Source organism: Canis lupus, chromosome X, assembly GCF_011100685.1.
Source record: "Canis lupus familiaris isolate Mischka breed German Shepherd chromosome X, alternate assembly UU_Cfam_GSD_1.0, whole genome shotgun sequence".
NCBI classification, from domain to species: domain Eukaryota; kingdom Metazoa; phylum Chordata; class Mammalia; order Carnivora; family Canidae; genus Canis; species Canis lupus.
Window position 1 is genome coordinate 23,251,965 of NC_049260.1, and position 72,089 is coordinate 23,324,053.

General features: G+C 34.9%; 1 long non-coding RNA gene and 1 other non-coding gene across 2 annotated transcripts; both read left to right on the forward strand.

Moving 5' to 3' along the window:
* The first annotated feature begins 11,639 nt into the window (after positions 1–11,639).
* LOC111094895 lies at positions 11,640–58,251 on the forward strand. Its single transcript, XR_005385933.1, has 3 exons — positions 11,640–11,782; positions 53,527–53,588; positions 58,153–58,251. It is a non-coding gene; the product is annotated as an uncharacterized LOC111094895 (long non-coding RNA).
* On the forward strand, positions 12,287–12,390 carry LOC119868674. Its single transcript, XR_005386646.1, has one exon. It is a non-coding gene; the product is annotated as a small nucleolar RNA U13 (small nucleolar RNA).
* Positions 58,252–72,089: the final 13,838 nt, after the last annotated feature.

The window sequence follows — 72,089 nt, forward strand, 5'->3', positions numbered from 1 at the left end:
ACTTAATGTGCTGAGAAACTAAAGGTATGTGACAGACTACAAGGAAAACAATAATTTAGGCTAGATATTCTGCTCCCAGATTTAATTTGAGCTCCACTCAATACTAAAGATTTCCGGATTGGACAAAGTCGACTTATGAAGGACTACCCATTTCCTTACAGTTATGAGGCATATAAATCATAAAAACAGGGACTCTAGAGTCAGACTGCCTGGGTTTAAATCTTGTCACCACCAATTCATTCTTATGTGACACTAGGTAAGATACTTAACTTTTTTTTTTTGTCCCAATTACCTCATCCTTTAAATGACAATAATACAATCCACATCAGAGATTTATTGAGAATATCAACAGTTAACATATGTAGAGTACTTAGAAAAGTGCATGGCAAACCGAAGCACTTAGTGTTTGCTTTTATTGTTTTCTGTTCACACTGAGGGGGGCACTTGATGGGATGAGCACTGGGTGTAATGCTATATGTTGGCAAATTGAACTCCAATTAAAAAAAAAGTGATTCCTCTGACATACCTACAGCATTTTTAGTTCTCAGGTTTGGAATTGTCAAGATAAGACACAGTGGGAACAATGCTACTACTGGAAGACAAGGTATTTTCTATTGTTAAGAAGAGATTGGGAAGGGAGATCCCAAATTAATTACAATTACCCACTGCAATTTCAAAGAGTTAACTATTTAGGGAACCGTTTTTCCTTAAGCAGGCTCAGCCTCCTATTTCACATTAGTTCCTTCATAAAGGTGTCTATACTTTGGAAGAGGAAAGAAGTTGAGGACCACAGTCTAGTGATAAAACAACATAGTATCTCTACCAAAATTTTATACATTTGTTAGGTAATAATCTCTTGATAATTGGAGAATCAGTTTAGACCTTTATTTAAAAAACACTTAAAACTCTGGAAAACAAAATAAGTTCAAACATATCTCCTCAATGACTTAGAATTACCAAAGGTAGGTTGTATCATTTTCCTTTACTCTATGAAAGCAAAGTGTACTCACTTACTTAATATTAGACATGTTCAATCTAAAATGTTGGCATATTTTATCTAAAAAGGCCAAAGAATTATTGTCCTTTTAATTATCAGCTAAGAACAACTGAAAATTCCTTAGCAGTATTTGCTGAACTGTATTAAGTTCTAATTAATTTGATCTGATGAATAAAGACCAACTAAAAATGAAATCATCAAGTTGATGTAAATGATAATAAATAAGACTTCTAGGAGGTGTCTGGGTGCTTCAGTCGGTTAAGTGATTTTGGCTCAGGTCATGATCTCAGGGTCATGAGAATGAGCCCTGCTTTGGACTCCACGCTGGGCATGGAGTCTGCTTGAGATTTTTCTCTTTCTTCTTCTCCCTCTGCCCCTCCCCTCTGCTCACTCTCACTTTCTCTAAAAACAAATAAATAAATAAGGCTGCCATTTTTAAAGTACTAAGTAAATCTAGACTTATTTATATAACTATCTAACATGAAGTTTTTTTAAAAAGATTTTATTTATTTATTCATGAGAGACAGAGAGAGAGAGAGAGGCAGAGACACAGGCAGAGGGAGAAGCAGGCTCCATGCAGGGAGCCTGACGTGGGACTCAATCCCGGGACTCCAGGATCATGCCCTGAGTTGAAGGCAGATGCTCAACCACTGAGCAACCCAGGGGTCCCTAACATGAAGTTTAAAGTTAAAGTATACATATTTGTTTTTTCTCTTTGTATATGAATTTTCATGGCAAAAATGTCATAATTTAGACTGAAACATCATTTTTATTTATAAAGAAGTGAAGTGGTACAGAAACAGGCTTACTTTTGGCTTCTTTCAACATTTCTGGATTATAAAAAGAGTTATGTAATTTCATGAGGTTTTTCTGAAATTTTTAAGATATACCCAAAGGAAATTACTTTCTCTGTACTATACCTCATATCTAATCTATATCTTTCATGTCAATAAGGATTTTTCATTGTTATTATATATATTTATTAACGTGTTCCAGAGCTTAAACAAAATACTGTTTAGTTCATCTTTTTTGTGTGCACCTAAATTTTTCAAGGTAGAATATAGGAACTGACATATAGCTTAGTCATGAAAATTAATAACAATTTAGCCCTAAAAGTTGTATTTAGTCAAATGAGAAAAGTTTAAGACCAGTAGATCTCTCCTTATGTGAGCTTCTACCTATGCAGAGTTCCCAAACTGGAAATGAACTTAAGGATAAGAAATAGGAAAACACATACAGTATTTATCAAGCATTAATTTATGCATATTGCATGTGCCCACTCATTTAATTGTTCCAAAAATCCTTAGACCTATGCAATTTTATCCTAAACTAAGGTTGTGAGATTTAGTAGAGTTGCCCAGTTAAATGTAGGTAGTTGCCCAGTTAGAATTTAAGATAAACAACAAACCAATGTTTCTATGTACATCTTTAAATTAGGTCCAAGCCTTGAAGGTTAGCTTTTAGATATTAGATGAGAAAATCCTGTGTATAAGTGCATACACAAACACAGATGCTCTGAGGTGGAGGGGGATGGTGAGGAAGGCCAAACGCCTGAAATCATGGCACAGATGGACCTGCCTGCTCTGTTTCTGTTGAGGCTGGCCTGGGTTTAGGCTATTTACAAAAGTTAATAGTCTTCCCTAACTTTTTTTTAAGATTTTATTTATTTATTCATGAGAGACACACACACACAGAGGCAGAGACACAGGGAGAGGGAGAAGCAGGCTCCGTGCAGAGAGCCTGACGTGGGACTCGATCCCAGGTCATGCCCTGGGCTAAAGGCAGGGCTAAACCGCTGAGCCACCCCGGCTGCCCAGTCTTCCATAACTTTTGAAGAAAATGTTCTTCTCTATCTTTTTTTTTTTTTTTTTTTTTTTTTAAGATATCAATGCTCCCTAAATTAATTTATTTTTTTTTAATTTTTATTTATTTATGATAGTTACAGAGAGAGAGAGAGGCAGAGACACAGGCAGAGGGAGAAGCAGGCTCCATGCGCCGGGAGCCCGATGTGGGATTCGATCCCGGGTCTCCAGGATCGCGCCCTGGGCCAAAGGCAGGCGCCAAACCGCTGCGCCACCCAGGGATCCCCTGTTCTTCTCTATCTAATCTGGTAGGCATCAGCCATATGTAGCTATCAACCATTTGAATGTGGTTAGTGTGATTGGAGAACTGAATTTTGAATTTTACTTAATTTTAATTAATAGCCACATGTACCTTAATGTTTACTGTACTAGACAGTGAACATCTAGTTCCAAAGGTCAGCTAAAAAATAAGCTGGAGATGCAGCCTTTTAAAGATAGTTATGTTTACATATTTACAATATTTTCTTGAATACAAAGGATTCTAAGTGATTGTAGATGATCAATTAAGAATCTGTATTTGCAAATCCAAAATCTTACATATATCTTAGACCAATGATTCTTGAAATGTGGTCCCCAGACCACATCAGCATCACCTAGGAACTTGTTAGAAATGTGAATTATCAAGCCCTGCCCTAAACTTAAGTCACCAGACTTGAAGGTTGGGGTCCAGCAATATGCTTTTAATAAGCTCCCCCCACTCAGGTGAATCTAATGAACTTTTGAAAACCTCTGTTGTAGAGCAATAATAGTACTAAATAATTGATAAAATAATTACTTAACACAAATTACTTTCTTTACTAAATAGTTAAGTAAATAATCACATAATACCTTTAAAAATTCTTTCAGATGTCAATGGCAGTGACACACATTTATTTTATGATTTTGCTTAAAATAAAATGAAAAGGCCAAGGTAGCACATCTTCCTAGGGCTGATGGATCACTTATCCTATTGGCATATTTCCTGGGCTTCTAATGGCTGTCCCAGTGAAAGGAGTTTCTGTCAGATATTTTGTCATATAAAACGCTGCAGCAGCTTTGAGACTCCTGCCAACAAGGGTTTCTTAAGGTGCATTGCTGCTTTGGGGATAGAAAAAAGGTCTCAAAGGAATCATTTGGTTTTAGGCCAAATGTGTCTAAGACTGTTCAGTATCAAAGCAACTATGTGAAAAGTGAAAATTTTCTATTAATCAGCCATTTTGATGCCTAGCACATTATTAGATAAAAACAGTATTCCTTGTATTCTTTCTTTTCATTTTTAATCTTTGTTTCCTTCAGTAAACTGAAATGAACCATGATTTAAAGATCAACAGCTTCTAATTTGTAAAGGGCTAGGGCTAGCATTTCATTAAAAAGCAAAGTTCCAAATCCATTTTGCCACTAAGAATAACCCTTTCTCATTTTTCACTGAAAGTTGGTCTTGGCTATTCCAGTTTTTTTTATATTTTAATGAATCACTAAATGCCAGAGTAAGGTTAAGGTCTAAAAAGTATGGGATTAAAATCAAGCTGATATGGGTGTGAAATCCAAGAAGCTTAATGCCTCTGTGCCCTTAAGCAAGTAATTTAATTTCTCTGAGCCTCAGTTTCCTCATCTACAAAAACAGAAACAATAACACTGAACTCAGAGAATAATTATGTGAATTAAAGTAAATAAATGGAAAGTCCCTAGGTTATATTCATCAAAAAAGTTACCAAAGAAGATCCACAAGAAAGGAAAGATTCTTATCACTAAAATGGATATTTCCTATTTAAAAAGCCAACATATTTTAATATTATTATTAGCTGGAATATATTATTTTATTCTCTTGATACTTTTTTCATTAAAAAACAATTAAACTAATATACCCCACTTCTCTATTTAACTGAAGGTTTTTATTACTCTCAAACATTTCTTCTCAGATAATTATATTTCTAATGAAGATACTTAGTTTCAATTTCATTTGATCCTTAGTGCCTGCTTTAGAGCTTGATGGTTTATGAATCTGTATTCCTTTAAGCTTATGAATTAAATACTTGATATTTCCTTCTATTCCATTCTTTTAGTGTGTTTCATTTTTCTTGTATTTTTCAACTTTACCAAATCATAACTGACAAATAGGAACTATGTGTATTTAGGGTGCACAACTTGATGCTTTTGAAATGATCACCACAATCAAGCTAATTAACATAACCATAACCACACATAAATTCCATTTTCTTTCTTTTTTTCCTTTTGTGGTGAGAATGCTCACGATCTACTCTCTTAACAAATTTCAAGGATACAATATAGTATTGTTAACTATAGCTGCTGTTCTGTACATTAGATTCCCAGAACTCACTCATCTTACATAACTGAAACTTTGTACTCTGACCAACATTTCCCAATTTCCCTCCCCACTGTCCCTAGTAACCACAATTCTACTCTGATTCGGAGTCTTAATATGTTAGATTCCATATATAAATGAGATCATGCAACATTTGTCTTTCTGCGTCTGGCTTATTTCACTTCACATAATGTCCTCTATGATTTCAAACTTAAAACTTGCAAAAAAAAAAAAAAGCTTTCTTACAGCCTTACTGCATTAATTGTTAATATTTGCATTTCATCCCACTTTCTTTATTGTTATCTCCTTTCATATACCTACATACACACAAACACACACACACACAGAGCAAACACACACAAATGGTTCTTAAAATAAAGGTGATCAGGAAGGACTGTGCCATAGTTTAGCTAGGAGAATTCATCTTCTTCCTTGACACTACACAAAATAATACATCTTACAATAGATGACATCTTAGATTTGGTGAAATGCAGTAAATCTTTCTACGTTGAGGCAATGAGCTTGTGGGGGTTTTGTTATAGCATGGAGCATTAATTACTCTATTAAAAGTGGAGTGTGATTCCCAGATAAAAAGAACAGTATCAGCAAGTACCTAAGACTTAAAATTGTTTGTTTTAGAAGCTGCAAGCAGTTAGGTCTGAGTGGAGTGTAAATTATGGAATGGCAAATGGCAGTAACTACTACCCAGTAGAATGTGAGTGGAACTAGCAAAACCTTTGATATTTAATAATGCATTTCCTCTTGGTGGTAAACTGCATAATCAGGAATATTTATTTGACTGATGTTTGTGGCTTTTTCACTATGGTTTTAATAATGGAAGCATATTTTAAGAAATATTCTGAGGGAGATAAGCCAAACAATTAACATCAATGGGCTGTTATTTTACTTGATCACTTATTAAGACTAGTTATACATATGATATAAAAGTATTGTACTAAAATTAAACTTATGACATATACATATTTTATGTTAACATAGTTGTTTTTTTTTATTTATTTATTTGTGATAGTCACACACACACAGAGAGAGAGAGAGAGGCAGAGACATAGGCAGAAGGTAAAGCAGGCTCCATGTACCGGGAGCCCGACGTGGGATTTGATCCCGGGTCTCCAGAATCACGCCCTGGGCCAAAGGCAGGCGCTAAACCTCTGCACCATCCAGGGATCCCAACATAGTTGTTTTCATGTAACATATTTTCACATTGTAAAGAGTCTTTGTTAACTATATTTTTATCCTTAGCTTTGCCTGGAAGAAATGCAATCTTAACAGATTTGTTGATCATCCCTATAAAACAGTGTAGAACCTTAGTTATATGCAAACTTCAATATATAAACATCAGTGATCACATATGCAATTCAAACTTTATCCCTCCAGGCCTTAAAAGAACTTCTCAGTGAAAGAAACGGCATATTTACACTTTTTTTTAACGTGAGGCAAATAACCCTAACATGGGGTTCATAATAATGTGGTAGAAATATTGATTTTCTTTCAGCATTCTCTGAAAAATTTTTTTTTCAATGGAATTAACCTGTACCTAACAGTTTGAGGAGTCATGCTTGTTTTATCACATCTGCATTTCCCAAATGATTTTTTGTATAAATAAAAACATGGTAAAGTGAAACTTAGAGAAGCCACTGAAACAAGAAGCTAAAATATTCCCAGGTTGTTGGATTTGGGATTGATTCTATCAGTATCTCCCAGACTTTCAAACAATGACTTCCTTTTGTTCTATCTAGTTTTGGTCCACAAAATGATATTTTACTTTTTGTACTCTGATTATATACATACATATTTTGGTGATGTTATCAAGTGAACAAAATGAAGCTTATCTGGACTCTAATAATTATGCCAATCTCCAGGATAATCTAATCTAGAGGGCTTCAAGCTATTTCTAGGAATGGAGAATAAGGCATATGGGACTGATGGAGTGTAATGTCAAATTCTATGCTTCCTCAAATCAAACCAAACACATCCACTTTTATTTTTTTTTATGTATTGGAATATACACGAGATTTCATTTAAAAGATTATCGTGTAAAAAGTTCAAAAGCCTTTTATATACCAAATGTCAAAATAGCACAGTAATTAAACTGGAGGAAAAAAGAGTCAGTCTGCCTTGAAAATCCTCAACTAGAACTTGCTAACTGCAAACATTTCAGTGAACTGCACTAATTCTGGATCTCAATTCCTTGTAAAATGAGGTTAATTATTGCTCACAGCACAGATTTAAGGATTAAATTAAATGATACCTGCAAAACCATGCTACACCAAGTTCATGACTGCCTGTCCATGCCCAGGCTACAACGAGGTAAGGAGCTTATGCCAAAGTGTAAATCAACTATATCACTAAGAACATGGTTTTATTTGGCTAACTTCTCATTTTTCACAGTATAACTTTCTTAAAGAAGTAGCATATTGAGCTTTGTTCTAGCACAAGTCCTTATCTAATTGAAGACTGGCCTTTTGGGAAGCAAAGAATTTTAGTCATTTGTTTTCCAGCATTACTGAGATATCATTAACATATAACATGGTGTAAGTTTAAGATGTACAATGTGATGATTTGATACTTATGTACTTCAAAATGATTACCACAGTAGGGTTGGTTAACACCTCCATCACAGAACCACCATTTAATTTTCTGGTGAACACATTTAAAATCTAGTCTTATGGCAACTTCCAAGAACATAATACAGTATTGCTAACTAAGTCACAATGTTGTACATTAGATACCCCAAATTTATTAATCTTATAGCTGGAAGTTTGTATCCTTTGATTAACATCTCCCTACTTCTTCCATCCCCCAACCCCCAGCAATATCCATTCTACTCTGTTTCTTTGACTTCAGCTTTTTTAGATTCCACACATAAGTGAGATCATATAGTACTTGTCTTTCCCTAACTTATTTTTTTAAAGATGTTATTTATCTATTCATGAGAGACACAGAGAGAGAGAGAGAGAGGCAGAGACATAGGCAGAGGGAGAAGCAGGCTCCATGCAGGGAGCCCGACGTAGGACTCGATCCCAGGCCTCAGGGATCATGCCCTGAGCCAAAGGCAGATGCTCAACCACTGAGCCACCCAGGCATCCAATGTCTTTCTCTAACTTATTTAGCATAATGCCCTAAAGGTCTATCCATATTGTTACAAATAGCAAGATTTCCTTTTTCTCATGGCTAAATACACTACTTCTTTATCATTTCATCTATAGATGAATAGTTAGGTTGTTTCCATATCTTGGCTATTGTGAATAATACTTAAATAGACATTCATTTAAGGAGGTACATATATCTTTTTGAGGTCCTTATTTCATTTCTTTTGGATATAAACCAGAAGTGAGACTACTGGGTCATATGGTAATTCTATTTTCAATTTTTTGAGGAACTAAAATTGAGTGGGTGGCTGAGCAGTGGAGAGTCTTCCTTCAGCTCAGGGTGTGGTCCCGGGGTCCCAGAATTGAGTCCCATATCGGGCTCTCTGCATGGTGCCTGCTTCTCCCTCTGCCTATGTCTCTGCCTCTCTCTCTCAGTGTCTTTCATAAATAAATAAATAAAATTAAAAAAAATTTTTTTTGAGGAACTTAGGTATTGTTTTCAATAGTGGCTACACCAATTTACATTCCCACCAACTAATGCGTAAGTGTTCACTTTCCTTTATATCCTTTCCAACACTTGTTATCTTTTGTATTTTTGATAATAGCCATTCTAGCAGATGTGAGGTGATACTTCTTTGTGATTTTGATTCACATTTCCCTGATGATTAAACGATGTTGAGCACCTTTTCACATATCTGTTGGTGGCCATTTGTATGTCTTCTTAGAAAAAAATCTATTCAGGGCAGCCCTGGTGGCTGAGCGGTTTAGTGCTGCCTTTGGCCTGGAGACTTGGAATCGAGTCTCACGTCAGGCTCCCTGCATGGAGCCTGCTTCTCCCTCCGCCTATGTCTCTGCCTCTCTCTCATAAATAAATAAATAAACAAATAAATAAATAAATAAATAACTTAAAAAAACCTCATAAGGGAACTTGGCCTTTAATAAAAAAAAAAATATTCAGGTGCTTTGCCTCCCCTCCCCCCCTCCCGTTTTTAGAATGTTTGTTTTGGTTATTGAGTTGTTAAGCCCCTTACATATTTTAGACATTAACCCTTTACTCGGTAGATGTTTTGGAAATATTTTCCTCTCATTCCAAAAGCCACTTTTACATTTTGTTAATTGTTTCTTTTGCTATTCAGAAGCTTTTAGTTTGATGTAGTTCTACTTATTTATTTTTTCTTGCTTGTGCTTTTGGTTCATATCCAAAGATTCATTGCCAAAATAGTTGTCAATGTGCTTTTCCTCTGTGTTTTCTTCTAGGAGTTTTACAGTTCCAGGTATTATGTTTAAGTCCTTAATCCAATTTGAGTTAGTTTTTGTGAGAGGTGTAAAAGAGAGGTCTAATTTCACTATTATGCAGGTGATTGTCCAGTTTTCCCAGCACTGTTTATTGAAGAAACTATCATTTCCCCATTGGGTATCCTTGCCTCCCTTGTCAAATATTTGTTGACTATAGTTTATTTTGGGGCTCTCAATTCTGTTCCATTGGAATGTGTGTCTTTTTTTTAATGCCAGTACCATACTGTTTTGATTACTATACATTTGTAATATAGTTTGAGATCAGAAATTGTGATGTCAAAAAAAAATTGTGATGTCTCCAGCTTTGTTTTTTGCAGGATTACTTTGGTCATTTACAGTCTTTTGTTGTTCCATACGAATTAAAAAAAAAAAAAACCTTTCCATTTTGGACAAAAATGCCATTGGAATCAAATTGTAAGGAAATCTTTCTACTGTGAAAAATGCCATTGAAATTTTGATAGGAACTGCAACTGAATCTATAGATGACTTTGTGTAGAATAGCCATTTTAACAATATCAATTCTTCTGATCCATGAACATGAGATATCTTCCCATTTACTTGTGTCTTCTTTAATTGTTTTCATCAAAGTGTTACTTCTACAAATCTCTCACTTTCTTGGTTAAATTTATTCCTAAGTATTTTATTGTTTTGGATGCTATTGTGAAAAGGATTGTTTTATTTCTTTTCTAGATATTTTGTTGTTGGTACTTTGAAATAACAGCTGATTTCTGCTTGTGATTTTATATCCTGCAACTTTACTGAACTCATTGATTAGTTTTAATTCTTTTTGGTGAATTCTTTATGATTTTCTATATGTAAGATCATATCATCTACAAACAGATAATTTTACTTCTTCCTTTGATTTGGATGCCTTTTATTTATTTTTCCTGTCTAATGCTTCAGCTAGGACTACCAGTAAGAGTGATGAGAGTGGGCACCCTGTTATGATCATAGCAGGAAAGCTTTCAACCTTTCACCACTGGATATTATGTTAGTGTGGGCTTCTCACATATGGCCCATATTATGCTGAAGTTTATTCCCTCTATACCCAATTTGTTGAGAGTTTTATCATGAAAGGATACTGAATTTTGTCAAATGCTTTAATCTACATTTATTGAGGTGATCATATAATTTTATCTTACATTCCATTAATGTGATGTATTTGATTTATGTATGTGGAACCAACCTAGTGTTTAGCAGAAACAATTAATTACCATTCAGCTCAGTTTGAGTTTCTTGGTATGTTAGCTGGTAATGTCCTTGGGCAGGTAAAGCTTGCTATCAGAGTCTACTTTGGGGTGAAGCCATTGCTCAAACTCTGGGGTAAGGAGGCGCCACTGGCTTGGAACAGTTGGACAGGACTACTGGCTTGGTTCCCTGCCCAAGTGAGACAATAGGATGGGCTCCATGGTTGCCTGGATTCTCTGGTCAGGCTTCCTAAATGATAGGCCTGGATACCATACTCAGATTTAGGTGGGGCTGTGAATTAGCTTCCTGCCTCTAGCAGGAAAACAGGCCCCCAAGGCTAGCACAGCTCATTGTTTGGGGACCTGAATCAGGCAAGACTATATACTGAATTCCCTGGCAAAACAGGGCCACTGCTTTTGGGCTGCTGATAGAGAAAACCACCAGCCGTGCTCTCTGTTCAACTGCCACTATAAGCAGGACTGTTGGATGGCATACTCTGCTTCTTGTGTGTTGTGGTTAGGTTCTCTGGTCATACATGGCTAAAGGCTGTGTACAGCAAAGGGTGGGGCTATGAATTAGTTTCCCTGTCTGGACAGTGGGAGAACAAGCTCCAAGGACAGCAAGAGTATTTGTGGTTTTGATTCAAACCAACTCAAACCCTAAGTTCTCTGGCTCAACAAGGCCACTGGCTTTGCTCTATGGATAATCAGCTCTGCCTGCCAGGCTCTCTGCTCAAGTGTTGCTAGGCTACAGAGCTTCCAGGTGTTCTGCATGCACTTTGTTGTGGGGCATGGCCAAGGAACTATACTCAGTAGTAGGTGGACTTATAACTAAACTGCTCTGCCTGGGTGGGTGGTGCGGGTGGGAGTCCTGGGGACCAGCCTCCAAGGCTTTCAAGCTGCTTTTCCTCGGGACCAGAATCAGGCAGATTTGTATTCCACTAAGTTCCCCAGTCAAACTGTACCACTATCTTGGCTCCTGCAGGTGAACAAAGGCACTGGCTGAGACTACTACTTGTGTGTGGCAGGTAGGAACTTGGCTGACTCAAATCCAAGTACTGATTGTTTCAAGCTCCTCCCCCTTCTCTATCACAATCAGATTCTCAATGGTCAATCCCTGTAGATTCCCTTTTGATCCCCATGAGGTGAGACCAGAGTAGGGACTCCCAACAAGTGACTCACAATGATGGGGAAGCTAGATGTCCACCCTAGGCCCTCTTTTTTCACTGTAGGAATTGTCAGGGGCGATCTCGCAGTATGGTGCTGCATCAGCCTGGGGGAGGGGCAATGTGTTTACTGAATAGCTGCTTTTCTTACCCTTCTAATTCTGTCTGCCTTGGTTTCTGTGGTACAGAGGTTTGCTCTGACCTCACAAAAGGATTTTATCAGTGTTGCCTTGTCCATGAATAGTTCTTAGTCGTTGTTCTAAGGGGTGGGGGGAGCATAATTGGGAACAACCTATGTCACTCCAAGAATTCTTGTTTAAAATTAAACTTGTTTAAAATTAAACTTATTAACTTAAAATTAAACTTATCCCTTTGTAGTTCGTAAGTGTGATGACTGGATGTTCAGGCCACGGTGTGACATGTATCTCCCTCAAACCTTGTTACGACCTCAGCACATTACCCGTTTGACAGAAAAATAAATAAATGATTCATCTTATTATGGCAGCCAAGTCTCAAAGAAATAAATTCTAATTTAACTCTAAAATATCTTGAAGACACACTGACAAAAGATTTTGAAGAAAAGATCATATCACGATCAGAGGCTAAAACTGTCTGAAAACCTGGTCCCATAACCTGGGGGAAATTTCTAGTAATTCATTGTGATGAAGTTGGGATCTCTGATCCCATGACCTAGAGGCTGATGCTGTTCTCTTCTACCACTAAACTGCTAAGAATAACACTTTTGGAAGCATTCTAAAATAGCCAACCCCGACATGCTTCATATTATTGAAATCCTTCATCACAGGCCAAAATAAAAGCTATTCCTGTTATCTGTCTGCTTCAAAATTTGTATGCCGATGATACATTGTGCATTTTTTCAGTTGGGTCTCCTTTTCACTTTCTCTGTACCTTCAAGGCTCTTTTCTGAGCCCTTGGTTATTGAGGTATGTCCCTAGATCATCACTCCCTTCACTGAATATTCCAAGTACTTCACCCACACAAATGAACTACTTCAAAATCCCAGCTATTCTCCACCATCTTCTCATGGTGTACTGCTTATGCTCCTCTATCTGGTTCATCTAAGAAAACAAAGTTTATTTGTTTGAAGACTGCCTAATGTGTACATATAACATTCTATCTTGTGATATTTCTGATTTATTCTATTTTGGATACTAGCATTGGATAGTTAGGTAACTTCTCATTTTAAACAGTTCACCTGTGCTTCTAAATCAAAATAAGTGAATTATGTAGTAAGAAATTATATTTCATATGATACATAAGAATACTTATTAGATGTTCATGAAAATTCTAGATCTACTTATCCATCTATCCAGATTAAATATAAATGTTAATAATTAAATGAAATCCATGCAATTAACCTACTTATAAAATTATATAAAAAATTAAAAGGTCTAGAACTTAATATAACAATTGTCGCCTACAGCATATGCTGAAGTAAAATCTTCATGGCATTAAAAATGTCAAAATATCTTGAATAAACTATAAATTATAGCAAAGTTCACTCATACCAAAGTTCTAAATAAAATATCTCATGGGATTTAGATTAAAAAAAGATTGGGGTTAAAGTCTTATTTCACTTTATAGTGGAGATGTAAATTAAAAAGCTTATGCACTCCATTTTGACATCAGTTTCTTCACAGTAACTGAAAATGACACAAAATTTACCAAGTTATTACAAAAATTAAGTGATACGAAATATGCAAGACATCTTGTAGGTTCTCTGACCAAAATATAGTGGAGCAAATTCCAGTAGAAAAACAGCACAGTTGAATTGTAACAAAAAGGAAGAGTAGAACTTTTGAGATCTCTTCGAAATATGAAAGACAATATGTTTCATAATAACATATACTGTTAAATACTTACAGATGATTTGGTGATTATGGTAGACACTAAAGTGCCACCCAGATCTCCTCAGAAAGGATGGGTTGATTATTACCCCAGGTAATAATATACTGCTGCTGGTTGACAGCTCCCAACTGTCTGTCAGGCCTACTTTAGTAATTACCTCAGTTTAAGAGAATAGCCCTGGGCAAGGTTATTCCTCAATTCCAGAAGGCCTCCATCTAATGACTGATCTAGGAAGGTATATAAAGACCCATTCCTCTCATCCAAAATCAAGACTCTCCTGAAGATTCATCCTATCCACAGAACTCTCCATGGATTGGCTAAGGTTTCCATTGATAGGCTTATTGGCTAAGGCTGCATTTCTGCTCAACTTCCTCTGAATAATCACAATTTTGTGAATTCCCTTCCATACTGTTTATCCTACGAATACTCCCTAATGAACTTAATCTTCAAATCAGAGTTAGCTTCCTGGGGAACCCAATCTGCTAGAGCAACACACACAATTTATAGCTATTATCTCATCAAATCATGAAAAGCACCATTACCACCATCTCCAGAAGTAAACTGACATGTGAACAAGTTATTTGCCTGCTGTCATGAAATTACTACCCAGGATTTAAACCTTACATTTCACAACAAATGTAATGAATTTTGCCAGTATCAAATTCATTCTGTATTTCCACGTGAAAAACTGCCATAGAAAAATTATTGGATTGAGTCCTCTGTTTGGCATAAACTAAATCAAAAAACAAAAAAAAATAATCTTTCTGTAAGAAGAAATTATTATTGGATGTGTTACTCAGTTTATGAACTCGATCAATATCTGTATTCTACTGTACTAGACCCTTCCCAGTTAGTATCAAAGTGGATCTTCAACATTTTGAAGTTGAATTTGTTTTTAATAAACCCTTTCTCCAACTATGGGTTCCAGCCAAAACAAAATCCTTGAATGTTAGACTATTACAATACAAGTTGGATTTATAGTAATTACCAGAGGCATTAACAGCTGGGTAAAAAAATTTTTGTCCTCATGAGTTTTGTGAGGACAGGGTTCAACTTATTTTTTAAGTCTAAACTTCTGAGCTATTTGTAAAGTGACACATAAACTGTGCAACTTATTTTCTCAGATGTTTTCTATATTCATTCTCCATTAGGCATTACAATGGTCTGACCTGCTCATAATATTTTTTAAAGTAGTGTAGTAATTTTAAGCTGTTCTCCTAAGTGATATAGCTAGGAGTAGTCCTGGAAGGTTTATTAGCAAAAGATAATCAAGTCAAAATGTTAGTTAATATTGTAACATGTGCTTAATCAAAGAGAGAGATGTATAGTGGTTGAACCTAAAGAGGAATAGGTCCTGGCCACACAAACATGGTGAATTTAGCTCTTTAAATATTTGAGGTCAATGCCCACCATCAAAGCTTTCCTCAGTGACCTTATGGCAGGAGTATGCATTTGGGAAATAGAATTCTCAGTCCAGAAAGTTTTACTATTTCTAGTCATTATATTAAAAAATGAGTAGGTTAACAGGCACTTACCCCTTTTTCCCTTTAAAGATTTCTGTTCTGAGAGAGCTTATAATCTCATTGGGAGTAAAATCTGTGTTTTGTGTTTAACATTCCTTACTGCAGTTAACTCCCTGATGTGCACAAAGTAGCTCCAATGTGCTGAGTGCTTAGTGTGACTTACAGAAAAATAACCTCTCAGATACAACCCTATAAGTAGGTATTATTTTTTTTAAGATGAGAAATCTGAGGCTCGAAAAGGTTAGATAACTTATATGGCCTATACTGTAAGAAACATTTGATGATGCTTGCTAACTTGAATTTAATACACTTTATCTTTATTTACCAAAAAAATGATGATACAGGGACACTTGGGTGGCTCAGTGGTTGAACATCTGCCTTCAGCTCAGGTTGTGATTCCGGGGTCCCACATTGGGCTTCCCATGGGGAGCCTGCTTCTCCCTCTGCCTATGTCTCTGCCTCTCTTTCTGTGTCTCTCATGAATAAATAAAATCTTTTAAAAATATGATGATATATGCATTATATAATGCATATATATAATGCATATATTATTTATGAAATACATATATTATCACACCTACTTACATAAACATAAACACAGGTATACTCTGTAGCACATGGGCAAACACAGGCTAATCTTTGTATCCACTCCTGATATGTCTCTATGCCACATTCATAAAGAACCATTTTTCTTTTCCTGAATTTTCCATCTATTCTTACACTTCCATGTTTTTGCAAATACAACCTGCTAAGGCCTAAGATGAGAAAAGACTTTTGTAGAAAAGGAATTTTCAGAGGATATGAAGGAAGATAATAAGGCTGACATAAAAGAAAAGCAGGAGAATAAGATTTAGGACCACATTTAAAACATTAGATTTTATTCCAAGGGTAACTAGAAATAATTGAAGAGTTTAAGCAAAAAATGAAATAATCTGATTTCAATTTTAAAATATCACTTTACTGGATAGAGAATGGATTGATGACATTTGGATCAAAATTAAAAGTGGGGGTATGAAAGACTTTTATGGTACATACAAAGGTTCTCTAATGGTATCAATCAATAGTAGGCAGTAAGAAAGAATCACTACTGGACTACTCACAACTGTCAAGTTATAATAATACCATGAAGGGATGAGGCCTGAATAAGAGAAAACTATGTTTTAAAAAATAATGGTTTAGGTCAATTTTTAAGTAAACCATGCAAATACCAGAGATATGTAGAAAAAAATCTTATGCAAGTTCTGCTTTTTCCATTGAGGTATACCACTCAACATACTAAAACTTTTTTCATAACTTAACAAGTAACTAAATTTTCAAATCTTCTTTTACAAGATGACGGCAGGATTCATCTGAATAAAGAGAGAAGGAGTAAACTAATGTTTAATTTACAGTTTTGATTGAATTGATTCCCTTTGTAACTGATGTATGTTTATAGAGATTAAAGAGAGTTTGGACATGCCCTCACAATGTGTCCAATTTTCTGTTAAGCTATACAAGTAGTGAAAGAGCATGTCTGAAAGGATCGAAATAAAGATGAATATACTTTAATTTTATCTCATACACTTTTTAAAAGCTCCAATGATTCTTTTCCTGAGCACAATACAAAATAGTAACAGGGAACTAAAGAAGAAAATATTAAGACTAAGGACCAGAGATTTGAATAGACAATCCTAGACAAAAAAAAATGCAGTTTGTATAAATCACCAAGAGAAGATTCAAGAAAACCAGAGCAAAACAGACAAGTAAAACATCCTTCACTGATCATTTGTTTTGCTTAAAAGATTATTTGTAACAGGATATGGATTAAAAACAATCGATACAACTAAAAAATAAAACTGTAAGGAAGAGACTTGATATACTTCAAGAGAAAACATGGTGCGCCTGGATGGCTCAGTTGGCTAAGTGTCTGACTCTTGATTTTGGCTCAGGTCATTATCTCAGGATCATGAGATCCAGACCCGAGTTGGGCTCCATGCTGGGCATGGAGCCTGCTTAAGATTCTCTTCCTCACCCTCTGCCCCTTCCCACTGCTTCTCCCTCTCAACAAAAAAAAATGAGAAAACATAATTTTTGATTCTTTAGTTGGGCCCAGAAAATGCATAAAGACCTTAGTAGAGTTATGTCTACACTGTATTCCCTTCAACAAGGGAATTTTTCTTCACGCCTCAGGTGAAGGGAAAGCAACTTGAGAAATTGTGAAGTAGGCAAAACTGGTTTTCAGTATGCCCTAATGTATCAATTACCTATTGCTATAGCATACTGTATAACAAACACAAAATCTTGGTTATATACAACACCATGCATCTATTTTTTAATACATCGATGGGTAAGTTAGAGATAACCTGATTTAAGCTAGACTTGCCTGGAACAGCTCTGCTCCATGTATCTCTCTTCCTACTTGTTGAAATGACAGGCTAGCTCAAAAATATCCTCATGACAATGGCAAAAGCACAAGACTGCAAGCAAAAACAAACAAAACCCACAAAGCCCTCTAAGACCAAGACTCAGACCAAGTAAGATGTTACTTTCACTACATTCTGCTGGCCAAGGCAAGTCACATCAACAAACCCAAAAATCAAAGGATAGGAAAAGATACTCCACCTCTCTACTAGGGAGAGGCAAAGGTAAGTAAATATTTCTGAACAATAATATAATCTACCATGCCCCCTTTCATTTCTTCTTTGCTTCTCTTCTGTCAGCCCTTTTCTTTCCCCGACCTCTGGAGGAAAAGCCAATTAATAAGAAATTAAATCACAGTATAAGAGACTTGACATACTATTCACTGGAGAAATATTTTTGTTTTGAAAAAACAAACATAGGACAAGTGTAATCACTAATGGTGTCATTTCAAACATCTTGGAGCTCTACTTCTGGAGAAGGACTTTATATATGAGATCATATTGGACCACAGAGAGATGAGCCCTGAATACCAGGAAAGTTTTTTTTTTAAATTTACCTCCCTATTTCAATTCTGAATTATATTATTTAAATAAGCCTTCTTTACTCCGTTTCTGCTTCAGAAACACTCCATCTCTTCTGCAACCATAGGAGCAAATCAAATGATGTACTCACCATAGCTGGCAAGCCACCAACTTATTAGGCTTTACTGGCCTAGTGAATTGTTAGTATTTTAATAAGAGAAAACCATAACATCATAATTACAAAACAATCCAAAACCTAGTCTACTGAAACTGCAATATTATCATTTTCATTTTTGTTCTTTATTAGCTATGAGGATTCAAATTTCCAAAGACCTTTGGGCTCACACACATGCCATACTCACAACGAGCTGCAAACTGCCATGGATACTGTTTAACATGTCTTACTGAGATATGAGACAATGTCTTATTTTATTTTTCACTTGGGCAATTTATTTTCTATGTTATACCTACAAAATTTCCTGAAGTACTACCAAATACACAAATATACACAAAATTAAATTATTTCCTTAAGAACCATACAGGATTCTGAATTCCCTGTTCAATCCACCCCTCCCCTCAGCCTGCTCACATTTTCCATTAGGCTTACTTTCACATCACCACTTGACAGAAACACACAACCTCTTTCTTTTCTTTTCTTTTCTTTTCTTTTCTTTTCTTTTCTTTTCTTTTCTTTCTTTTCTTTCTTTCTTTCTTCTTTCTTTCTTTCTTTCTTTCTTTCTTTCTTTCCTTCCTTCCTTCCTTCTTTCTTTCTTTCTTTCTCTCTCACTGACCATCAGCTCTCATTACATTTTGAAAAAAAATTCTCAGATACAATCCCCATTTTACAGATGAAAACTACTAGGGCTCTCAACGAGTGAATAAATTATCCAGAATTTATATACCTACTAGTTTGTACAGTTGATATTTTAAATGCATATAAGTTTAAGTCAAAAACCCATCCTTTCTCCACACAGCAGATTTCAATAAATTCTTTAAAAGAGGGAAATAGATGGTGGTGGCAATTATTATATGGAGAGTGGAAAGCCCTCACACTAATAGGAACAATCATAATCACATTTTATCAAGCACTATTCTTTGTCAGGCACAATTCTAAACTCTTCAAATAAATTCCTATTTTGTTCTCCTAACAATTCTATAACTTATGGTTTATTCTTATCTCCTTTGGCTGATAAGAAAACAAGCATAGAGCTCTCAAGCTACTCCCTCAAGAGCATACTGCTAGCTTTGAACTCAGAGCTTGAACTCTTAACAACTCATGTGCCATCCCAGAACCATGTATGATGATGGATCAGAAATAAGGTGGAGGACCAAAATGTCATCTTTTACCTGCAATCTACACAGCTGGGCCACACTACCCTTTGGGAATACATTATATATGAATGTTCGGTGACAGAAATTAGAGCAGGAGGTTATCAGATATGAAAAGTCAGTCCAAGGCATCAACAGTTAAAAACATCACTAGGCAGGGATGGATCCTAAGCATGGAAATCCCATAGCAAGTGATAATATCAGGATGCAGGAGGACAAAAGAGAAGGTCCTGCCATCTGGCCTTCACCCGTTCCTCTCAGGACTCATAAAACCTTGACATCCTGGACTCAGTTATAGCAGCTGGGAATTATCTGGGAAACAAAATATGCATGCTTGGTTGATTAATATTGCTTCCTACTAAGCAATGAAGAGAAAAATCTCATAAAATATACAAGAATAAAAGGGAAAGCTGAATATTGTAATCAATATAGTAGGAGAGAAAACCAAGGACAGAGTGTCATAAAATTAAATTCCAGCCCTGAGATGGGCTAAGAAAAACTTTTTCCCTTGTCATTTATCCTTCCAGAGCCTCAGTTTCTAGATCTTTAAAATGGAGAAGGAGGAGGTGGAAGGTAGTCAAATGTCATTCAATTTTCTTTCCACCATTCCATTTTCTAAGTTTTTGGAAATTTTCAGAATTTCTGTTAAAAAAAGACATTATCCTCTCATACTTACTTAAAAATAGACATGAAAATGAACCACTCTATCCTTGTAGGTATGCAGCTCCATGTTTCATCATATTTGTCAAGTCACGCAATGACTTAATTAGCTACTTTCAGCAGTTTTATGCAAGGACTTTTGACTCTACCCATGTATATACACTGAGACTTATTGTAGTGATAGAGGTACTTAGAATTTCTTCAAGTAAATTCTGTTGCTTCAAAAGGTCCAAATTCAGATTTTTAAGACATGTAATTGTGTGATAATAAAAATAAGCCTCTTTTGTGTTTTTGTTATTTGCATTATTTATTTTAAGCATGGATAGTCAACTATATTTTCAACCTACATTTTTTTTTCTCCCCCGTTACCTAGGATTTCCCTGTCTTCTAAGATGAGCAAACACTATAATCAGTTTCCCTCAGGCTTGAAATTATCAGTGCTATAACTTGAGTTCAGATGGCACCTTCCTTCCAAATCCTTGCTTCAGTTATTTGTCGTGAAAAATTACTTTTGGGGGCTGAAATCTCATGCTTGCTCTTAGCCCAGAAGTGAATTATTTTAAGGAATTTAACTAAAACACATCCAGATAAAGGTTTATGGGCCTGCCAATGTCATTTTAAATAAACAGAACAATTTCCCCCCAATTTCTTTTGCAATGCATAGATGAGCAAAAAGAAAATTTCAAATTATTAGTCACTTATTATTTTCATTAAAATAACAAGTTTCCCTTTTTCCCTTAATTTTCTATAAATATCTTCTTCCATCATATGTGTAACTTTCTGAAACTAGCACAACACTATATTTGCGTTGACTGACTGAGGAGCAGATAATACTGGTCTTTCTTACCATGCAACATGAGATAAAACTCAGAGGAGTGGTTCCATAGAATCTGTGCTTCAGGAAATTTAATAGGTTGTTTTTTTTGTTTTTTGTGTTTTTTGCCATTAAAAAAATAAGGGATGGGTACTGTCGAACTTCAATTTGGATTTTCTGTATTATACATACTGATAATACATGAGCATAATATTCTTCATAGCAATCAGTCATGAACATGAACTTGCAGAATGCTTTAAAAACACTTCTCAATCCTTGGAGAACCATAACAGACACTGAATTTAGAAACAGAAATTCCTCTTATTGTTATAACTTCCAAGGCTCCTACATGAAGTCATTTTACACCCATTAAAAAATTCATTGTCACGTTTTAATTTTCCTTGTATAGTTACACGAAAAATAAAATTAATTCTAAGAAAATATGTATTCATTCTGGAAGATAGAGGGAAAAATGAACTACAAAAGTCATATCAAATAAATTTTTATTATATACTATTGTTACTGTGAACTAAGTGTATGCTCTCCCATTTATAGCCATAAAACCCAGGTTATCTAATGAACCTGTTTTATTTAAATAAAACTCAAAATCAGAATTTCAGAATGCCAGAATTGGAAGGAATATCCAACCCAAATTCTTGATCTTATTCCTGAGGAAACCAAGTAGACTGATTAAATGAATTGTCCCAGAGTCTACTGGTATTTTATATTTACATTCAAATGACAAACCTGCTTGCTCAAGTGGAGCTATGATGAAAGTTTTCCATAAAAGAATATGCACATTTCATAATGTATTAATCCTACTAAACCTTTCGCAGGAAACACAAAGCAATGCATTGCTCATGGTTGGGGGAATCAATTTGTTCTTAACTTAAATAATTTTACTATTTGTGATTTTCCTTCTCCTTTAGAACCCAATACAAAGTTCATTCATCTAATATTTATTAAGCATTTACTCTATATCAGGTTATATTCTAGACAACAGAGATGAACAAGATTCATGGTGTCCATTATATTCAGATATGTAAACGGATGTTTGAATTACTGATTTCCATTTTTTTGGAAAATCATTCATATTCCTTTCCCATTTCGCCTTCTGAAAATTTTAAATTTCCTTTGTTAGGCTCAAGCTGCTCACTACAAAATGTAGGAGATCATTGTCTTAACGGGTATACCAATGCTATGTTTAAGGAAAAAATAAAAATTAATTTAACCACTGTAGACAAAGTAAACCTTTCAAGCCTCTGTTTTAATATCCCCAGTAATTTGGACTGATTTTATTAACCAAAATCTTTTCCTTAAACAAACTGGATAATTATCCATTAGTAATCCTAAGGGATAATAATTATCATTTCTATTTTTTAAAGATTTTATTTATTCATTCATGAGAGACACAGAGAGAGGCAGAGACATAGGCAGAGGGAGATATTTCTATAGAGATTTACAACTCACAATTATCTGTAAATACAATAAATACAATAAAAATCACTTGCAAGTACAGTTTAAATATGGATGACAATGGGTGATTTTGGGGTTCTGGACTTTAATCCCTCCCCTTATCCTTTGAGAATCAGATCATATACTAATTTGCATTATCCTTGGGCTTTTACTGTATTTATCTCACTCAAACAAATGTGAAAAATAGGCATGCTATTTGACGCTACTTTTTAGTGACGGAAACCAAGACTCAGATAATTTGCCTAATTTGGGAAGTGACAGTACTCTGATTCCATATATTTCTAGAGGTAAATAATATTTTCATTCAAGTTAGTCTCTACCAATATTTCCCTAAGTTTAAAAATTACTAATTTAATGTAAATTTCTCTAGCTTTTTAAAGGGCCTTTTAGCTTTGTTTGAGTCTTTAACCATTTTATCGCCTTTGCTGAATGCTGTAAACCCTATAGTATTTTCCTCAATTCTGTATTATGATTTATAAGGCAATAAATGAACACATACATATATAATATATGGTTATCTACTTTTCTAATCCTTCTTTTTCCTTGATGCTTACTCTTTTTATGCCTAAACAATCAATTAAAAAAGAAATCTATATCCATATAAAAACTTTGTCTCGTTCTCATACATGTATTTTCTTACAAATGAAACTTCTATTTCTTAAATCATTCTGAACATTAAGTCTTTCTGAAGACAGAATTGACCATAAATTGTCATTGCATTGATTAATGGATAGCCTTCATTCAAGGCAGAAAAGTCTACTCTGTTCATTAGAAAGCATCTATGCCCTTTCTTATGACTCAGCCATTAAAAACTTCATTGCACATGATATAAAAAAGAATTAAAGCATGTAAGGTTATTTCTTCCCTGTGAAATAAAGAAAGTACATCTATCATTTAACATATATTCAGTGATTACCACTGCATTCTGTATTTAGATATCTGGAAATTTAAGTCTATGTCGATATCTGTTATCTCTATTCATACTAATTCACAAATAAATATATATATATATTTCATGTACTTTATTATTTATTTCTAAATATTAAATTTTGTGTTATGTGCTACACAAGTTTTTGCTATTTGAGAAAACAAAGAAGAGATGCATGATGAGAATTTGAGGAGTCAGGGAAACTCAGGAAACACTTTCTGGGCTGTCAGATACAGCACCAACAGGATGATAGATGCTATTATACACAGTTGCAAATGAATCAAAAGAGCCTAGAATTGGATTGGGTAGGAATGGGGTGAAGTTTACAGAAGTGGTGCTTTCTAAGTTGGCTGTTAAGGATGTGTAAAAATCAATCAGAAAGAGAAACGGAGAAAGGATATTCAAGACAGAAATTAAAATATTAATTTAGGTAAGGAGGTCTAGAAGAACAAGAAATAATCTAGGATTGAAAGCTATTGAGTAGTATTTGATGAGCTGAAGATAGAGAGTGGGTGATGATGAGGCTGGAGAGAGGAGAGCAGATGTCATGGAGGTCCTTGTTTATCTGAGAAGGCTGATTTCCAGCTTTAATGTTAATTTGGGAAGGAACAAACTGTCATAAAGGAAGAGCATGGAGGAGCAAGACTTGTTGAAAAGAATAATACACAGATACAAAAGTTAGAGAAACTCCTAACTTAAAACTGGATCTGGCTAGAAAATGCCAACATACCTTCTCTTGTATTCTTAGCAAATATTATCTGCTGAGCCAAAGACAAAGGAAAATAACAAAACAAAAATCTTCAACATACCTCGAATTAAATTAACTGAAACTAACTGGTAGAACCTATAAAGAATCTCATTAGTTAAAAAGGATAATGAAGCTTGACTAAGAAATCATTTGTAGCCTGAACCTAAATCTGTCAATATGAGGTGATTATTTAAAAATAATGAGGTAGCTCTACATGTGTTATCATGGAAGGCTAATGTATAGTATATTATTAAGAAAAAAACAAACAAAATTTTAAAATAGTTAATTAATATGTATAGAATAATCATATCTTTGTAAACACATTGATGAGGGGGAATAACCATGCATTTTTGTATATTCGAATATATCTACAGAAGCACAAAGGATATTAAAGAAACTTGTAACACTGGTAATCTGGGGTAGAGAAGATATCAAATTTCTTTATAAATCTTTGTATTGCTTGATTTGTTATAGCAAGCATGCATTATTCTTTATGTTTAAAATATATAAATTACAAAAATCTAAGAAAATGTAATTGTAGATAATACATAAAATAGTGAGATTACTTATTATAACAAAAAAGTTGGTAAAAGCACTACTCATTGAAAAAAGGTTAATGGGTTTAAATACATTCCTTAGAGAAAAAATAATTTAAATTAAATAAATGTTTGATTTTTGAAAGAAAAAAACTGGAGAAAAGCATAAAGAAGTCCAGAGCATTTAAAGTAAAAATTAACAAATTAGAATATGAAAAATCAATTACAATACAACATATAGAATACTTGTTTTCTTAAAATATTTCATGCATAATGTATTGGCAAATTAAATAATGATAGATAACTTTGATAAAATTTGAAACAAAAAAGAAAACACTACAGAGCTGTTTAAAATATAGAGACAGAATACATATATTCTATAATCTGAAAAATAAATACTTATGGAAATACAAGTTATCCAAATGGACATAAGTAGACAAAAACTCAACCAACAAGTTAGCATAAAATAAATAAACAAATACATCAAAGTTTTCAAATAGGTTCTTCTATGCAAAGCTGATGTGTTGTTTTCTGTTATGATAATTACTATGCTAAATAAAACATTTAGTCTGTTTGTTTCAAGTTTTTATTTAAATTCTATTTAGCTAACATACAGTGTAATATTTGTTTTGAGAGTAGAATTTAGTGATCCATCACTTACAAATAACACCCAGTGCTCATCACAAGTGCCCTCCTTAATACCCATCACTCATTTAGCAAAACCTTACCACCTCCCCTCCAGGAACCCTCAGTTTGTTCTCTATAGTTAAGAGTCTTAAACCATTTATTTTTATGGAAAATGATGGAAAGCTAAGCAATTTATTTTTATTTTTTTATAAATTTATTTTTTATTGGTGTTCAATTTGCCAACATATAGAATAACACCCAGTGCTCATCCCATCAAGTGCCCCCCTCAGTGTCCGTCACCCAGTCACCCCCATCCCCCGCCCATCTCCCCTTACACCACCCCTAGTTCGTTTCCCAGAGTTTGGAGTCTCTCATGTTCTGTCTCCCTCTCGGATATTTCCCACTCATTTTTTTCTCCTTTCCCCTTTATTCCCTTTCACTATTTTTTATATTCCCCAAATGAATGAGACCATATAATGTTTGTCCTTCTCTGACTGACTTATTTCACTCAGCATAATACCCTCCAGTTCCATCCACGTCGAAGCAAATGGTGGGTATTTGTCATTTCTAATGGTTGAGTAATATTCCATTGTATACATAGACCACATCTTCTTTATCCATTCATCTTTTGATGGACACCAAGGCTCCTTCCATAGTTTGGCTATCGTGGCCATTGCTGCTAGAAACATCGGGGTGCAGGTGTCCCGGCGTTTCACTGCATCTGTATCTTTGGGGTAAATCCCCAGCAGTGCAATTGCTGGGTCAGAAGGCAGATCTATTTTTAACTCTTTGAGGAAACTCCACATAGTTTTCCAGAGTGGCTGTACCAGTTCACATTCACACCAACAATGAAGGAGGGTTCTCCTTTCTCCACATCCTCTCCAACATTTGTGGTTTCCTGCCTTGTTAATTTTCCCCATTCTCACTTGTGTGAGGTGGTATCTCATTGTGGTTTTGATTTGTATTTCCCTGATGGCAAGTGATGCGGAGCCTTTTCTCATGTGCTTGTTGGCCATGTCTATGTCTTCCCCTGTGAAATTTCTGTTCATGTCTTTTGCCCATTTCATGCTTGGATTATTTGTTTCTTTGCTGTTGAATTTAATAAGTTCACAATGCCAGATTTCAGGTTGTACTACAAAGCTGTGGTCATCAAGATAGTGTGGCACTGGCACAAAAACAGACACATAGATCAATGGAACAGAAGAGAGAATCCAGAAGTGGACCCTCAACCTTATGGTCAACTAATATTCGACAAAGCAGGAAAGACTATCCATTGGAAAAAAGACAGTCTCTCCAATAAATGGTGCTGGGAAAACTGGACATCCACATGCAGAAGAATGAAACTAGACCACTCTCTTATACCATACACAAAGATAAACTTAAAATGGATGAAAGATCTAAATGTGAGACAAGATTCCATCAAAATCCTAGAGGAGAACACAGGCAACACCCTTTTTGATCTTGGCCACAGTAACTTCTTGCAAGATACATCCACGAAGGCAAGAGAAACAAAAGCAAAAATGAACTATTGGGACTTCATCAAGATAAGAAGCTTTTGCACAGCAAAAGATACAGTCAACAAAACTAAAAGACAACCTACAGAATGGGAGAAGATATTTGCAAATGACGTATCAGATAAAGGGCTAGTTTCCAAGATCAATTTATTTTTTCAAAGATTTATTTATTTATTTGAGAGAGAGAGAGTGCACATGAGCAGAGGGAAGGGCAAAGGGAGAGGGTGAGAAATCTCAAACAGACTCCCTGCTGAGCACAGAGGACAACATGGGGCTTGATGCCAGGACCCTGAGATCATGACCTGAGCAGAAACCAAGAGTCAGATGCTAAATGACTGAGCCACTCAGGTGCCCCTCAAGCAATGTATTTTTGGATGTAGCACAGCTAGTCTATCAATAATTGACAAAGGTAATAGACATTCATAAATTCATATGCACACACATACACACATCTACATAAAACCATGGTTCCACAACAGTCCAATTTCAAGTAAATTCAAATAAGAAACCTGATTTCATGAAAACAAACCCAATGGTTCATTATTTGCTATCTCAGGAATGAAAGAATAGCTTAGTGTTAAGAATTCTATGAAAATAAAATAAGGACACCTCTGTGTCATGATAAATATTCTTGAACTACTGGCTAATAACACTTTAAAATTTGAAAGGGGGAAATGAGCAAAAGTATCCAAATGTGATCCTGGGAGCTCACTTCAGTTTGTTAGGCAATGAGTTGCCTGGGGCCCGAGGTCCTTACGCTCTTCTCTCAGGAGGAGGAGGTGCATTTTCACTCAACTTCTCCAAGATGAGTTCCTACTACTGAAAGGAGGGGCAACACACCTGTTGTGAACCTCAGTGTCTCCAGAGGTCGGGAACCTACCTTTTCCAGACAACCCTGATGCTCTTGGTACTGCAACATTCTGTTCCCACACTGATGAGTTTGTGAATCATTCATATGATTCACTCATATGAATCCCCTAACAAGGAAAAGCAAGAAGCAGGCAATGTTCTTTCACTTGACTCTGGCATACCTCTTTGTGGAAAGATGAGAGTATCAGGGTGTTTATGCCCTCTCTTGCTACCCCTGCCTTGTAATTTTCTCCAATAAAACCTGTTTCTGAACCTATTCCTTGTGATATTTTGCCCTGACCAATCATACAACACACGGCAAATATGTGGAATACTGGCCATTAAAATCTGAAACAAGAAAGGAAAAAAAAAGGTAGCATGCTTGCTAATGCAAAGAAAATAATAAGAGAAAAAATGCATAGATTACTTTGGGTCATTTGAGAAGCAGATGCCAAAATAGGATTTGACGTTCAGGAGATTTACTGGGGAAAACACCTATGAAGGAAAAATCTGGAAGGAACTACAGGGAACTAAAAGAGTGGTCACAGTATGAGGAAGGTCTAAATCCCATGAAAGAGAAAGAAAAGAAGATAAATTTGGGCAAGAAATACCTTAGATTGTGATTCTAAGAAAGTTTTGACAAAGCTGATGGGGAGTCCCTAAGCCTAAATCAGCTGTCAGAGGAACCCTGTGTTTCCCAACTGTTTTGGTATCCTCCATATTCAGTGATTGGCTGGGAACAGCTCATGAGAAGCGTGGCCTTGGTGCCATCATGGTGAAATCCATCAATTCCATGATGGATTTCAGAGGGCAATAACTGGGGATTATTATTACCCCTGTCAATTATTACTCCTGCAGTCAGAGATCTAAGAAGCTTATTCTAATGGCTGCCATAGTGTAGTTTTTATTTTTTTAAGATTTTATTTATTCATTGGGGCGGTGGGGGAGAGGCAAAGACACACGCAGAGGGAGAAGTGAGCTCCATGCAGGGAGCCTGACGTGGGACTCGATCCTGGGACTCCAGGATCATGCCCTGGGTCAAAGACAGGCGCTAAACTGCTGAGCCACCCAGGGATCCCCATGTAGCTTTTAATAAGAGAAAACCATGATAACGTGTAGATATGGTTGGAAACCCCAAAAAGATTAACAGCAAAACATTTATTATTTAAAAGATGGTTTAAAACTCATCTGCAGGGCTGGTGATGTTTTGGAATTAGGATGAAATTGCTTTGCAAGTAAGAATACTCTATGTGCTATAATGTGTGAGACAGCAAGAAATATATTTATTCATGTTAGCATATACTCAAGAATAGTGATAATAAACCAAGCACCACATGTAAGCTTCCAAAAATCTCATGGAAATCTGTCCAGCTAAGCTAATAAATATAAAACAGGAAGAATGTGTTTTATTTTTTAAAAAAAATTTTAAACATTTTATTTATTTATTCATGAGAGATACAGAGAGAGGGGCACAGATAGGAGAAGCAGGCTCCATGCAAGGAGCCTGATGTGGGACTCGATCCCAGGACTCCGGGATCATGCCCTGAGTCGAAGGCAGATGCTCAACCACTGAGCCACCCAGGCATCCCAAGAATGTGTTTTAAATAGATTATATCATAGCAGTTTTAAAATAACAGAATATTAAAAATAATATCAAACAGAAAAATATAAATGACTTGTCTTTGCATATATGTAATGAAATGTTATAGTTACTTAGTAAATCATTTCAAAGAATTTGTGCTAAAATGGTAAAATTTTTATAGTAAGTTAAATTTAGGAGTATATAAATCTGTTTCTGAAGTGTGATCCAGTTACACATATGCATACACATACACACACATAGAAAAGCAAATGCAAGGAAATAAACATAAACACTCATGTATAATTTCTGAGAGTTGAATTAGGAATAATTTGTTGTTTATCTTTTATGTGATTTGCTCTTTCCAGATTTTCCCATTATGCATGGAGTGTAAAATCAGAAAAGAATTTTGTGAAATAATTCAAAATTTATAAAGTATTATAGTGGGAATATGGTCATCATTGATGTTGTTTTTCAAATATTTCTGGATTCCCCCTTCCAAGCACATGGTAGGGATGCACTTCTTGGTAACCTCATGGTTAGGCCAAAATAGTGGGCTGAGAGCAATAGCACGATGAGTCATTTCCAGGCTGGGACATTTAATTGCTGATGTAACATACTCTGCCGGGATGACCAGAAACATTGAAACTGATGGCTGCTTCATTAGCCTGAATTCCTGAGACACTATATGAGCAAAGCTTCTCTTCCAACCTGTGATTGCCATGTAGCATGGGTGAGAGCTGAGCCTCTATTTCTTTAAGCACTGAGGTACACAAGTTGTAGTTAATATAACCTAGTACATTATGATGAACATAAAATTGATTCCTAGGAAAGAGGTTATGCTATAATGAAAGCCTCAAATATGAGGTGTTAGCTTTAGGACTAGGTGGCAGACAGAAAGAAAACTGTTACAATGAGGTACCTACAATTAGGCTAGAGAGAGAAACCGAAAAAGAGATCTCAAAAATAACTATGGATCATATTTCTGTGATAATCTTGCCAAAAATAAATAACCTAATCATGACATCAGACAAGTTAGGAAACATTCTACAGACTACCCGGCCAATACTCTTTAAAGGTGTCAAGGTCATGAAAGAAAAAGGAAGAATGAAAAACTGTCATAGATTAAAGGAGATTAAGGAGATATGACCTTAATATAAAATGAGATCCTGGATTGGATTCTGGAATAGAAGAAAGATGTTAGTGGGAAAACTGAAGAAATCTGAATTAGGTCTGTAATCTAGTTAATTTAGTTAATTTCCTGGTTTTGATAATTGTACTACTGTTATGTAAGATGTTAATATTAGGGAGAGCTGGATGAAAGATATATATATTGTTTTACAACTTTTCTATAAATTTAAATTATTTCAAAATAAAAAGTCAAAGAAAAAGATGTAGTGGGAGGAAGGCTTGGTAGCTTTGTCAAAAGTGTTATACAAAGGTGAGTAAAGAAATTTTTTTTAAGATTTTATTTATTTATTCATGAGAGAGAGAGATAGGCAGAGACACAGGCAGAGGGAGAAGCAGGCCTCATGCAGGGAACCCGACGCGGGACTTGATCCCACGTCTCCAGGATCATGCCCTGGGCTGAAGGTGGCGCTAAACCGCTGGGCCACCCGGGTGCCCGAGTAAAGAATTCTTTTTTTTTTTTTTTTTTTAAGATTTTATTTATTCATGAGAGACACAGAGAGAGAGAGAGAGAGTGGCAGAGACACAGGCAGAGGGAGAAGCAGGTTCCATGGAGGGAGCCTGACGCGGGACTCGATCCCAAGTCCCCAAGATCACGCCCCGGGCGGAAGGCGGCGCTAAACTGCTAAGCCACCAGCACTGCCCCCAAGTAAAGAATTCTTGATGCAATTCTTTGTGTGCGTATGTGTTTACACAGGTAAGAGCTGGAATAGAATAGAAAGAAACTACAAACTTGTAATAAAATTTTTTATGATTCTTTGAGACACAAAGCAATACTAAAGATTCCAAACTTTGAAATAGACAAAGCAGGATTCGAAAGCTGTACAGCCCTCAAGAAGGGCTTAGCCTCAAATCCTATTTCAAATATGGACAAAGATAGTTATAAAAAGTAAAATCCTACCATAGGACACAGAAAAGGGTTTTAAATATCAATGGCCAGAGAGTACCTACTAGGAAAAAAACTGAAGTCTAATCAAGGAATATTCCCTGCATTCAGTTTGCCCAGTAACATTTCAGTATTGCTAACCATTTTACACATCCGTATTGTTTCTTTTCCCAAATATACTGAGTTATATTGAACTTGCTCCTTCATTGTATACAGTGGGGGTAATAGGGGCGATGATACCTTGTTTTGTTTTCGTTTGTAGATTCTGCCACAACAGAAACTACGGAAGACAACCACACATCAGTCTCTGTGGCAGAGGCAATTGTGTGATCATGGACATTGAAATTGATGCTTTGACTAAAAGACGCCTTTGGTTTAGTTCATCAAGGAGGACACACAGGTGTATTCTGTATGAAAGAAAAGGTTGGGCAGCCCGGGTGGCTCAGCGGTTGAGTGCCGCCTTCAGCCCAGGGCCTGATCCTGGAGACCCGGGATCAAAACCCGAGACCCACGTCGGGCTCCCTGTATGGAGCCTGCTTCTCCCTCTGCCTGTGTCTCGGCCTCAATCTCTCTCTCTCTCTCATGAATAAACAAATTTTAAAAATCTAAAAAAAAAAAAAAAAGAAAAGAAAAGGTTGAGCCAAATATTCACCAATCAGTAGGTAGAGATTGTCAAATACTGCTGGTTCTTCGATTATTAGTGCTGTTTAACAAATACTTCTGGGTATTTTCCCATTTGTATACATGGTAGGACTGAACTTTCTCGTCTCTGTATGGTTGAATAGAAGTTGTGTCATTAGATTTAGCTGTTCACTTGTGAGCAGAAGTACTATTTGTCACTACAGCTGGCTCTATTGCAGATGTGCTACCATCCATAGATCCCTTTCATCTCTTTGCTTATGACCAACAATATTCCACATGGTGGCTGCTTTGTCCACTTGACTCCATGCACAACAGACACAAACAAAAAACAATGCCCCTATCCTTCCCCAATGACCCATTATAGATATGTAGAATAAACAAGAAATCAACTTTATCGTCATCATTCACTTTGGAGAATCAGGGATATTTTGTTACTGCCGAACAGCCTAGTCTATCTGAGACAAAGTAAGCCTCAAAGTGCCATAATATGTTTGTTATTTAAATCTCTAACACTTCAGAATATTAACTTACACTTTATACTGAGAGGAACACAAAGTATTCAGGAGTTGAAATATTCTAAGTTTCTGGATATCCATTACAAGACGGTGATGTTTGTCTATAACAGCAAAGTATCCAGCACAAGAAAGATATTCAACACATATTTTAAATGAATTTATGTATTAAAGCATATACATATGAATTAATATATAGAAGAATGAAACAAAAACAAAAATAAAATGTATTGAATGTGGAATATTCTGGATATAGTAGTGAATAGCCCAAGAGAGAGATCCATGTTGAGGTTAATACCAATGTAAAAATCTAACAGTGAACAATTGCACATAAAGAAAATATAGGCAACAGTGGCTAAGATTCAGGCTCCAGATCTTTCTCTGAAAATTTTATAAGAAACAGTAAATTTATGCCATCCTCATAATGAGTCCAGTTAAGGGAAGACACATGTTCAAATGCAGGTTTAAACTGTTAAATTAAGGAGTGCCTGGGTGGCTCAGCCGATTAAGCATCCTACTCTTGATTTTGGCTCAGGTCATAATCTCAGGGTCTTGAGACTGAGCCCTTGTAGGGCTCTGCACTCAGCAGGGAGTCTGCTTAAAGATTCTTTCTATCTCTCCCTCTCCCTCTGCCCCTCCCTTCCCCATTCTCTCTCTCAAACAAACAAATTATCATTAAAAATGTTAAATTAAGATGTGAAAACAAAGTCAAAATGAGTGTGTGTGTGTGTGTGTGTGTGTGTGTGTGTGTGTGTTTTCAAACTAGGCTTGCCTTTCTGTCATATATCACGGTTAAATTTCAAATCTACACAAAATTGGCTCTAAAAAGGTATATTTACCCCAACATTGTATAAGGGAAAATAAGTAAGAGTGACTGCTAAATATCATACATCATTTCAACTACATTATTTCCTCTTATAATACATACATCACCTTTCACTTTTGTGAGTTAGTTTACAAAACTAGTAGAATTTAGGAAAGTAGGTCATTGCTCATGTCCAGATGGGCAAAGAAGTTTAGCTTGTGGAAAAGTAGGCCAATTACATCACAATTAAGACATCTGCCCACTTATTTAGTGCTGCATTAAAAAGATAACCTTCAAGTTTTCCTTTAGCTCTACTCCCACTACTAAGTTTTACTATTACAGAGTCTGTTAACCCAGAGAGTTAAAATTTTAACATGTATTTCTTGATAATTGTCATTTTTTTTCTATTTTACATGTTCAATAAGAATCCCATGTAAAAATTAAATCATCACGCTATTGCCTCTTTGCTGAGAACTATTTCAATGGAAGATACAAGCTGTAACTGACTCAATTTAACTCAGTCAGCTACTGTATTTTAAGAACAATTTGCTTCCTTCAGCTTGTCTTTTCCATTTTTTTCCCTTTTCATGTTTGTAAGTAAAGAGTTATTTGGTCATCAGGAAACATTCTTTAGAATCAAATATTTAAAACAATGGAGTTGCTAATTTGAAATGGTATCCATGGTAGGCTTCTGAAAAGAACAGAGAATTTGTCATGAGGTAAATTTCTGTGGTTTGCTACAGTGCATTAACAACAAAAAAATGAGAAAGAAATAAGTTTTGAAATTTGTGAGGTGTGTATATTAAGTATTACCACACAAGTCCTCTTTTTATAACCAATATTTCTTCTGAAAAATGCTATGAAACTAGTACTTTAAAAATACTTAGAAAGAAAAATAGCAAAGAAAAATAACAGAGCATGTATGTTATTCTACTCCCTAAAAAATCCAGGAACACACAAACAAGTAAGACATGAGGAAACCAGTAGCATATTCTGTAGCAAAGCAACATTAAAAAAATAAAGTTAAATTTGAAATGTTAATATATTTTTCTCACCATTATGTATCATATTGCTTTGACATTTTATTTGCTTCTTTTTAATAAGCATAGCATCTAGCTTTGTATGATCTATATAGTAGATATGGAATAAACAATTACTGATTTAAGTTAATTTTTACTTTAAATTTTGGTAAACACATATAAACTTATCTTTCATCAATGTTTGTTCTTATTCATTAAGTAATATTTTGAAATGATCTTTTAGTAAAATATGTTTCCCTAGGGGAAAAATATCTTAAGGAAGTGCTTAGACTTTAGCAGAGATTAATACAAGTACTCTCTCATTCTATAAAAAAAGAATCCTCAAAAACTAAATAATGTATCTTCCCTCACCACTTAGCTCTACATACAAATGCTGATATATCCAGTGTTCTTAGTATTTTATATGTCTAATTCAGCTCATGACATAAATTTCTCTCAAAATGAAACATCTTTATTAAAGTATATTCCAGGAATTGTTCTCCATGGGAATTTTGAGCTTTTAATTTTAACTTGGTTTGTGTGGCTGTGGCCTGGACTAAGAGCCCAAGCCATGAGCATCCTTTCAAAACAAAGTGAGGAGTAATAATCCCACAAACCTCCCCAACCTTCACAGTGGAATATAGTTGCACATTTCAATCAATCAATAAGAATTCACTCCATCTTTTACATGTGAGATGTTGCTATGTGCTAAGAAAATGAAATCATGAAAAGGTATATTTTTTGCTCTTGAGAAACTTCTAAAATCTACTTAAAAAGCTGGGAAACTGGAATATTCCTCCCTTATAAGTTAAATAATGTTTATAGAAACCACTGTGATGTTACTGACTGACCATGGAGTCTCATGGTGCTTTGTTCCTCATTTTTGGTACACACTTCATCTAGTTATCTTACTATTTTACTTATATCATGCCAAATCCTTCTTATTAGAGTGCAAACTTCTTGCAGGCACACACTGTAAGACACTTGTTTGCAAGATTTATGTGGCTGGTCCCATATAGGACTTTTTAAACTATGGTGAGCCTTCAAGAAATAAAGTGAACCTTCCGTGAAATTCTCTGTGGCAACATGGAATTTTCTTCCTAGTTCACCTTCTCTGTTGAACACCTTGTCTTTAATCTCTAGAGGTATATGCTATCCTTAGGGGAAAAAATCATGAAGAGGCTGACGTAAAATAAAATAATGTTTTGCAGTTATGTTATGAATAGTTGTCAGTATTAGCAAAAGAAAGATGGGTTTGTCTGCTTTGAAAAACTTAAAGGATCTAAAACCTCCTGAGAAATATAGAGTTAGAATCTATTTTTCCCTTTTAGGAAAGAGCCAGGACTGTAATCCAGTACTAGAGAGCCTCGTAACACTTAAGAAGAACCTTGATCCTGATGGGTTAGGAAAGACAAGACTGGGGGAACCAGAGATAGAAAAGGGAGAGGGAAGCCCAGCTGGATGTACTGAAACATGAAAGGAAAAAGGGGACATTTACCTTGTCCTTTGGATGACATATTCACCACTCTTTATGTTTTGTATCAGATTTTCTAATAGATTTCTTCCTTCTGTTATACCTTTGTAGATTTTGTAGACATAAACAAAGGATTACAAGGAGTATCTTATCATTTTAGACCTGGAAAAAGCTTAACATTGAATTTTAAGAGGACTTCTCTAATTAATATATGAATTAAAGAAACTGAGACCAGGAAAAATTAAGTTTCTTGCAGATTATAAAGAATTTACATTGACAACAGACTAAGAACAAAGGGTCAACAACCATATTTACCTTATTAAGTGTTGGTGATTTTTTTCCCATGGGGGTGTCCTATTATCATAGCGTTATTCTCTTTTATAAAACACACATGGAAAGAATATATGTTTCTTCATATATTCATTGTCTCTGAAATTAAAGTTAATATTTAGCAGTACAGGAAAAGCACAAATAAAGAAGGCAAGATATAATTTCCTTCTTTTTCTACAAATGTTCTCTCCCTCATGTCTATTATTCATAAGTTATTAATAGTAAAGTTATTAATGGTCAGATCTGCCTGTCTCATAATTGATGTTCTCAATAACTTTTCCTTGTTTTCATTGATGGAGATCTACTTTATGTTTTTGCAGATAATTGATACTTTTAACCAAGGGCCTAATATTTCATCTTCCATAATGTAATTTTATCATAGCAATGTGTTGAAATTGCATATATGTATTAGCTGAAGTTTGGCTTATAAACACATGATCATATATTATCTGTAGCCATAAACATAAATCTCTTCACAGTAGGGGTCATTCCCTTTTTCTTTTGAAGAATTGAGTACTGCACCTCTGCAGAACAACCTGATATAAAAGAATGAGTAAATTAAATGCATGTCATCATCCCAAGGAAAGGCATATATTAATATTTACTGTTTCCCCTAATCACTATACTAAGGACTAGTTTAAAAGGATCCCCCTTACCTTTTGGTTTTTTGTTTTTTGTTTTTTGTTTTTGTTTTTTTTGTTTTTTTTTTACTGAGGTGGCTTGTTTCAATGATCACGCCAATAGAGGATGGAAATATGTTCCTTGCATTTATATTAGAGTTACAATTCATCATCTTTTCTACTCATTGTTAGCTTTTTCTCTTAAATTTGTCATTTTTAAATTTAGCAATCACTCAAATCCAAAAGAACATAAAAAATATTCCCATAAACTTCTATACCTAATCAGACTAAAATTCCTGCTATAAAATATTTTACACATTACTTCAGGCAAAATCTAGATCTATTCCAACTGTGGTAATTGCTAGAAATGTTATTAAACAGTAAAGAGCTAGAATTAAATCTAAGCTCAACGCAAATATTATTCAACCCTGCATTTAAACAAAAATCTTCTGTGTTCATCATGTTTCTTAAACATGCATATGGCATTTCATTTTTAGCTGATAGCAAGACAAAGAAAATAGTGAAAGAAGTAGGGAGAGTGAACCATGGCAATCTAATGGCCTACAACTGATTTTTAAAATGAATAATAAAATTCTTTGCAGGCAAATAATTGTCCTCAGATTCATTAAAAGCTCAATGTTTTGTGATGTTGTCCTAAGTAGAAAATATTCCTATGTTCATCAAATTTTCAGTGAATGAGAAATTATGTATATTCATTAGGATCTCAACCTTCAGGAAAAAAAATCCTCTAAAGTGTATTCACAATAGTTCAGTGAATGAGAAATGTATATTCATTAGGATCTCAACCTTCAGGAAAAAAAATCCTCTAAAGTGTATTCACAATAGCTATTTACCATGAAAAGTTTCAATTTGCCATGGATTTACCTCTTCAAGAAACAAACTGTCAAACAGCATACTAAGGTACACCCATATTTTATAACCGTTCCTTTGTTTCAAAAGTATTTTAAAAATGTATAATTTCACAAAAGTAACCTTTATTTTAATGTCTTTTAAGTTATTTTCATACAAAAAAACCCAATGACAAAACCTTAAATAAACCAAGTTGAAATACAAACCTACACTACTGTTCCTCACAGAAAGCTGTTATTATTTCTTGTGAGCCACCTAGAAATATCCTATGCATACACTCTTATCTTTCAAAACACTTTTATTTAATGAGCATTATACACACTTTTTATATGTGTGTGTGTGTATGTAGTTTTACATTTTCTTAGAATAGGTTTTATGTGTTTCACTTATCACCATGTAAGAACAGGAATACAATTTAACAACTAATATTACAGTTGTAGCTATTACAATTTTTAAGCCAGACTATGACTACCAAACCTTTAGGCCCATTCCAGGATTTTACCACTAATTAATAATACAGAAATGACAAACATTTTACATATTTTTACATGGCAAGTTTCAATCATGGTTATAAATGTATGCATAGGTTACATAAATGAAATGACCACATTAAAAATATGTGTATTTTTAAAAATCTGATATTGACAAATTGCACTCAAAATGTTTCCTTCTTTCACTTTTTCCATCAAAATATGTACTGTGAATTATAAACCTTCAGACTTGTGCCAATATAAATGAAAAACTGCCTCCAATTTTTATTCTTCATTCTTTTATTTAGGATTTGATTTTTCAAAAAGACCTGTTCAAATGCTTTCTATTCTCTCTGTAAATTGCATTGGTCTATTTTTGTTGTTGTTTCAAGTTTTTTATTAGTATGAAAAAATCCATTGAATGCCAATAAAATAAGCCCTTCACCATATTTCTAACTAATGCTTTTTGTATTTTTTGTTTGTTTTTGCTTTTTGTTTTATTTGTATTATGATATTGTGAATGTTCTATTTTGCCCTAAAGAAAATTTAACCCCTCTACTAGCTGATCTCTTTGTTCCAGATCCCTATCTATAAAATGGGGGTAGCACTAATATCATAAATTCTTCAGAAGCATTAAGGAGCTCATCCATTTAAATGTCTAGAAAAATGCCTAGCACAAAATAAGTACCTGGCAGCTGTTAGTTATCATCATCATCATCATCATCATCATCATCATCATCATTATCATCATAGTGTTTTGGTTGTTTAATCAGGCTTGGCAACTGTTTTAGAGCTTCTAGTTTTCACCATTAAAATGTTCCTGCTCAATATACAGTTATAAAATAGATATTTTAAAAATATGTTTTGTTTTTGATCTGTTTATTCTCAAATCTTTTTTGGATTATTTACTTGACATGAAATACTACATTTAATACATGCTAAATTTTCATATTTTGGAAATCTTTCTGGACTCACTATTTTGTTATTTTGATCTGTCTATCCTTTCATTTATTGATACAAATATAGTTTAATATCTACAATTTATGGAGCATTATTGTTTTCTTTTTTACATGAAGTTAAATATATGCAGATAATTATGTTATTTTTTAGGGTCGTATAAATTTCTAGATTAACTTGGGAAGAAATGGTAAATTTACACGAGTAAGTCTTTAAGGCTAAAAGTAATCTTAGGCTTCTAATAGTCTTACTTCAATTGAGTTTTAAAATTTTTTCATATAAATCTTTCACATAACTATAATTTGCTCTTTTTTCTTATTATAAGTGGTATTGCTTTATTTCATTACATATTCTAACTGGACACTATGCAAATATAAGAGAATTTTTAATTGTTATCCATTAAGTCACAGGTCAACAAACTAAGGCCCTTATGCTATATCCAGTCCTCTCTCTGTTTTTGTAACTAAGGTTTTATTAGAAAACATCCTTGCCCATTTGTTTACATATTGTCGATGTGCTTTCATGCTAAAAGACAAAGTTAAATGTTGAATGGTTTATATGGCCCAGAAAGCCAAAAATATTTACTTTATGGTCCTTTAGAAAAAGAAATTTACTGAACTATATTTTGACTAACTAGAATTTAAATAGCAAATTTGAAAATAAAATTTGTTGATCTCTGACTTCATTAGTTTAATAACCATTTTATAATTGAGATTATTCTAATAGCCATTAAGCCAATTTTCTTTTGTCTTCAGGCATATGAACACATTACTAAATAATAAAACATTTCCTACTCTTTGTTAGTTTATGTATCTCTTATTTCTTTTGCTTGCTTTATTCCATTGGCTAATACCACAATAACAATGCAAAATAATGGTGATGATAATAGAGGAATTTTTCATGTTCCTAAATTAAATTTCATGTAGTATTTAATAAGTAATAATAAGTTGGCTTTTTATATGCACAGTAAAGTATCCCTATGCTCCTATTCTATAAAAATATATTATCCTTATCAAAATTAGGATTGGTTTTGAATTTTCTGAAATCCATTTGTACATCTACAGTGAGAATTATATGTTTCATCTCATCACTAATTAATATCAGAAACATGTTCATAAATATCTTAATTACTTTGCAGTGCAATATTAGTACTAGCCAATGTAATTAAGCAAGAGTAATGAATAATAGGTATATAAATTTTGCAAGTTTGGTAAAAAGAATTTGGAACTGTCACTGTTCTCTATGTTCTCTACAGTGTAAAATCATTGGGTTCATACTCCTTGAAAGTTTGCTAGCAATTTTCTGTGAAATTGCTAAGGATTAGTACTTTTTCAGAGTAATTCTTCAAAAGTATTCTCAATTTACTCAATGGAACTGTAATGTTTAGATTGTCTATTTCTGAGATAAAGGTTATTATAATTAATATCCTAAAATATACAATTAATAAATACTTTCTGTATCTTTACAAAGACTTGAGGAAGACAGCCTTTTATTTTTTCCTCAACTGCCATTTCCCCCATCTTCATTTTTAAATGCATGTATTTGCATTTTCTTATTTTATAAATTAAACTATTATTTTTTGCTCCATTCTCCTCAAATAACCAATTTTCTATTTGTTTTTTACATCTCTTTCTTTTAAGGTTTACTAAACATTAAGTTATGCTGCTCTTTTTCTGTTCCCTCCATTTCCTTTCCTTATATTTATTTTATTGCTCTCTAACTTTTAAACTGAATGCTTAATTCATTTATTTTCATTCTTGCTTGTAGTATCACTTTCTGTTGAAAGAGAATATCCTTATAAACATGGTAAAAACAATAAGGACATTTATTATCTCCTATAACAAGAAGCCTGCAGGCAGGGTGATTCCACAGCTGGTGTAGCAGTTCAACGATATCTTTAAGGGCCACCCTGTATTTTCTATCTTTCAATTCAACCATTCTTACCATATCAGAGTTGTCACCACTCAGGCTTTATAGGTAGCTAGAACAGTTCCCAGCTTCACATGCAAATTCAACTGTATCCAACAAAGCATTTGATATTTTAAGCCTAAAGCGTGGAAAGTAATTTCTGCCAGCAAGTAATTAGGGGGTAAGTAACTGTTGGTTAGAAAATAACAATATCTGCCACATTTCTTAAGATTTAGAATATTTTAAATTATTAGAACATGGAACATTGTTTTAGCCATATCCTACCAATACTGATATATATAGTGTTTGCTTATGGTTATGTTAGATATTTATAACTTCTAATTTTTATTTCCTTATTCACACAATTAGAAGTGTTTAAAAGTTATGCACCTGTGTTTATTTCCTAAGTCATGTGGGTTTTTCCTTATTATTAATTTGTGGTTTCATTATATTATGAAAGGAGATTATGATATACTTATTTTTAAATATTTAGAAAATTATTAGCAATTCTTATTGACAGTTGATTTTATAGAATTGCCATGTGGGCATTTCAAATGAAGATATATTTTCTGATTTTATGGCAGAGATTTTGATATATGTCTACTAGAGCCATTCAAATTGGTGTTTACTTGAATGGACATGAATTGACAGATGTCAATTAAAGATGCTCACTGGTGTTTCATTTTTTCATTTCTTTCTATTTTTGCTGATTCAAACTTGACTTTCTTTTAATGACTTTTTTCCTTTTATTTTCTGCATTCTGCTAGTTTGTCTTTCTCTTTTATTCTAATTTCCCTTCTTTGAAATCTTATACCACATTTCCTAAGCTCTGTTTCAGAGAAGGCATATTTACTTTAATATCCCGGATTAAATGTAGAAATTTTTTAAATGTGTTTTTATTGTATGCAACTTTTTTTTTAATGTTTTGACTCTCTTATTTATTTGCATTACATTTTGTATTTGTCATACCTTAGATATGTTATGATTCATCTTTGAATAGGTAAACTTCCTTTTGGGACAAGTTTCAAGCAGATTCCAGTTATATGGAACATAAATTATTTATTTTAAGAACGGATTTAAAACAAATTAGAACATATTAAGGAGTGGGATGACAGACATTCTATAATGAGCAACATAGAACAAATTCACCTGTTGAAGTAGCTACATCTTTTATTATCAAGACTGTAGCTATCAAAAAGATGTCACTGAAACTAATGACTGCAAGAACACACCACTGTAGCTTCAATCCAGTGATCATTAAGTGGCTCCAGTTCTTGGCTCCAGAGCCATGTCATTCTTTATAGATCCCCACTAGCCCAAAATATATATCCCACATTCTGCTTCTTGACACTCTGGATGCTAGCATCTTCTGGATGCTAGCAATTAACATTCAGTGTTGTAGGGGTGGGAACGGGGGAACATGGCCTTCTTGACAGCAGAAAAAAATAGGAACAACACTTCATTCCAAAATTCACATAAATGCATCTAACTTACAGATTCTACCTAAGTTTCAGGTCTCTAGGTAAAGAGAGCTAGAAAATATTTTTTTTAGCTTTCCAGACTTTGAAATACAAAGACAAACAAATAAACAAAAATGTGGTTGAAATGAATACTAAGTGCCAACTGAAGATATCTTCTACACTCAAGCTTTCATTAAATAGTGTGAGGGAGAAAGACCCAGGGGATGTGTTGAGGAAGTAAGTATCTTGGATTTAGATCAATAGAATTAAAACTCTTTCTCCTTGTCATTCAACACTGAGAATACTTTCCATTTACCAATTGGTAGAAGGCCTGACTCTCAGTGATTCATTCCAGTACCTTAGGGATCCTTTATATGGTGATTTAGCTTCCACTAATCTTCAGCTAAACAAGATCAGCAACTATAGATCTTTATTCTCACCTGCAAGTCATCCATGCTCAGCCATAATTAAAATCTGATTCCCCTGAGGATGGTATGTCTAATTCTTTGAACTCTACTTTCCTCCTAAACTTCTTGTTATCACATGAGTTTTGCCATACTTCTCCAGCCTGTCCATGGTAAATGGCCTTATGGTTCAACAGATGGATGGCCAATTTAGTGGGCTAATATTAGCTTATGAATAGTTTTGTGAGACTGATGCCTGAGAACTTAAAAGGCATGTAATTTCTTTGGGGCTACTATCTTGATCTGGTCCAAAGTTTACTCTAATTCATTGGGGACTTGATTTGGAATTTTTTGTGTTTTTTTTTTCACTAAGTTTTTGAATTTTTACTTATTTATTTTTCCATGTTGTTTCTCCTCAACTGTTTACAGGAAAGAAGGTGATCTCATTTTATGCATCTATCCCTAATCTCATTTAATAATCAAACAAGCTCGGGGTGCCCGAGTGGCTCAGTCGGTTAAGCATCTGCCTGTGGTTCAGGTCATGATCCCAGGGTCCTGGTTTCCCAGCCCCACAAAGGGCTCCTTGCTCAGCAGAAAGCCTGCTTCTGACTCTCCCTCTGTCACTCCCCCTGTTTTGTGCTCTCTCATTCCTACTCTCTCTCTTAAATAAATAAATAAAATTTTCAAAAAACCAAAATAACCAAACAAGCTCATTATAGATAAATTGGAATATGAAGAAAGTAAAGAAGAAATAAAAGGTATCGAAATTTTTTTCAATTATACCATCAAGAAATATGAGAGCCTAGAAAGCTAAAACCATAGAACATGACTCAAAAAAATCTTAAAAACCAAGTAGTTCCCAACTTCCTTACTTCATAAATTAGGAAACTTATAGAAACACATTTGTTTGTTCTAGATTTTGTCAATTTTCAGGAGTAGACAGGAAAAAACTAAAATCATAAACACAGTACTTTTAAGTTCAAAGAAAAACTATTTCTAATATATGTACTGAATAGGAGACTGGACACAGAATTAGTTGAGTCTGTTCATTCAGAAGCACAATGGTTCCAACAACTTTGTGATGTATTGTCTCTCAGTAAGGCTTGTTCAATCCTAACAGATTCTGATGGTTAAACCCTCATAAGTATCAGTCACTCATTCAAAATATGGTCCTTTGTAAAGGGAACTTGCACAAAAAAACAGCTGCTCTGATCTTCAGTCTTTTTAATTTCTTTAAACAAATCTAAGCACGTTCTCCAGGATGATATCAATTTTTTTGAATATAGCTGGACGAAAAATAGAAAAGTAAGTAACAGCAAAAAAGAGTGGGAATGCATAGAAACAGATATTGTGGGCATAGGACTTCTAAAAAAGGTAAATTTTCAACCATGTGTTTTCTTAATAACCTGGAATAATCACAAAGGAATGATTGAAGGGGCCACACTTGATCCTAAAAGCATAACATATCCATGTTTATTTTTAATTATATGAGCAAGAGTATCCCACGAAGAAATGAGAATGAAACATATAAAGGCAAGGTTGATAAGATGGCCACTTAATAGGAAAGCTCTAGATAGAGATTTTAGCTTAGTTCAGAAGATGTACAGAAACTGATTTCCCTCAATACTGCAAGTACGTGTTAAAATCTCCCATGCCAGTCAATTACAGTGTTCATTTTCCAGCCATTTTCAGTCTATGGGCAGTAAAGGTGGAATTAAAGAGCAATCACCTTATAAAAAGAGCTTAATGTAGTTTACAACTCTTATTTATATCATCTTCTTAAATGCTGAAATGCTTCATTCAATATAGTATAGCATAGACTATTTTTATAAGTCTCGCTTTTAAAACTGCAATCACTGTGCAATTAAAATACCACTGCAATTAAAATGTGTGTAATGGAACATTCAGAAATGTACACATGACTTTCCTTTATAATCATCAAGGGAGACATTTTATATTCAAGTCTCCCAACTTATAAGATTCATTCAGCTAACAAGGGAACTTCTTTATTCACACAATAGCTTCACACACACACACACACACACACACACACACACACACACACCTCTATCCACTCTGGAGTGTCATATGTTTATAAACACCCAAAATAAAATTTTAAAAGTTTATACTTTCAAAGTTTGAATTGCTATATGCAGATAAAATTTATTTTGTGTTGTTTATAGATTATTCTTTTACATTTCAAGTTTTTTCTACCGAGAAGAGAAAGTGAGCAACATCATGGCACCAGACATTATACTAATTGCTTTATGTAAGTTATCTTCATTGATTCCCAAAACAGGGTGGCAAGACAGTATCTTTTTTTCAGTTTCACAGAGACTGATGCTCAAAGTGGCCATGTCACTTACAGCTAGTAAGTTTTAGGGCTGTAATGCAAACCTAACTTGCAAAATCCTTGCCTACATATGAATTCTCTTCACTTAACATTATTCCTACTATAGTTAATGTATTTAGACATTTTTTGGTTATAGGTACACTCAGTGTGAAAAATTCCCCACATTTTAAATGTGCTTTACTTAAATACAGGTATATTCTTACAGATAATATGGCTTCAAACCCTTATTTTAAAGGAAAGGTTTTGGGGATCTAAGTAGTTGAGGTAATTGCCTCAAGTTCTCAGCAAGTAAAAAAATAAAACAAAAAAGCAGGCTCAAGTTTAGAGATTTCAAACACCTAACAACCAGCTTGCTCTTTGTTGTTTACAACTCTCCAAAAACCTTTGGTTTAATAACTATATAAGTATTGTAGACTCTAAATGTTAATCATAAATATTGCAAAGTATGCAACAAATCTAGATTAAACAACTATACATATGCCACATTAAATACTGAGGGCACAAATATTACTATACATTACTATGTAGATCTTCCAAAAGATCTACATTTTTCCTTTTATATGTTAATAGTACCTACCTCATAGGGTTGTTGTGAGGATTAAATGAAACAATTCATGAGGAATAGTTAGAATAATTTATGGCACATAATGAATTGCTAAGTATTATTACTGGTAATATCACCATTCTAATACTCATACTATATCCATCCATTCCATGAAGCACTGCCTATTTCCCTGGAAAAATACAGCTCTATTTCCTAAAGCAGCTTACAAAACAAAAATAACTGTGATTAAGAAATTAAGGAAATGGCATAGTATCTTTGATTTAAAAAAAAAAAAGATCAACTGAGTTTTTTTTTTTTTAAAGGATCTTCTCTTTGATTGCTTTTGATTCCTGTGGTACCCTCCATATTTCCCACCCACTTGTATTTCATGCCCTGCATAATACCTTTCCCTTAAATGTGGATAGGACCTGTGACTTGATTCTAGCCATAGACAAGGCCAAGTTAAAGGGGCTCTGCAGATACAATTAAGATACCAAATCATTCCAAACTGAATTAATCAAAAGGGAGATTATCTAGGTTGGGCCTGATTTAATCAAATGAAAGCCATTAGAAAAGGGACTGGGCCCCTCCCTGAGCAGCTTGATGAAATGGCTATATTGGAAAAGCCTACGTGGCAAGGAACTATGGGTAGTCTCTGGACCTGAGGATAGCTTCTAGACGACAGTCAGCGGAAATCCAGGGCTCTCAGTGATACAAATACAAAGAAATTAGTTCTGCCAATGACTTGAATGAGGTTGACAGCAGATTCTTTCCTACTCAGGCCTCCAGATTAGAACACAATCCAGCCAACACCATGATTAAAATTTGTGAGATCGTGAACAGACCACACAGCTAAACCAAGCCTGGACTCTTGATCCACCCACAGAAACTATGAGAAAACATATATGCATTGTTTCAAACTGCTAAATTGGTGGTAATTTGTTACACAACATAGAAAACAAATATGGTCTTATGTTTTATTTCATTTGTCCCTCTCTACAGTATACTGGTATTGCAAACTAGAAGGAAAGAATAAGACACTTTATTTATTTTTATTTTTTTAATAAGATACTTCAATATGGACAGAAAGGAAAGCATAGTTTTTTGGTTTACATGTTAATGAATCAAACTATGGAGAAAACAATCCTTCAGTTTAGGCAGCAATTACTTTGTAATGAACTTAAAAATCACCAAGCAAGTTATCTCTGACTAAAGATTTCTCCATTCTTAGCTAATTTCTTTCCCTGAAATACCCACTCTTACCTTTTCCTATGGTTGAACACAATGAACTATTTCACATACTATCATTCTAATGATAACACATAAGTGTCCAAATTCTTTCATATTACTGGTCTAATTTGAATTTCAAAACAATTATGTAAGGTAACAACACAAGAACTGTGACATTCTCAAATGTAGGGGCATAGTTGTGAATCCAGTGGTTATCCATGGGCCTGAACACATCAAAGGCACTCAGGAAGTGCTAAAATGAATGAAGATTACTTTTTCAAATAAAGAAATAATAGTTCAGAAAAAATAAATAACTTGCCTGGCAAAGCCTGTACACTAAAGTCTGAGAATTAAAACTCAGACCATCTGCAACAGAGGCCAAAAGTTATTTTCTATAATAGCATTTTGCCCCGAAAGGGAAACACATTTAGCTATTAACAGCCATTAACCTTTTGGCTCAAATTTGCATCTCTCTTTAGCAAAGAACCCCGAAGGAAGGGGTGCAAGGAGAGAAGAAAGGAAACATCATGGGTATGGAACATTGTCCAGCCTGTGGAACACCTTGAATATCTGAGACACAACAGGATCACAGTAGATGCCTCTAGGTAGAGCTGCCTTTTGACAAAGGGAAAATGAGGTGGAAAATGAAATGTTAAGATTTTAAAGGAAAACTGCCTATTTATTTCCTTTTTTAGCATGGCCTTTGAAAATGTAAATCAAACACGAGGAGGTTAAGAACCATCCTGCTAAAAGATGAAAGGGTCAACCAGGAAATTAGAGAAGAATTCAAAAGATTCATGGAAACTAATGAGAATGAAAATACAACCATTCAAAATCTTTGGGATACAGCAAAAACAGTCCTGAGGGGGAAATACATCACAATACAAGCATCCATCCAAAAACTGGAAATAACTCAAATACAAAAGCTAACCTTGCACCTAAAGGAGCTGTAGAAAAAACAGCAAATAGGTCCTACACCCAGCAGAAGAGAGTTAATAAAGATTTGAGCAGAACTCAATGAAATAAAGACCAGAAGAACTGTGGAACAGATCAACAAAACCAGGAGTTGGTTCTTTGAAAACATTAAGATAAACCATTAGCCAGCCTTATTAAAAAGAAGAGAGAAAAGACTCAAATTAATAAAATCATGAATGAAAAAGGAGAGATCACTACCAACACCAAGGAAATACAAATGATTTTAAAAACATATTATGAGCAGCTATATGCCAATAAATTAGGCAATCTAGAAGAAATGGATGCATTTCTGGAAAACCACAAACTACCAAAACTGAAAATGTAAATCAACAATTGTCTTTTTAGAAAATGAATTTCCAAAAGCTTTTTTAAAAATAATTTTGCTACTAACACTTTCTCGTATTCTAATGTAACCTCAAACAATAGCTCATCATATAAGTCCCTGTCTCAATGAGAATACTGGATTGATTTGGAAACCACACCATCAGATGTTGAAGAAAATACCAACTGAAGCTGAATACCAGTAGCATCTTCAACCTGTCACGAATATCAAATCATCAGTATTCTGTTACCCTATGTCTTCTCATTCTTGTTCATTTTAAATATATGATTTTCTAGTTTTTTTTTTCCATACACAAAAGCAGCGGTCATTGAAAAGCTACTAAGATTCCCTAAGCAGTAGTTTTATGGTATTGATGCTTACCAGCCAAAGACCACCAGGAAAGATACCTAGGTTTATTACTTGCTGCAGCAAAGAAGCCTGCACATCATGGTGACATGTCAACAAAAGGCTGTTGGGGAGGGCTTATTTTAGGATTTGGGTTTGTGGTGCCTTTGGCAAATTTTCAAAGAAGTGGAGGTTTGGTTTGGATTAGGTGCCATCAGAAAGCAGAGGCAGTTTAGTGACAGGATATCTTAATAACTTTTATCCAAGAGGTGTGAGAAATAAAATAGGGTTGGAATTGGTAAAGAAAGAGTGGCCATCTTATAAGCTAGAAGAGAGGAAAGTGTGGACAATTTTGTGATTTTCAGCATTCTTGTTTTTGGCTGAGCTCAGACATGATTATGAAATGGCCATGTTTTTGTTTCATTCCATCAGGGACACAGATGGACCTCATCTGATGTTGGTATTCTGTGCATTCTCGTTTGTGTTCAGTGAGAGATCCCTACCAGAATACAGCTGTCAGGAATGCTTTGTTCTTTCTCAGTGTACATTCAGGTTGTCAGTAGAGAACCACTTCTCTCTATTCACAGACTATTTGGTTCTGATGAGACTGACTCTGTCCTTCTAAGGATGGGCACATGATGTAGGTCTGGTGAACGAAACTTCTGTATCTCTCAATATACAGTGAATGTTTCAGAAATGACATTTGACTCAAGGAGGGCTAATGACAGCCAGTACCCATAGAAATTTTGCTGAAGCTACCTGGAAAGAGGTGTATTTCTTTAATGAGACCATTTAGGCCCAGAGGTTATAATGGGTTAAGATGTTTTTACTATCTCTACATCAGGAGTTGTAAGCCCCTACTCTAAAGCATCTGGATTTCCTGCTAAACACAAAACCATGGTTTCTTAAACTATCCATTTTCCTTGTTAAATTTGAACTGGAGTATGTACTTTCCCAGAATTGCTTATTCATAAAACATCTACTTCGGAAAACTGACAATTATCTACTTGCTTTGCCTCATACATTATATTTTTTGTTTTTCTGTTCCTTTTTCTTTAACCACCTGAGTGCCTGTGGCACATAAAACCTCCACTAACTGCCAGAAGGCTAAACAATCTCTTTTCAGACTGTAATACTGTGCTTTATAAGAAATATATACATTTGGTCACTCAGATGACCAAAATCTATTTTTCATATTAATTGGTCTTTGTTGCCCATTTCTGGCACAGAGCTTCTAAAACCTTTGGAATTTCCTGTCATAAAAGCAATAAAGTATCTTTTGCTATGTTAATGAGGGGACTTTTGGAAAACCCTTAGGAAATATAAAGATAAGGGGTCTGGTCACCAGGAAAACCAACCAAGTGGAGGAGAAAGGCCTATCTAATGAAGCCTGAATAAAAATCAAAAAGGATGGAGTTCAGAGAGCTTCTGGGTTGGTGAGCACTTAGAGATGTATGGAGAATGGTGTACCTGGACAGGGCATGGAAGCTCTGAGTCCTTTCCCCATGCCTTGCCCAATGCCTTTCTTCCATATGACTGTTCCTAAGTTATACTCTTCTATAAAAAAAAATGTGTAACCTGATAAGTAAAATGTTTTCCAAATTTTGTGAGCTGCACTAGCAAATTAATCAAACCTAAGGAAGGAGTAGTGGGAACCTCTGATTTATATCTAGTTGGTCAGAAGCACAAGTGATAACCTAGGCTTGTGATTGGTATCTGAAGTGGGGGGTCAGTCTTCTAGAACTGAACCCTTAATCTGTGGGATCTGACACTATATCCAGGTAGATAGTGTCAAAATTGAGTTGGTTTGTAGGACACCCAGCTGGTGTCTAGAGAATTGCCTGTTGGTGGTGCAGGAAAACGCCCCCTCCACACGTTGGAAATTGGGTCCAGGAACCCAAAAGACAGACCAACCCTCCTACTAGCAGCTGATGGGGAGCAGAATTTGTCACCCCAAAATATACCTCTTGGGCGTAAGGATTATTTTAGGCTGATTATTTTTAAAAAACAGCAGACATGAAGGAAGTTCTGAAAACCAAGTAGAAGTTACCCTTTTGTAAGAGACATTTACATTTTCTAAAGGAAACATATTTGAATAGATTTCTCCCTCTCAGTACCAAACGAATGACTCAATCTCTAGAACCTCTTATCAATGGAGAAGGAACGGACTTAACTCTGCATAACAACCTTTCCCTTGATTACTCTGCTTTGCCTTGTAACCTCTCAGACTGGCTCCCCACCCCCAATACAGTTTACCTTTAGCTGGAGATGTTAATTCAATGTGGTGGCTTGGGGAGTTATGCACTTTTCCTGGGTATCTCCTGTGCATATAGGAGGTATACATGCTATTAAAATAATTATTGATTTTCTCTTATTAATCTTTTTATTACAAAGGGCTCTCAGCCAAAAACCTTAGAAGAGTAGAGAAAAAGTTATTTTTCCTCCTCCCCACATGGCCAATAAAGGCTTTCTTGTTCCATTGTGCAGGCCTTTATTTCAGGATCCTTTTGAGAAGGTTATGGTGGCCATTTTTGTCTCTATGTTGGAAGAGCTTTCTTAAGAAATAAATAACACAAAAAAAGCAGAGCCAAAATATCGAGAAAGACTGTATCATGTTGTCATTTAGTCTTGTGAATATTTCCTCTATTTGAAGTAAAAAAACACTCATGAAATTCTTAGTTACCAATAAATTACCTTTTGGTTTCAAGTATTCTCTGGTTGGGCTTCTGTTTTCTCCAACAGAAATACAGTTCTCCTACTCCCTCACATTAACGTTTTAGTACATGAAGTATATCAAATAAAAAGAAATCCATACTAAGATAGGAGACATTTTAATTAGAAAAAAAAAAAGACAAGTGCAGTTGTGAAAACACTCCACTCTCAGAAATCTGTGTCTCAAAATCAAATGGAAAAACATTTTCTCCCATTACATAAAGAAGAGGAGCAAAGACAGGCTTAATCTTTTAAGGGGTGCTGGACAGGCAAGGGCAAACAACCGGTGCCGGCTGACAAGAGAAGTTTTCCTGTGGTCAGCTGATTACCCAGGAGAAACCAAGAAGGGGGACAATTTCCACTTTTCGGTATTTGCCAAGGCTTTGGGGTAAGCCGAGTTTAGGGACCTAATCGGAAGGAGAGAAGCCTAACTAGAGTTTGGTCAAGACAAAGTAGAGGGTAAGTGAGAAATGGGCAATGCTGAACACTTGGTCAAGTATAATCAGGCAGTTTGTGGTTCTGAAGATCCACAAGCATCTTGATGAGAAGGATAATGACCATTCCTTTATATCTAATGCTTTGTTACTTTAGGCTGCCAATTAAGAGATTCAAGGTTTAATCTCCATTTCCTTAAATTTAGCATATGTATCTGTTCCTACAGACTACCCTGTTTTTAGACATTATCTTTTTCTTTAACATAGTATAAAATGGCTCAAATCCCAATTCCATGAGAAGTGGGAAACAGTCATCAGCAAAAATCTGTGAGGTTTTCCAGAGACAGAGAAGAACTTATTTTCCTTGATTCAGTCCACACTGCAGCCTACTTCACCACTATCTCACTCCCCACTGATAATCTGAGTTCCAGAGCTTCAGTCCTTCCATGAGAGGGTAGAGAAATGCCTTACAAATGCCCATGAAATTCTCTTTAATACCCCTGCTTCTGTGGCCTCCACTTGTTTTTACATTTAAGTTGGTGACCAAACTGGTATTTTTATGTCTCTTTTACATGCCCTGCATAGGTGATCTCCTAATTTGGGAATAGGAGGTTATTAGTACTTAATATCTTATGGCCTCAGACATAAATAAGACTAAATAGTTCCATTTAACATACTGTTTTTACATTCTTCATATTATGAATGGGTTATTCATAATAAAGTCAGAATAGCTAAGTAAACACACACTGGGAAAATTATAATCAAATTATCAGATATAATATTTTTAAAATTACATAGCTAATGAATATGTAGAATGCTAAGATAAGAACAGGAGAGTACAGTGGGAAAAGTTACAAAGAAAAAAGATAAGTTAGCACTTAATCTTTAATATTTCATTCACTGATTTTTAAAATGCATTTTTATATTATTAATTCTAAAACAAACAACATTCATACTGATAGGGTTCAGAATGACTCTCCCCAGAATGTGCCATCTTGGTAAATAGACTATTTTGAGCTGAAGACAATCAAGGCCCAAAAGACTCAGAAAGAGCTTTTACTTCCCCCTTAACTCCCTAAAAGAATATAGATAGAAGGCCTGGTCCGGGAAGAGTTCACCAGAGTTAATGACAAAGAATATGGGCTCGGTGTGGTAAGATGGCAGGAAGCCCTCACAGAACCTGTTTGTTCAAAGTCGTCTCTGTATCCCATTGTCTCTGATAAACATGTTTATCAAACATTTGCTCTTCTATCTTCCTGTAAAATATTTTCTTCCTTAGGGCAGTCCCAGACCCCTAACCTCTTCTTAGCTCAGGATGGCATATAAGCCTCAATTGCCTGACTGCCTGTGGTTCTCATATTCTTATGGGGCCCCAACTCATATGCAATTAAACTTTATTTTCTTCTGTTAATCTCTCATGTGAATTTATTTATTAGACCAGGCAGAGGAGGGGATCCCTGGGTGGCGCAGCGGTTTGGCACCTGCCTTTGGCCCAGGGCGCGATCCTGGAGACCTGGGATCGAGTCCCACATTGGGCTCCCGGTGCATGGAGCCTGCTTCTCCCTCTGCCTGTGTCTCTGCCTCTTTCTCTCTCTCTCTCTCTGTGACTATCATAAATAAATTAAAAAAAATTAAAAAAAAAAAAGACCAGGCAGAGGAATCTGGAAGGGTAGACAAAAATTTTTCCTTCTCTAAAATAGCAAGGATGATTTTATTGAATTACACATCAGGGAGAGTTACTCAGGCTGATACCACCAGTGTGTTTCCTTTCAGATCTATACCCACTGCAAGAATGCTTTTCAGATGTGTTATTGTTCTCAACCATCAACTTAAAGGTATCTTTATGGGCAAACTATTGAAAGATTTATCAATATTTTATTTATTTTACTCATATATGGTGGCCAGCATTTCAGAAATTTAACAGGGCAAGGAAACATTTAGTTTCTTCATAAGAAATCTAGCTTAAAGTGTAAATTCAACAAAATTTAAAACATTTACTTTTAAAAAGATTGGTTTATTTATTTTAGAGAGAGAGTGTGTGAGCTAGGGGAGGGGCAGAGGGATAGGAAGAGAGAAAATTTCAAGCAGACTCTGCACTGAGCATTAAGCCCAATGCAGGTTTTATCTTATAACTCCGAGATCATGCCCTGAGCAGAAATCAAGAGTCAGACACTCAACAGACTGAGCCACCAGGTGCCCCTGAAAGCCTTATTTAAAATAAAAATTAAAAATTAGCAAAAAAATACATTTAACAAATATTCAATATTCCCTATAGAAATATAAATTGTTGAATCAGAGCCACTAAAATATTTTTATTTCAATAAAATATCCCTTAAACATTTTCTTTTTGAATAAGGAATATGTTGCTATTGCCCAAATGATAGAGAATCTGTGCTTATACCGCCATTCCATGATTTAGGCCAGAAATGGAGGTGGGTCTTTGTTGATATATGGATTGTTTATTTTACAGTTTTCCTCTGGGAAGAAGAGAAATTAGAATTTAGGTAGTAGGCTCTATACCATACCTGTGCATATTTTGTATTATGCATTTCATAATTATCTCATATATATTTTAACATGTTTAATTAATTAAAACTATAGAGTTAATGGTACAAATAAAAATTAAGTCATAGAAGTAATAATTTTCCTATATTTTTGAGGCTATCTTCATTTGATATAGCTACACAGTGAATTAGGAAAGGCTACAATATATTTTTGCTCCTCACCTCTGGAAAGACAGGCTTAAACATCTATGTAAGTTAAAAACCCATTTGGGCTGCCTTCATTGCATCATTAAGAACTCATTCTGGAGTTTTCATGTCAATTAGGCAAAATTATTCTTCAATAGGACTCAGAGATTAAGCACTGTACTAGGTTGTATAAGGAGATATGCCTGCCTTCAAAATTCTAATGATCATTTGAGGTAGAGAACATACATGGTGAAGAGGTATAATCCAAATATATTAGCAAGCTTATAAGAACAAACCATAGATGAACTAATATTACTAATATTACTGATGACCATAACTCTGAAGTCGAGCAAACATTATACTTTTGATCTCTTTTTGGCTGAAGGTAGCATATCATAAAAACAAACAAACAAATCAAACAAAAATATACAAACTTAAAAACCCTACCAGCTTTAAACAAACAAACCTGAGATAAAAATCTTGGTCAGTAGTTCTACAAGTGCGATAATTTTTTAATCCCTCTGAGCCTGTTTTTTCCTCTGAAAAATGTGAAAAGTTATTTGTCTCCTAAAACAGAATTATGCAAAGATCTGTGCCTGACAAACTGTAAGCATTCTATAAATGTAATGCTCATTACAATGCATATAATAATTGCTAAGAAATACCTAACTGGGGAAAATGGTAGTACATATGACCATATAAAACAGCTTTTTCGGGACGTCTGGGTGGCTCAGCGGTTGAGCGTCTGCCTCTGGCCCAGGGCAGGATCCCAGGATCCGGGATCAAGTCCCACATCAGGCTCCTTGCAGGGAGCCTGCTTCTCCCTCAGCCTGTATCTCTGCCTCTCTGCCTCTCTCAATCTCTCTCTCTCTAATAAATAAATAAAAAATATTAAAAAATAAATATCCATATACTGACTAATAGATAAGTAGGGGAAAAATAAAACTGGGAACTATTAAACTTTTAAAGGAAAAAAGAATGAGAAAAATGCAGGAGAAAGAAGAAAAAGGAAGATGGAGAAGAAGAAGAGGAGGACGCTCTAGAGAGAAGCAAAAAGAAGGCAGAAGGGAAGGAGAAATCAGGCAAAAGAGAGAGGAGTGTAGCACACCTTAGAAGTATTCTTTTAAAAAAATGAAGGAAAAGGAAAGAAATCTTTCATAGTTTCAAGGCAATTCAAATGAAACTTGCCTCTATTAAAACGAAGTTATGAGTTATAAGCTGATATAAAAACAGAATGAGATTAACAGAGAAATTCAGAATTAAGGAACTCAATTTGAGAATAAAACACAGAATTTTAAAATGCACACAGAGTAGCAAAGTGCACAAACAATGCTGCCAGAAAGTAAGTGGTCTAGAAGCAAGTATTGGTAAATGTTCCAGGGAGAATAAAGAGAGAATAGTGGGTAACCTAAAAAAATACAATATTTGGAATGGAAAATAAATTTTTAAGAATATGATACAAGGAAAGTTTTCTATAATAAAAGAAGACCAGGTATTCAACCTGAAAGTGCTCACTGTGTACCAAGACAATTCATAATGAATGTTAATGCTAACACATATCCTTGTGAAATGACTAAACCACAAAGGTACATTCCTAAAGGCCTTCAGTCAGAAAATCAAGCCATTAAGTTAGGGGAAAATATTAACATTAACTACTATTTATTTTCAAGAACATTAGACATAAGTATAAATTATAATACCTACTGGGTTTTAAAAAAATAATTATTTCTCCCCAACTTTTAAACATTTAGAAACTAGATGTTCCATTATAGGAAAATGAAAAACCCAACAAGAAAAGGACACAAAAAAACACTAATTATCATGAGCAGTTTTGTTTGATTTAAACTTCTAGTTCTGTGTATGTGTGTGTATGTGCACGTGTGTACATTTATACAAGTAAGCACTCATTTTGTGGTTGAGATCTGATAGTACACATCATTCTCTTTCACATGTAAAGATATTTAACAATTTATATTGGTCATAGATCAAAGTATATGACTACTTTGATAACCAAGAATACAATACACCAACTCAATCAGGATAGAAATGTAACCTTACTTTTCCCAAGGTCAAATATTGCTTAAATGACAAAAATGACAAGCCTTTGATAAAAAAAAAAATGGGGGCAGAATTACAAGTAAAGTACTACATTCCCTGGGGCATCTGGCTGGCTCAGTAGGCAGGGCATGTGACTCTTAATCTCAGGGCCCTGAGTTCAAGCCCCATGTTGGATGTAGAGCTTATTTTTTAAAAAATATTACATTCCCTTAATGTTCAATTTAAAGTGAGACACAAAGCAGGCATGCAATAAGAATAATGCTTTTAAGAGAATCCATTATCAGGTCTGTAGCATTAAAATAATAGGGTATGGTGTTTCTATTCAATTGTTTTACAATGTACTCAGAGAATGGCCAAAAGTAAGCACACATACACCAATCTTCTCCTCCCTTTTTGACCCAGTATAATAACTATAGTGGGTACTGCTCAAAGAGGTTTAGCCATTCCCTTACCTCAACACAAAATTTCATATGAATTTTAACCAAAAAATTTACAAAAGGTGTTATGGTAGGGTTGCCTGGGTGGCTCAGTTGGTTGCGCACTCCACTCCTGATTTTGGCTGGAGTTGTGGTTTCAGGGTCATGGGATCGAGCCCACCTTGGGCTTTGCACTCAGCATGGGTCTGCTTATCCCTCTCCCTCTGCTCAGGCAGGCACAAGTATGCTCTCTCCGTCTCTCTTTCAAATAAATAAATAAAATATTTTTAAAAATGTGTTACATTAGTAGCTCTACTTTTAATATACTTGGTGCATCTCAGAACATGTAAAAAGACAAGATTTTTTTTTAAAAAAGGACATAACATAAACTAGTAGGGAGGAATGTCATCCTTCCATATTTCTCCCTTCCAACCTCCTTCAATTCAACTCCTGATACTATACTGCACACAAAAGTAGTCTACCAATTATATTTCCAAAGAAAACACTTCCCATTAATATTTTCAAAGCTATCCAAAACTCTTATTTTTCTACCACTACTTAAATACACTGGGCATTCCTACATATTCAGAAAATTTAGCTATCTGAAGAATTTGTTTATTCACTTTATACATAGTACCATTAAACAAAACTACATACATGTAAGGATGATTACCATCCAAGGTAACTTCTAATTTGGCTATCCTAGCCATCAACGTGTCCTTCTCACTTCCTTCTCTACAACAATCCAGTAGACAAATATAAATATACTATTCAGAAGTGGTTGAACAATTCAAATTAATTTCCAAAAATATTGTACAGAAGACAAGCTTTCCTATGTGTTTCAACACAAAGTGTACAAATGGGCTAATTTTATTCATACAGTTCTTAAACATCTAGAAACTAGATGTTGCAATATTGGGATTTATTTGTCCTTTATGTACTATAAACAGAGCAAAACAAAATATGGCTCAAAGAAGAGGTTTAACCATGTCATTCCCAAATGATAAGATTCATACAAATTTTAATAAAATACTAACAAAACATGTTCTTTTAGTACCCCTACTTTTAACTCATTTTGTGCATCTCAGCAAATTTGGAACATGAAAGATTAGATATTTCAAAAAAGGACACAGCTTTATCAACTATGTATGCAAAAGTGGAATATAATGCATATATAGATCAGTGGTTATGACATGAAAATATCCTCTAAATTTGAACTCTTTCTTTCTTCTCAGAGTTTTTTGTTCTACCTCCAACCCACTGAACAAATGTGGTCCTGTGTTATCCTTGGTGTCCTTCCTAACGGTGGTCTAAAGATTCCATTTCCAAAAGGCCTACCAGAAGACATTTATTTGTTCTTTAAGAATTTTTTTAATATACAAAAAGTTACTTAATAAAACCTGTGATTTCGAACTATACTTTTTAATCAAATATCAACAACCCCTTCAGATCTAGGCTTCGAAGTCTAGATGTAGCACAATAAGAATCTGAAGTTGATTTCCAAAAGGCTGAGGGAAAAACTGAAAGAAAGAAAGAAAGAAGAAGTCTTTTTTTTTGAGAGAAGTCTTTTTTATGCCATATGTGTTAAGAGTTTTATAAATGACCAGTGCATCTCTCCGAATGTGGGGCCTGCCCCACTGGTCAAGATCGTAAGTTGTTCTCTTTTCTCTCACCCACTCACTCTCCAGGGCTGGCAGCAGGCCTACCGCCCACCTGCTGGCTGCTGACCTCTCCCCTGGCCTTGTCTGGGGCTCCACCCACCTGCCGGGGCAGAAAGGCCTTGCTCTGTCCTGGTCAGCATAAGCGGCATCTACTTCAACGGGGACCCAGCAGTTCAGCCCGGTCACAGAATGTGCACGTCTCCTGTCAGGACAAGCTCACCTCCAAGAAGGCCCCTTCCCATGCCTTGGGCATTCTGGCATCCTCCAGCTTCTGGGCCCTCTGCAGGAGTCAAACAGCAAACAGTAGTCTGGAAGCCGGAGAGCTCCACCAGTGCAATTAGGGCACCGACACGGGTCGTCGCAGCCTTTGGTCCGGCAGGCTCTGAGTGCAGGAGCAGATGCGCGGGAGCAGATGCGCGGGAGCAGATGCGCAGGAGCAGACGCGCGCGAGTCCCCAGTCGCTAGAGCCTACTGAGGCTGCCCGCTGCAAGGGCTTCCGGAACCCTAGTGGGGAGGCACGCGTGTGATCGGAAGAGCCCCTAGGGGCACCAGCTCAAAGGCCGGAAGTGGCTGGAAAATCAACAGCGCGCGATCCAACAGTGACTGGAAGGTCCTTTGTTACCACAGCACTGGAGCAGGTAGATGGCCAGAAGGGCCTGGGTTCCACCGCAGTCGGGCTGGATTGTGGCGTGAAGAGCCCCACAGGTCCTCACCACAGCAGCCATACTGTGTTTGAAAGGGCAACGGGGTAAGGAGCTCAAGGGCGGTGACTGGAAGGTACCTCAGGGCATCAGTGTGTGCCTGGGATGGTTGCAGGTGAGAGTCCTAGATTCTGTCCACACCACGAAGGCGGCTTGGTGACTGAAAGGAACCTCCTGACACCAGCATGTGGGAAGAATGATGGCCGAAAGGAAAAGCCTCCAATTCTCTAGAACACTGACAGGCCATTGGCTGGTAACCAGAAGAGCCCTAGTGCTCCAGGAGATGGCATGCAAGGTGACTAGAAAGACCCTTGTTTTCCCAGCAGGCAGGCACACTAGTCACTGTTAAGCCTTGTCTAGGAAAAAGTGCATGTCTGGAAATTAGTAAGGAAAGGCCCTTAATAAAAAGTGACTATTGCAATAGAGAGACAGGGACAATTACACTAAGCAGATGTCTAAAACCTAATCCACAAACAATTTAGGGAAGAGGTGGGTAAGCAAAGCTTTTATATGCAGAAACCATGGGATAGGTGGCTGTGGAAGGAGAAAAGAGAATGCAGAAAGCTATTAGCAGGAGGCTTACAACTTAACAACTGTATTAAATATTGCAATAAAGGAAAGGTTGAGGCAGAAAATGTTTATCTGTGCCCAATTCACCTGAGTCACAAGCTGGGCTTGAGGTGAGAAAACAAGTTACAGTGCAGGAGGTTCAGGTAAAGTTTAGGGCTTAGCTGTCCTAGTCAAGCTTGTCTACAGCTACGTCAAGCACAACGTTTCATCAATCTTGTTAGTCCCTTCTCTTGTTCAAGACAGGTTCCATGATACAGTCTTTGAACAATGTAGGGGTAAGGAGAATCTGAATTAGTGATGGCTAAGTGAAATAGTTCTCAGGATCAGTTTTTTTCTTATTTTTGTCTCTATGGGACCAGTTAACCCATCTGTTAGACCCACTGGCAGAAGTCACTTGTTTCAGGGTCCTACAGATCAGGCATCTGAAAAGAGTGAGGCCTAAAATACAAAATGATAAATATTATTATCATTTCATGTAAAGAGCCGGGAATTGAACACTAAAGGTATCCAGTCCAGTGACTTCCAAGAGGTCAGTGGTTAAAAATCTTACAATTACACAACATTGCTCATTGGGTTTTTGATGCTTTTGGTGACATTACCTATAAGCCTCTGTTAGCTCTCTTATAAGGGAATGCCGGTCTGAACAATTTATCCGATTTTACCAGTGGTCCAGACACTTGTCCTGGAAGAAATCAGCCAGTGTATAGTCTGCTGCAGTAATGAATCCTTCAAGATATAATCAGATTGGTCTGGCTTTAGTTCAACAGTGCTTCTTCAGATCCTGGAGAAAAAGCCACCTATGAGGCCACCTGTAATCCCTAGAAGAATCTGGTAGTCAGATTTTAGTTCTTGGTGATACCAAGGTAGGAGGGAGGTAGAAAAATTGGAAATGTTAGTTTGGAGGGATATAACCAGGTATTAAAAGCAACGGGAAGAATGAAAAACCTGGTACAGTTTCACAGTTTGGGCAAGGTAATTGGATCCATTCTAATTTACAAGTAGAGAACAAAAATGTTTTTTCCACCATGGGAGAGAAATCCAGTTTAATCTCTACCATAAAAGACAGAATTTGCATACTACCAGTTACTTCCAATTTATAAAAAGGTATGAAATAGCTCAAAGATGATGAACAAGACCAGAATTTGATAACCCAGAAGGATGTACTATAGTTTTTGTTTGTTTATTTGTTTGTTTAGTTTCAAGTGTATAACATACTGATCTGACAGTTCTATGATATGCAATACTCACCATGATAAGTGTAATTACCATCTGTCACCATACAACATCATTACAATGTTATTGACGATGTTCCCTGTGCTGTATTTTTCATTTCTGTGACTTAATTTATTATATTAACTAAAATTTTGTACCTCTTAATCCCATCACCTATTTCACGCACCTCCCACCCCCCCTCTCCTCTGGCAACCACCAATTTGTTCTCTGTATTTATGAGTCTTTCTTGTTTGTTTGTTCATCTGTTTTGTTTTTAGATTCTACATATAATTGAGATCATATGGTATTTATCTTTCTCTGTATGACTTATTTCATTTAGCATTATACCCTCTAGGTCCATCCATGTTGTCACAAATGGCAAGATCTCATTCTTTTTTATGGCTGAGTAATATTCCTCGTGTGTGTGTGTGTGTGTGTGTGTGTGTGTGTGTGCTTGTATACACACCACATCTTCCTTATCCATTCATCTATCTATGGACATCTAGGCTGTTTCCATGTCTTGGCTATTCTACATAAAGCTGCCATAACAATAAGGGTGCATGTAACTGTTAGACTTAGTGTTTTTGTATTCTTTGGGTGAATATCCAGTAGTGGAATTACTGGATCATATGGTAGTTCTATTTTCAATTTTTTGAAGAAACTCCATGCTCTTTTCCACAGTGACTGTAGCAGTCACCAACAGTGCACTAGGGTTTCCTTTTCTCCACATCCTTACCAACAGTTGTTATTTCTTATCTTTTTGATACTAGCTATTCTGACAGGTGTGAGGTGGTAGCTCATTGTGCTTTTGATTTGCATTTCCCTGATAATTGGTGATGCAGAGCATCTTTTCATGTGTCTATTAGTCATCTGTATGTCTTCTTTGGAAAAATGTCTATTCAGTTCCTCTGCCCACTTTTTAATAAAAAAAATGTTTTGGTGTTGAGTTGTAGGAGTTCCTTATATATTTTAGATATTAAGCTTTTTATCAGATATATCATTTGCAAATACCTTCTCCCATTCAGCTGGTTGCTTTTTTTCTCTTGTTGATGGTTTCCTTTGCTGTACAACAGCTTTTTGTTTGGTAGTCCCAATTGCTTATTTTTGCTTTTCTTTCCTTTGCCTGAGGAGATATATCCAGGAAAATGTTGCTAAGGGTGATGTCCAGGAGATTATTATCTATGTTTTCTTTTAGAAGTTTTATGGGTTCATATCTCACATTTTCAGGTCTTTAATCCATTTTGAGTTTATTTGTAGGAAAGTGATCCAGTTTCATCCTTTTGTATGTAGCTGTCCAGTTTTGCCAACACCAATTTTTGAAGAGACCATCCTTTCCTTGTTTTATATTCTTGTCTTCTTCATTATAGATTAATTGACCATATAAGTCTGGGCTTATTTATGTGCTCTCTATCCGGTTCCATTTATCTATGTGTGCTATAGGTTTTTATTGCAACATAATATTTTTAACCTCATTTATTTTTTCTTTCAGTTTTATTGAGATATAATTGACATACAGAAAATAATGTTTTTTTTCTTGTGATAAGAACTTTTAGGATCTACTCTCTTGCAACTTTAGAATGTACCATAATGTACTGTTAACTATAGTCATCATGTTGTACATTATATCCTTAGTACTTACTTATCTTATAACTGGAAGTTTGTACCTTTTGACCCCTTCATTCAATTTATCCCACTCCCATCCCCTCTTCTGGTAGCTATAAATCTGATCTATTTTTCTATGAGTTTGGTGTTTTAGTTTCCACATAGAAGTAAGATCATAAAGTATTTGTCTTTCTCTGACTTATTTCACTTAGCATAATGCCCCGAAGGTCCATCCATGTTGTTGCAAATGGCAGGATTTTCTTATTTTTATAGCTGAATGGTATTCCATAGGGTATATACGTCACATTTTCTTTGAACATTTATCTATTAATGGATATTTAGGTTATTTCCATGTCTTGGCTCTGTAGATAATGCTCCAGTAAACATGGGGGTACAGATATTTCTTTGACATAATGTTTTGTTTCCTTCAAATGTATACCCAGAAGTAGAATTGCTGGATTATATGTTAGTTCTATTTTTAATATTTTTAGAAAACTCTCTGCTGTTTTAACATAGTAGCTGACCATGCATTTTTCTCCACATCCTTGTCAGCATCTGTTCTCTCTTATCTTTTTGATAATAGCCATTCTGAAAGGTGTGAGGTAATATCTCATTGTGCCTTTGATTTGCATTTCCCTAATGATTAGTGATGTTGAGCACCTTTTCAGAAACATATATTTTTTTTACAGTAACTCTTCCCTCTTTTGAGCAACAATAATTTCAAAGAAATATTATTCGGGATGATACAATAAGGCTGGTCTCATTAGAGTTTGCCTGATTATTTATATAGATGTAGTAAGAATGATTCTCTACATAAGCCTTTTTAAGTTTACTGGAAGTTGTCATAAGGAATTTCAGATTGGAATTTTAAAAGCCTCTTGAGGCTAGGACGCTAAGTTAAGAATTTGCCATCACATTTTACCTACAATATCTATATATTTGAGTGAATCCTTCTTTTCTTGAGGTCACCAAAGTATCCTAAGATTCCTTGGCCTATCAGGAAGTGATTTTCCTTATTTATCTGTAAGTCTAGAAGTCTTGTGATCCAGGTACCAGGCCAGTTTTCCCAAGAAGGCTATTTAAGGATTTGCTCCATAAAGTTAACCCTAGCTCCTTAAAAGTGTCTAGTTGTAGCTCATTAAATAAACTTCATTCTCAAATATGAAATTCTGGACAAAGCCTCAGTTGCATAACCAATGCTTCCAAATACATTTTATTAACAAGAAAGATGGACTCATTCAATCTGTGCAAATAACTAATATTACCACGAAAATAAGAATACTCAGTAAGAGTTTCTGAATCAATAGAGGGATCAAACAGGGATAGAAAGATAAATGTTTCATTCTTTTTACAAAAGTGTAGTCTACTAAATTGTCATGAGTTAGAGATAGCTTATATGCAGAAGTAGAACATTAAAGTACAAGCAGTATTCCTAACAAACCCTATAATCATCCTTCATCAGTTCATTCAGTCCTGTGTAATTAATTATTGTTCCATTTGATCTGGGTTAGCAGTCTCATGAACTCATCTGTTTTTCCACTAGAGTTCCAGAAACTGAGTTCTGACTTTAGCCACTGATATGGTTTTAAAGTTGTTATAGTGATGTCATCAAAAGACTGTACCCAAGGATACCCAGTCTTTTTCCATGCATCTCTGAGACAGTCCTTCTTTGTTGAAGACAAACATTCTGGCATGTAGCTGATGGCAGGCACTTTCAGGGAAGCCTCAGAATAAACAGAAACTATGTTGTATATGACAAAAGATAAAATAGATATGGTTAACTTATTACTGATAATTTTCAAAATGGATGATCTGATATGAGCTCATTATGAAAATAATGTGATTAACCAGGAAGTTTGCTTGTTTTATGGCCTGCAAAATGAAAAATTCAATCCAAAATGTTTTGGACAGAAAATTATAAACATAATGATTAGCCCTATTTTGAAAGAAAAGTGGATATCTAACTTATAAAAATGGATGAATATAATGTTGACAGAGAAAAAAATCTTCGAATGTAACATGTAATACTCCTGAGATATAATATACCATGAATACATCAGTTAATTACTTAGATTATACTCAAGAATATATCAAGAATATCAAGTAAAGCATATCAAATCTCTAGCAGGTCCTGAACATCTTTGTATTAACAAAATTCCATAGTTAGTGATGTGAATTCTCAGTTGAAAACCATTGGTCTAGAACATGCTGGATTCACTTTTGAGAAGTAAAATTTGACCAAGTTCACATTTAAAATAATAACTGAAATTATCATTACTAACATTATACTACTGTTGTCTAATATCTAGAAAAGCAGCACCAGGACTCTGATAAGTGGAAGTATCATTGGTATCAAAGGCATGATAAGTATCTAGAAATTTCATTTAATTTATTAATTTATTATTAAATACTTATATTAATAATATTTTTACCTGTACATATTTATCTAGGAAAGGCTAAGTGTCTCTTCTGACTTACAGTGCTTTCCATGTAGCTCAAAACATCAAATAAATTTAACTATTGGTAGCAACTTTCTTTTTACAAGGTGAAGGAACAAATCTTTTGTGATTTTTCATGGACCTAGGAAATGCAGACAGTTTTAGGTACAAAAGATAACATTTAGGATTCAGTTTTAGAAAAATAGAATGTCAAAAGTCGTCAGGGCATTTAAAAACTTAATTAAATAGGATCATGGGTAAGTGAAAAATAATACTTGGCTACCCAAGTGACAATGGAAATTTTAAGAGAAAAATATAGGAACTAACATGATTATAAAAACTCTTAGGTCTTTTAAAAGTGAGAATATTTTGTTTTCTTACATAATCAGAAGCATTATAGAGTCAACATAAGGCATAGGAAATTATTCTAATAAGACATAGCCTAATTGCTTAAAAAGCAGATTACTCAGAAGATAAGGAAAAACCTTTTATAACCTCTTATTAAGAGCAGACCAATTCTCTAAGAAAATTGTTCAATTTAACAGAAGGAAAAACCAAATTCTAATTTTGCATGAGTATAACATTTGATACTAAAGTTCTTTTAGAAATCATATAAATGAATTTATCAACCTTAGCTAACTTGGACCACAACAAAATTCCCTGTACAACAAAATTCCCTGTACAACAAAATTGCCCACCAATGAATCTTTTATAACTTTTCAAGTTTGTCCTACACTTTTCTCTTTCTCATTCTGGAATACCAAGTTCTTTTGCTTTAGAATAAAACTATTCTCTTTTTATTAATAAAAACATACTCTGCATACCTTGTATACAATATATTAATTATAAAGTTTAACAATTAGTAACTTCTGTTATATAGAGGAAGCTTGGAAGTGGATAATTATGAAATATGATACACTAGCATTTAATAGCAGACTAGCAAAACTTACAAACATCTCACAACTTTTTATAGTTATATGAAGGATATTATAATATATCCTTGTAGTACAGTTTCTGAACTTGGCAAAACTAAACATTCATTAATAAATCCAAATATATATACCCTTAAAATTATGCCTAGCATTCAATATTTTAGTATTTTATCTCATTTACAATGATCTGGGTATTTAACGAATATCTATTAACATAATTTAGTATAAATGTAAGGCTTTCAGTTACCTAAATATCTTTAAATGCATCTTTTTTTTTTTTAAGTAGGCTCCATGCCCAGTGTGGAGCCCAATGTGGGGCTTGAACTCACAACCCTGAGATCAAGACCTTAGCTAAAATCAAGAGTCAGATACTTAACCAACTGAGCTAACCAGGTGCCCCCGAAGCATCTTTTTAAAGACAGCTTTATTGAGGAGCACCTGGCTGGCTCAGTCAGTAGAGAATGAGACTTTTGATCTTAGGGTCATAAGTTTAAGCCTCATGTTGTGCATAGAGATTATTTTTTAAAAATAGTTTTATTGAGATGTAATTCTCATACCATACAATTCAGTGAGTTTTGATAGAATACATTATTTTAAAAAATTGTGTTAAAATATATATAACATAAAACTTCCCTTGTAACCATTTTTAAGTATACATTTCAGTGGCATTAAGTACATTCCCAGTGTTGTACAACCATCACCACTATCCATTTCCAGAACTTGTTCATAATCTCAAACAAAAATTCTGTATCCCCAAAAAAATTCTGTATCCCTTAACCTGTGTCATACTTTCTATGTCTATGATTTTGTCTATTACAGATATCTCTTATAAGAGGACTCATATAATATGTGTACTTTTTATGTCTGGTTTATTCCACCTAGCGTAATGTTTTCTCGATTTGTCCATGTTTTTGTCCATGTTGTAGCATACATTGAAACTTCATTCCCTTTCATGGCTGAATATTTCATTGTATCTCTGTACCATATTTTGTTTATTTGTCTATTGATGGACAGTGGGATTTTTCCACCTTTTGTCTATTTTGAATAATAATGCAAAGAATATTAGCATATAAGTATTTCTTTGAGTATCTGCTTTTCTTTGGGTGTACACCTTGGAGTGAATTGACTAGGTCATTTATTAATTCTATGTGTAGTTGTTTGAAATACCACCAAACTGTTTTCCACAGTGGCTGCATTATTTTCATTCCTACCAGCAATGTATGAGGGCTCCAATTTCTCCACATACTCTCCAATACTTATTTTCTGGTTTTGTTTTTAAATTATAGTTCTCTTAGTAAGTGTAAAGTGGTGTGCTTTTAGCCATTTGTATATTTTCTTTGGAGAAATGTCTATTCCATTCTTCACTCGTTTTTAATTGGTTAATTGCCTTTTATTGTGAAATTATAGATGTTCCTTGTATGTTATAAATATTAAACCCTTATCAGATACATAATTTCTAAATATTTTCTTCTATTCTGCAAGTTGTCTTTTCATGCTATTGATAATATACTTTGATGCACCAAAATTCTTAATTTTGGTAAAGTTTACTTTCTTTTTCTGTTATTGTTCATGCTTTTGGTGTCATATATAAGAATCTATTGCCAAATACAAGGTCATGAAGATTTAGCAGTGATTTCTTCTAAGAGTTTTATAGTTTCATAGCATTTACATTTAAGTTGTTGCTCCATTTTGGGTTGATTTTTATAGATGGTATAAAGTAGGAGTCCGGCATCTTTTGAATGTGGAAAGCCAGTTGTCTTAGTTACCATGTGTTAAAGAGATTGTTCTTTCCCCATTAAACGGACTTGCCACCCTTGTCAAAAAGCAATTAGTCATAAATGTATGGGTTTATTTTTGAACTCTTAATTCTATTCCAGTGATCAATAGGTCTTTCCCTATGCTGATACCATACTGTTTTGATTAGTGTAGCTTTGTAGTAATTTTTGATATTGGGAAGTATGTGTCTTACAACTTTATCTTTTTAAAGATTGTTTTGTTTGTCCTGGGCCTCTTGAAGTTCCATATGAGTTTAAGGTTTGACTTTTCCACTTCTGCAAAATAATGTTGGAATGTTGATTGGGGTTGCATTGAATGTATAAATTGCTTTGGGTAGTATTGACCTTTTGACAATATTAAGTTTTCCTACCCATGAACAGGATTATCTTTCCATTTATTTAGATCTTTAATTTTTTCAGCAGTGTTTTATATTTTCAGTGTATAAATTTTTGCCTCCTTGGTTAAATTTATTCCCAGGTGTTTTATTCTTTTAGATGCTATTACAAATGGAATTGCTTTCTCAATTCCTTTTCTGATTTTTCATTCCTGATATATTGAAATACAAGTGATTTTTTTGTGTGTTGATATTGTACCCTGTAACTTTGCTTATTTTTTAAAAAATAACTGAAACAGTTTTCTTGTGGATTATTTGGGATTTTCTATAGCATCGTGTGACCTGTAAATTGAGATAGTTCTACTTCTTCATTTACAACGTGAATGTCTTTTATTTATTTTTATTGTCTAATTTCTCTAGCTAGAAATTCTAGTACAGTACTCAATAGCAATGGTGAAAGTAGAGATCCTTGTCTTGTTCTTGATCATAGGGGAAAAGCTTTCAGGTTTTCACTGTTGAGTCTGATGTTAACTGTGGGTTTTTCACGCATGACCCTTATTGTGTTGAAGAAATCCTATTCTTAGAGCTCTCTGAGAGTTGTTGCTATTAAAGGGTGTCATATTTTGTCAAATGCCTTTTCAGTGTCAAATGAGATGATCATGTGTTCCCCTCCCCCTTGGTTCTGTTAGTGTGATCTATTATGTTGACACTTGCATTCCTGGGTAAAATCCTACTTGACCATGGCATATAAGCCATTTAATGTACTGTTTAATCTGGCTTGTTAGTGTTTTGTTGAGGATTTCTGCATATGTAGTCATAAGGGATATTGGTCTATAATTTTCCTTTCCTGTGATGGTTATATCTGACTTTGGTATCGAGGTAATGCTGGTCCCAAAGAACGAGTTAGGAAGTGTCCCCTCTTCTATTTTGGAGGGAAGAGTTTAAGTAGGATTGGTATTAATTGTTTAAATATTTTGTTGAATTCACCATTGAAGCCACCTGCTCCTGGACTTCACTTTCTTGGTAAGTTTTTCATGACTAATTCAACCTCTTAATGCATTAGAATTATGTCAAGATTTCTTTTTTTTTTTTTTTTTTTTTTTTAGTTAGTTTGGTCAATTTAGGCTGGAGTGGAGGCAGGGCAGCTAGGAGTGGGTGCCAGAATCCACTGCTCTGGGGCTATCTTGGCAGGATGGCTAGATCCAACACAGTCAAGGCCACCTTGTCCAGATGGGATGCCACATCATGATTACCTTAGAGGCATGGCCAGGGCTGGTATGTGCTCTGAGTGTACTGGGGTGACCCTAGAAGGCTATCTAGTGCTTCCAGACCCTGTTCCCACCTGTGCTATCAAGGTAGAGGGGAGAACATACAAAATGGCACTCATTGGAGCCTTCATCTTCCTGGAAGGAGTTCTATCAGTTCCCTACCAAGGACATGCTATGGTTAGTAAATGGATTTCTTTCATTTATAGTCTATTTTCCCTGTAACATTCTTTCCCCCCCCCCCCACTGTGGCCCAGGGCAGGCAAGTGTGCAGGCCACTCAGTGATATCCATTCCTATCGAAGGTCACTGTGTCAGCAATGGGGTTCCCATCATTACCTATCTCCTCTCCTACCCTTCTCTATGTAGTCCCTCTATGGTTTATTGTGCAGAAGCTCTTCAGTCAGCCCTCAGTTCCTTTTGGAGAGGAATTGTTCTATATGTAGGTATGGATTCAGTGTCTCCATGGGAGGAGGTGAGTTCAGGGTCTTCCAACACCACATCTTAGATTGCCCTCCTCTATCCTCTTTGGTAAGGTGTCTTTTTATATCCTTTACCCATTTAAAAATGTTTTTTGTTAATTTTGAATTCTAAGTGTTCTTTCTGTATTTTGGATAATAATCCTAATCAGATATGTCTTTTATAAAGATTTTTTCCCAGTCTATGGCTTATCTTTTCATTCTCTTAATAGTTTCTTTTTCGTAGCAGTTTTTATTTTTAATTAATTCCAATTTATTTTTTTCTTTCATGGCTCACTCATACTTTTGATATTGTATCTAAAAAGTCATTACCCATCAGAATTACCTTTGTTTTCTATGTTATCTTCTAGTAATTTATATTTTTGTGTTTTACCTTTAGCTCCTTGATCCATTTCAAGTTAAATATTGTGAAGGATGTAGGTCCGTATCTAGATTTAAATGCCTTTCTTTGCATTTAGATGTCTACTTGTTTCTGTATCATTTGTTAAAAAGACTATTCATTCTCCATTGAATTGCCTTTGGTCCTTTATCAATGATAAGTTGATTTTGAATGGGTCTATTTCTGGGCTCTTTTCTGTTCCATTAGTCTATTTGTCTTTTCTTTCACAATTACCATACTATCTTGATAACTGTAGCTTTGTACTAAGTCCTAAAGTTGAGTAGTGTCACTCTTCTGATTTTGTTCTTCTTCAGTACTGTGTTGGCTATTCTGGATCTTTTATCTCTCCATATAAACTTAAGAATCAGTTCTGTCAATACAGTTGTCCATTGAACAACATGGGTTTGAACTGCATGGGTTCAGTTATACATGAATTTTTTATAGTACGGTTATGTAAATGTATTTTCTCTTTCTTACGATTTGTTTAATAACATTTTCTTTTCTAGCTTATTTTATTGTAAGAATATAATATGTAATACATATAACATATAAAATGTGTGTTAATTGACTATTTTATCATTAAGGCTTCTGGTCAACAGTAGGCTATTAGTAATTAAATTTGGGGAGAGTTAAAAACTATACATGGATTATTGACTGCATGGGGGTTACACCCCCAACTGCTGCATTGTTCACAGGTCACTTGTGAATAATATTGATAATGATAATTTGCTATGATATTGATAGTTAAAGTTGGGAAGAACTGACATCTTAATATTCTTATATCATATATCTTAATATCTAATATCTTCCTACTCATTTAAATATAGTATCTCTCTATTAATCTAGTTCTTTTTTATTTCTTCCATCAGAATTTTCTAGTATTGTCACATAGATCTTGGATATATTTTATTCAATTTATACCTAAGTATTTTTTTTTTTTTTGGTGCTGGTATAAATGGTATTGCATTTTAAATTTCAGATTCCAGTTGTCCATTGCTTTTACATAAGAAATCAATTGACTTTTGTATATTAACACTATTCTGCAACTTTGCTATGATTGCTTATTATTAGTCTCAGGTTTTATTGTTGTTGCTAATTTAGATGATATTTATCTTCTTGTGTAATCTTAGCAAATTGTGTCTTTCAAGGAATTGGTCCATTTCATCTAGGTTATCAAATTTGTGGGCATAGAGCTATTCATAATAGTCTTTTATTTTCATTTTAATGTTTATGGGATTAGTAGTAATTGGCCCTTTCATTTCTGATATTAGTAATTTCTTCTTATTTTTTCTTAGTTTAGAGACCTGTCAATTTTATTAATTTTTTCAAAGAACCACCTTTTGGTTATGTTAATTTTATTGTTTCAATTTCATTGATTCTCTAATTTTTATTATTTCTTCTGATTATTTTGGATTTAATTTTCTTTACCTAACTTTCTAAGGAAGAAACAGATGATTGATTTTGATTTTCTTTTCTAATTTTATAGCATAAATTAAGCACCACTTTTGCTGCATCATACAATTCTGATAAGTTGTATTCTCATTTTCATTTCAAATTCTTTTAAGTTCAAAATAGCTTCATTTCTATTGAGACTGATTAACCTATGTGTTATTTAGAAATGTCCTATTTGGGGATCCCTGGGTGGCTCGGTGGTTTGGTGCCTGCCTTTGGCCCAGGGCATGGACCTGGAGTCCCAGGATCTAGTCGCACATCAGGCTTCCTGCATGGAGCCTGCTTCTCCTTCTGCTTGTGTCTCTGCCTCTCTCTCTCTCTCTGTGTCTCTCATGAATAAATAAATAAAATCTTAAAAAAAAGAAATGTGCT